Here is a 70926-nt window from a genome sequence, read left to right as displayed (position 1 = left end):
ACTGACACTGAAAGTTTATAGATGATACACCTTTCCTCATGATAATGATAACTATAAAGTTCAATCCCAGAGTAGGAATCCCAGAAAAGGCAACTCCATAAGGTCTAGGTTAAATGGGGCAACAAAGGCTTATGTTGACAATGTGGGTAAAACAATAGACTGCCTGGATCAAGTATGATTGGAAATGGTCAGTCTTTAGAAAGAATGGTCTTTCGCTAAACATAGACTCTTGACTTGGAAGCACACACACTAGATCAATAGTCATGGGATAAAGATTCTGAACAAATAGAGAAAAGAGTAATCTTGAAACACACCAAAGGGTATTTTATTCTGAAAATCAAAGAAATATTGTCTATGAAGGTTAAAGAAAAATAGACAGTGATAATATGACCTACATCAACAGGGTTTCAATAATTCTCAATCCACACCTTTAAGTCTTTTTTAGCATAACTGCTCTTCTTTTGGGAATGAAAGAGTCAGGAACGATAAACATCCATAATCAAAATAAATTTCGATCTCAGCGATAATCATGCACTCAAAGAATATAGGTAAGATCAAACTTTCCCATTAATGATTTCGATATGATCCAAAGGTACAAGATATATGATAGGTAAACATGGATCAATGAAAAATCAATAGCTCAGATAATAGAAGATTGAAAATCGTACGATCAAGATGAGATCAAGATGAGATGAGATAGCATAAGATTGCTTTCAACGGATGGATCATGAATGACTAATCCTATGAGATCTTTGGAAATGAATGGGATTTACATCCTAACCCCAAAGGAAAAGTTTTTTAATCTTCGCACATTTTATCAGTGTTACCTGAAGGCATCAACCCTAACCCTAATCTAGCGGAGTGGAGAGAGGATCTCGACTCATGACTTTGTTTGTGTACCTAGGACCGATCGTAGCCATTGGAATATGGACTACGGCCTAATCTAGACACAAATGGGTAGGATATCCTAAACTAGGCTCACACACACAATTGGGTAAGATATCCTAAACTAGGCTCACACACGTGATGCACATGTGTTCGTATACTACATGCATGTGTGGATTAATCTAGGGGTAAGGCCAAGAGTTCCCTTAGCGCGAATCCATGTTCGATATACTGTACCAGTGTCTGGCGTATCAGTACGTGAACAAGAGATCCGTTTACGTACCATAAAGGTACTAGGCTAAGGGTGGAATGCTTCTCTAGCACAGAGGCACCAGGTGATGAAATCCCAGTCAACCATGCTAGATAACACTCCGGGTTCCTAAAATAAGACGTGTGTGCATGTGAGATGCAGGGGTTTAGATGAAAGTGATGTAAGTGTGTGCAATAAGTTCGCGCAATCTATGATGCCTTCAGGTTTTGTTAGATTAAGTTTGAGTAAATGTGATGAGAAAATAAAGCATACAAACTAATCTAACAAGCATAAAAGAGATAGAGTTTTCATGAGCCAGTTAAAATAGATTCAAATGAGTTATCCTTTGGAATTGTAATGAAGTTAGGTAATCCCCAGCAGAGTCGCCAGACTGTGGACCTGATCCCGCGGGAGGGGTGGGGCGCGAGCTGCCACGCCCTCCCTTGGTCTCTCGTACCCACGCGATTGGCGTGTGCCTTTTATTATTGATTTTAATTCGTCTTTTATGTGAACTTGGGATCACTAAGGCAATCCGAATTCCACACAAAAGAGACTGACAGAGTCGCCACCTAGATGTGGGATCTAGGACCCATAATTAACCAGAAATCTAGACTCGCTACCTGGTTACAAGAATGGAAGGTATGGGGAGTTATCCACCACATGCACCATTCCTGCCCGATAATCGGTCTTCAATTTCAAAAGTTAACTCTTTTAAATTTATTTTAAATGGCTCATTCAACTCCTTGTTAATGTGGTATCTATGTGACATGCACCCTATGATCTAATTTCAATGTGAATCCTAAATGTGTATCTTGATTTCTTGATTGGTTTGGATTCAATCTAAGTGAAAGTTCTCCTAAAATTCTAATTTCATGGAAAATCCTAAGTGATTTATTTAAGAATTTACAATAAAATTAATATACAAAACCCCACAATTTGTTGTGGAGCCGACTCGCGGTTGGTATGCCATCAGACATCCAAGCTGCCTACGTACCCAAGCCTCACTGGGATCAGAGTCGACGTAGTTCGGTGCACCTAAGCTAAGCTACTTATGCCTAACTCAACTAGGACACCGACCTAGACAGATTTGACTGTTTCAACAGTTTTAAAAGTAATTATTTAATTCAAGTTGAGGATTTTATTATCTTAGGATTTCATCAAAGATGCTATATGATTCTTATCTAAATGCAAGTTGTTCCTTAGACTAATGCAGGTTAGCCTACATCCTAGTTTACTAGGCTTGTCCTAGGGAAAGAGTGGGTGATTAGTGTAACTAGACCTATGTTACGGTTGCTATCCATAGCAAACGTCCGTGATGAGGCTGGACTCCTAACTCTAGGACTCCCTAGAACCTAAGACACGACTTGACACCAATGTTCCTAAATTGGGCTCTAATGGTTCTGAGAGACACAAGATGAATTGATTTCAGTTCTCGAAGTTAATCAGATTTCAAGGATTTTCAATTTCTGGACATTCAAAGATTACCAATGGTTTTAGGGTTCACCAATTTCGGCCCAGAATGGCATCCAAGGGAGGGAATCGTGCGCTCTTTCCTTGTGCAATTTAATACGTAGTTTATAGCATCTTATTGCCTGGCAGATCTCAGGATTTCCGTGGACAGTAACCTCGGAGCCAACAACATGCTATAGCTTAAATATTCAAATTGTCAAAGATCGGTTGCAATTGGGATACGATTATGGATGCACTGGCCATTTTTTCCAGGAAAATCTAAAGATCCTAAAATTTCTGTTTCAATGGGTTAAGGAATTAATATGTGACAGAATTTAAGGTCCTTTAGAGATTTTAAGATGATTTTCAATTAATTTCAATTTTTTAATGGATTTTACCAATTTTTAACCATATGAGTGATTTTACAAGTGAAACTGTTACAAACGAAATCGAAATAATTTGAAATTTCTGTAGAAACAAGATGTGATAGAATTTAGCTTACTGGAAGATTTTTACAGATTTTTACATTAAAATCATATTTAATTTCGATTTAACAATTAATTGACCAGATTGCAAAATAACACAGAAACTACTAGAAATAGAAATCTAAATTCATGGAAATTTCTACAGAAATAAGATATAAATAAAAATAGCATGCTGTGAGAATTTCATAAAATTTAATGACTAATTACTACCAATTTTGGATTTTTCAATTTTCAGACCAGATTATGAATTAACACTACATCCCATATGTAAACAGATCCAAATCACTTGAACATTTTACAGTAACAATTAATATGGAATATAAGACTACTGTAAAAATTTTAAGAATTTTAATGGTGATCTGATGTCAGTAAAAATTCTCACAAAAGCTGATAATTTTCAAAGAAAACATAAAATAATATACCAAACCAAATCCAACAATTGTCAAAAATTCATGGTAGAATGTGTCAGTATCATATTATTTTTCCACGGAATTTCATTAAGTTTGGAATCTGTTTAGTATATAATTTATTTTTCTTCGTCAAAAAATGTTTTTGAAGAGTTTTCTATTTTTAAAACACGATTTTCGGAAAAATTCGGAAAAATTCGGAAAAATTTCGAGAACAGTGTACCTACCTGTGGTGAAGATTTCCGCCCAATCCAAGAGTCAAAAAAATCTGAAAAATCCTGCCGCCGGCGATCCGCTCCGCCGTCTTTCGCTTTTTTCTCTGGAGTGATTGGAAGAGATAATGGAAGAAGAATATCTTTTAGAGTGATATGGATGGGAAGGAGAGTGAGTGATTGGAAGAGATAATGGAAGAATAATATATTAGAGGGAGTGATTGGAAGAGATAATGGATGAATAATCTTAGAGGGAGGGATTGAGGGAGTGATTGGAAGAGATAATGGAAGAAGAATATATTTCTTTCTTTTTTTTATGGATGGGAAGGAAGATATATATAGGGAGAGATAGTGGAAGAGAGAGATGTTAGTGGAGAGCCCATCATGTTGTCTTTCTTAGTGGAGAGCTACCATCATTGCTCTTAGTGGAGAGCCCATCATGTTGTCTTTCTTAGTGGAGAGCTACCATCATTGCTCTTAGTGGAGAGCTACCATCATTGCTCTTAGTGGAGAGCCCATTATGTTGTCTTTCTTAGTGGAGAGCTACCATCATTGCTCTTAGTGGAGAGCCCATCATGTTGTCTTTCTTAGTGGAGAGCTACCATCATTGCTCTGCATAAGAGGCCCCACAAAAGGCCCCACTGAGGCCCCACTATACAAAGAACATATTATGACATCGACATAGGCTCGAAACTCATTTTTTATCAAAACAATGTGGGCCCCCCGGTTGATTCGAATTTAAACAAATGTTCAATGCGGGCCCACCAAACGGGTCCAAATTCTCCCTTGCTCGGATTCTTATGAATAATCTCTCTCAACACTTAACGGAAAAATGCGAAACATGGCGGAAATGATTGGATGGGGTTTCGCCCAAGCATAGCGAACTTGGGTCCGGTCAAAATAGGGTGTCTACAGGGATTTGTCTTATTAGACATGGTGGTGCAATTGTATGTGTTCATGGATTTGTTTTATTAGATGGGGTGAAAACTGCACGGAAATACTATTTCTTGAAAGGTGACTAGCAATAATAAGTATTGAAAGAAGCTACCAATAATGATTCATTAGATACTAAAGTTTTGGAGGAAAATTACGGACAAAGTGCTTGAAAGTCGCAAAATTACAGAAAAGTACATATATGACAATTACTGAAAAAACTACAAAGAAGAGGTATAGAAATATGACAATTACTAAAAATCACTTTTCCTAAATAAGTGTTGTGGATATTACGAATTCAGGACACCTTTAAAAATATTTATGAATTCCGGGCACCTTAAAAGGAACAACATATTATGGAAACCTCTATAGATTAGAGGGCTAGGATCAGCCTATGGAAATGATTTTACGGACACAACCTATTGATGTTGTGTTCCATCACATGTATGATGCACGGGTGACAAAGAACTGTATGGACCACATCATAGGTTGATCCAAACCGTCCATGTGATGGAACACAATATCAATAGGTTGTGCCCGTAAAATCATTTCCATAGGCTGATCCTAGCCCTCAAATCTATAGAGGTTTCCATAATATGTCGTTCCTCTTAGGGTGCCCAGAATTCGTAAATATTTTTAAAGGTGTGTAGAATTCGTAATATCCTCAAAAATTTAATAAGGAAAAATAGTTTTTTTCGTAATTGTCATATTTTGATACCTCTTCTTGTAGTTTTTTCCGTAATTGTCATATCCAGGTATCCGTTGTCCGTAATTTCCCTCCCAAACTTTACTCCGTAATGATTATTATTGCTAGCTTTTTTCTCTACATTAGTTAGCAACCTTTTAAGAAATAGTATTTCAGTGCAGTTTTTCATCACATCCAATAAGACAAATATCTGAATATATACAATTGCAAAGGATTAACAAGACGTAGCGTTTGGAGAAGGTGGCTAGCAAATCAAGATTCGAAATTACCACCGATGTTAATGCCACAGATTTTGCAAATAATTCTGAACATTCATACCCTTTTTACCCTCACATAGCTAGTATGTACAGATATGTGGGGAGGGCAAAAAAGGGTAAAAGTCATCCACATTGACGTGTTAAATGGAGAAAATTCTCTCCTTTTCTCTTCTGCTATATAGTAGTAGATACACACACACATTCAGGCCCATTTCATTCAATGATCTAAACTATTTACTTCACGTAAATAATATCCGTAAGTTGATCTTTATCCGGGGCGGAGGCACATATAGCATGAGAGGGCCATGCAAAATTCCTTTTATGATGCATGGCTCTACATGCATGCTTTAGCTATTTTAGTGGCCACGGCCCCCCAAATGGCAAGTGTAAATTAGTCCCCCCAACAAGTGTAAATTCGTGGCTTTGCCCGTGAACTTTACCCTCTGATCTATAGAGGCTTCTATAATGTGCAGTATCACTATAGATTGGAGGGTTGGGATCATCTTATGGAAATGAATTTTAGGACACGGCGTATTTATGTTGAGGACCAACAAATGAATGGTTTAGATCATTCTATGGAGTGGGTCCCACTGTATTTTTTCTAACATGCACGTCTGGACACAGGATACCCTATAAAAACTCTTCTTTGATTACTTATGATTTCTTTAGCTACTAGTATTCCCAGCGAAGTGATATATCCACCCCTTTTGATTACCAGGGAGGCAGGGACACCCAGAGCCAGTGTATCAATGGCTAAAGTGGGGTTAATGTACTTGACATTAGAAGAAGGAAAAATTGTCAACTGGTGACAGAAAAATGCAAAAATAGTGAATGGGTGACACCCTTTTGAAAGTTTGTGAACGGAGGTCGAAACACCTTTTTCTGACATGGCCTTTTACCGAAATACCCCTCATGGCAAAAAGAACACGTTATACTAGATTTTTCTCTCTGTTACTTTTCACCAACCAAAGTTTACCGCCAACCTCTGTTACTTTTCTCCATTAATGCCTGAAACCCACGAAGGGTAAGTGAAGGTTAGTAGCAGAAGACTTCTTAGGATTAGTGCTTCCATTAATGCGTTTGAACCCTGTCTTTAGTGTGTGATAATAACCATGTCTGTATTGTATGTGATAACCCTATCTTTATTGTGATTGATAACCCTATCTTATAACCCTTTTAAAATGGTGAATTAGGGCTTGTGCTTCTATTATCTCTGAAACTGTTCTTATAGAGTTGGTACCCTACTAATAAAGTTGGTATTAGTGTTTGATGACCCGAATATAGATGGTTTATGTAAACCCTTTTGTACATGAATCACAATTTTTTGCACTTGATAATCCCTTATTTGCTGTTGGTAAGTCCCATATATTTACCTGATAAACTTGTTTTGACACTAGATACACCTCAGAGAGGCTTGGTAACCCCCCTTCTATGTACTTCGTAATCCCTTTAGAAACTTGAAAACCCCCTTGTGTAGAGAGTTGAAAACCCCTAATTTGCAACTTGATTACCCTTTACAGAAGCCTCCGTACGGACTTGAATCCCCCATTAGGTAGCTGATAATCTCTTATAACACCTTGTGGACCGACTTTCAAACCCCCATTGAGGTAGCAAAACCCCCTTTACAGTCCATAACCCCACTTATGAACTTGGTAACCCATTGTGTACACTTGAATACCCCTCAAGAAGATATGAAGATCCCCTTTTAGCAACAACTCTGTTTAGAACCCCTATTTAGGATTTTATAAAAATGTCTGAAACAATGGTTTCTCTTCTTTTACACTATGATGGAGATTTGACGGATGATGTTTCTTGGAAATACGTCGGAGGGAAGAAGACATTGTTATCTGTCAGCCGCGGAATCAATTTCGACGAATTTCAAGCTGCAATCCGAAGAAGGATTGGTGTTATAGAAAGGCAGGTTTTACTATCGATAAAATGTCGATATATTGTGGATTCATATATAGTCACTTTAATCGACGTCGATGATGATGATGTCCTCCAAACAATGTTAAGGATGTTTGACAGATACATGTTCAATTCTGTGATGATATACATAACTAAGAGCATAAATGACAAATGTATTAATTCCTTAAATTCGTCAATGCTTCCCCCAAACAAACTCTGCACTATGAGACCCTCTCTTAATCGTAGCATTCCTTCTACTTCGATTCCGTCCCAAAAACGTCTTCGTTTTGAAGTGGACTTGCAAAAAGACTACGAAAGTGAATTTGATGGGAGATATGTAAGTGAAGAAATCAGAGGTGCTCCAGCAGAACCTGTCATAACGTATTGTAGTTCTTTGGCAATGTTTGAATACTTCCATATTTCAATTTATAATTCATATGGATCCAACTTGATTATATATTGCCGAACTATGCAGGTCTGAAATTGACTTAAATGAAACATTGGCAAGTGATTTGTATGGCAACCATGTTAGTGGAGGCATTGATGACTTCCAAAATGTGGGAGATCTTGAAGTGGACTTCAGTAATGTTAGTGAAGACGGTTTCTGTGTGAGGGGTTTAGATTTAGAAGAAGAAAGAAATGATGATGATGATGAGGAGGAGGAGGATGATGATGATGACGATTATGAAAATATCGGTGTTAGTCCATGCGCTCAGCCTTTCAGTGCGGATTCTCCTATCAGAGGGGGTTCTCCTATCAGAGAGGGATCTCAACCGGTTCCGACTAACAGTAGTCGGCCAATGAAAGCAGATGGGATGTTTGTTGGGGCCCATGATGTAGATACTAATAATCTTCAATTTGAGCAGTTAACGGTTGGGGCAATATTTTCTAATATGCAACACTTCAAAAAGGTTGTCAAAGAGTACGCTATTCGGCAGAGGTTTATGTTCGTGAGGTCAAAGTCAACACCGAAGAAGTATGCCGTTCGATGCAAGGTAGAGGGTTGCAAATGGCGTATAACGGGTACTAATCATATGACATGTGTGTTAGTGAAGTCGTTTGTCCCCGACCATACGTGTAGAACTAAATTAAGGGGCAATGATCACCCTCTTGTCACAGCAGCTTGGGTTGCTCAGACATGTTTACGCTTATTTGCTTGCCCAGATGATGTGAGGACGAGGATCATACGAGAATATATCAAGATGCATTGGGGTATAATTATAAGCTATTGGAACGAGTACAACGCGATGAACATTATACTTGAGATTAAGTGTGGGAATGTGGATGACTCTTATTGAATATTGCCTGCACTTACAGTTCAGATGATGAGAAGAAATCCCGGCAGCTATATGCGTGTTTTCAGAGCCAGAGATTTACGACCTAGGGGAGATGATAGATTTGTTCGCTTATTTTGGACATTTGATCCTAGCATACGGTCTTTTCATCGAACACTCAGGCCTATAATTTTGGTTGATGGGACACATCTGCGAGGAAAGTATCTAGGAATCTTATTGATTGCAATCGGGGTCGATGGTAACAACGGTTTATATCCATTAGCATTTGGGGTTGTTGAGACGAAGAACGAAGATAGTTGGAGGTGGTTTTTTATGTTGCTGAGGCAGTACGTATTGGCAGCGGAGATGAACATATTCACCATATGCTCTGATCGACAGAAGTAGTTGTTGCAGGCAGTGCCTAATATATTTCCCAATTCTCATCATAGTTATTGCATGCGTCACCTCGCCGCCAATTTGCGATCCGAGTTCAAAGATGTTCTACTTGAGAGATTGTTTTGGAAAGCCGCACGGACTTTGAGAGAGAGTGTGTTCAGAGAAACAATGGAGAAGATTAAGGTGAGGAATGAACGTGCACACAAGTGGATAAGTGACATTGCGAACGAACACTGGGCTAGTTTTTATTTTAAGGGGAATAGGTATGATGTATTGACTACAAATAGATCGGAGTGCTTCAATGCTGTCATGAAGGATGCGAGAAGATTGCCGATTGCATCATTGGTAGAGCACAGTAGACATCAGACTACAGACTTCATTCAAAAGCGTCAGAAATTGGGTCATAGTTGGCAAACAAAGTTGACTCATTACGCAGAAGAACGTATAACATTAGCGAGGGAAGAGAGCCGCCAGTATACAGCTTATCGAGTTGGGGTTCATGAATATGAAGTACGATCCCTTGAACATACAGATGGCTTAAACTTGGAACTTCGCACGTGCAGTTGTCGTGCATTCCAAACATTTGGACTCCCGTGTGGACATGCCATGGCAGCCATTGGCATCACAGATTTTGATGCATACGATTACTGCGAGAAATGGTTTCATGTAGAGAGATATCGGGATACGTACGCTGAAGTTTTGCACCCGACACTAGACAGGACCCAATGGGAATTAAATCCCGAATCCTTGATGACAATATTACCGCCGATTGCAAAGCGACCACCGGGAAGGCCGCGTACGAGAAGAACTGATCGCGAATTGAAAGGTGGATTACATTACAAATGCACCCGATGTCGACAACTTGGCCACAATAGAAGAAGTTGCAAAGAACCACCCGTGGTAAGACAACAAGTTGACGAAACTGCTATTGGGCCTTCTGCACCCATACTCAGTAGGTCGGGCGTACCTTGTCAAGCTCCCTTATTTGTGTAAGGGTGTAATTGAATTTTTTGAATGTTCTCAGATATTGTGATGACTTCTTTTTTGTTATTTTGTAAAGAATGGTTGTAATTGGAACATCAATACATAAACAATTTTTTTGGATATAGATATGCTATTTGTTCTCTATTTAGTTGTCGCTCTCCTACATCTAAACCATGAAAAGGGACTTATCAACAGTCAGATTTGGATAAACGGCACACAATAGGTCATCAACCAATTCCCTAGGTTATCAACCAAAATCTAGATTATCGACTCCCCCAAAATAGGTCATCAACCAATCGGAAGTGAGGTTATCAACACTCAAAATTGGATCATCAACCCATTCCCTTGGTTGATAAAGCTACTGGAATTCAAAATCCAGGTTATCGACTCCCTCAAAACGAGGTTACCAACATTCGAAAGTGGGTGATCGACCGAAAAATTAAGGTTACCAACCTCCCATTTTTTGGGTCATTGACCTTGGAATGTGGGTTACCAACCCATAAAAAGGGTCACCAACCATTTTTCCAGCCGAGTAAAGCTGCTGGAATTGGAACTTAAGGTTACCAATCTCCCTTTTTTGGGTTATTAACCTTCGAATGTGGGTTATCAACCCAGAAAGAGGGTCACCAACCATTTTTCCAGCTGAGTAAAGTTGCTGGAAGTGAAACTTAAGGTTACCAACCTCCATTTTTTTGGGTTATTAACCTTCGAATGTGGGTTATCAACCCAGAAAGAGGGCCACCAACCATTTTTCCAGCCGAGTAAAGCTGCTGGAATTGGAACTTAAGGTTACCAACCTCCCTTTTTTTGGGTTATTAACCTTCGAATGTGGGTTATCAACCCAGAAAGAGGGTCACCAACCATTTTTCCAGCCGAGTAAAGCTACTGGAAGTGAAACTTAAGGTTACCAACCTCCCTTTTTTTGGGTTATTAACCTTCGAATGTGGGTTATCAACCCAGAAAGAGGGTTACCAACCATTTTTCCAGCCGAGTAAAGCTGCTGGAAGTGAAACTTAAGGTTACCAACCTCCCTTTTTTGGGTTATTAACCTTCGAATGTGGGTTATCAACCCAGAAAGAGGGTTACCAACCATTTTTCCAGCCAAGTAAAGCTGCTGGAAGTGAAACTTAAGGTTACCAACCTCCCTTTTTTTTGGTTATTAACCTTCGAATGTGGGTTATCAACCCAGAAAGAGGGTCACCAACCATTTTTCCAGCCGAGTAAAGCTGCTGGAAGTGAAACTTAAGGTTACCAACCTCCCTTTTTTTGGGTGATTGACCTTGGAATGTGGGTTACCAACCCAGAAAAAGGGTCACCAACCCATTTCCAGGGGAGTAAAGCTGCTGGAATTGAAAATGTCTAAAACCTGTTTAAACACAAACACACATGTCTAAAACCTGTTTAAATTTACAAGTTCCAATATTCAAATTGAAACACAAACACAAATACACTTCCATAAAACCTGCTTACATTTACAACTTCTCCACATTCATAAACAAGTTCACAATTCCATAAGACCTGCTTACATTTACAACTTCTCCACATTCATAAACAAGTTCTCCACCCATTCACAAACACAAACACACTTCCATTAAACCTATTTCAATTTACAAGTTCTCCACCCATTCACAAACAAAAACACAGACCATAACAACTTCCCTTGCCATTTAACAAATCCCCTGCCAATCTCCATTAAAAAATAAAGTTTGATCATCAGAAAAAATAAACATCCACCAACATTAGAAGGTGTTCCTATATAAGTGTGCAGTCCCCAAACTCTCCTCGTAAAAATCTCTCACAGAGTTGTAGCCAAAATTCAGGAATGTCTGTCGGCCCAAAGTTTAGCGGTTGACCATGGTAGAGATGCTCAATCGCTTTTAGGACAAAAGCGCCGCAATCAACCCTGTATAAAAGCATGCATTGAATGGAGAGTTACTTTTAAGCTAACTACGAATGAGATAGGAATACTTACAAAAATTTGAAAGTATTAAGTTTGAACCCACCCATTGTTCTGCTTTCGGAAGCCATCCATCTGTGAATATGGAAAGTCATCGATGTTGCAACCCCGGCCCTTCAAATATTCCTTCATTAATGCTACCTGAATTTAAGACAATGAAGGAATATTGAGTGTTATACATATGGAAGTAACATTAAATGTTACGGAAGATGTTAATTTACTTACAGTGGGAGATGCTCGCTCCTGAAATGAGTCCCCTTCCATTGAGTTGAACTCGACCATCTTTTTATTCACCATATCAACAAGCACAAGAGCCCAATGAAAGTCTTGACAGCATGGGATTAAAAGCATCCCAATATCTTCTGACGGGATATGGTCAAGTGTACGATGCAATAGCTCGTTCGCCAACCGATCGGTGTCCAACTTATTTTTGTCATCCATTGAATCACGCCCTGAAGTCTTATATCCCTGTACAATGAAATGAATTTTGTGGGAACACTAGATCATGGATAAGTTGTAAAGTAACATGTATAGCTACAAAAAAGCCTCTTACATGTACTGACGAAGGAATATATACAATCCGTCCAATCAAGGCATTGCTGGAGGCGCACAAATACTTCCCATATACATCCAACACCTACAACTCAAAAACATTTCTTAATTACCTCAACAATGGGTACTGAAGACAACACTTAATTTAAAAAATGACACTTACTTGGCCACTGAGGACTCCTTTCAGGTTCCACAACGTTTCGAGATCCTCGGCCAAGACTTTTACCCCGTCAATGGTCATAAGAATACGACTGCAAAAATATACAAAGGTTAGAGGAAGCAAGTATCTAACTTTGAATAATGGTTAATTGAAAACAAGTGTACTTGCCTTTGTTCTTGTTTTTTCAACTTCTCAATGAGATCAGTTCGCCTCCGTGTTACTTTCTTCGTTGCCCTCTCACTTTTTTTCTTTGTCACTGGGGGTACTGTATAGGGGCTACTCTTGGCGTAGCTTGGTTTCCTATCCCTTCTCTGATTTTTCACTCTCCTCTCAATGCTCCCTAATTTTTCCGTCCTCTTCCTCTTCTCTTTACCCTCAGGGCTATCGAGAATGGTAACAACATCTGACGCTCCTGTTACAACTGCTTCATTTACGAAGCCAACATCTTCAGCCTGACTCATCACATTTATGACCTCCATATCTTCCTCCTCTCTTCTTTTTTCCCCATCTTTTCTCAATTCTTCCTTCTCCATTTCAGCTTCGTCTCCCTCCTGTCTTCTCATCGCTTCCCACTCCTTCTGTATAATTTCCCTCTCAGCTGCAATCTGTATTCGTAAATTCTCCTTCTCCGCCTCCATCTCCACCCTGACTCTTCTTAACCTCTCCTTCTCCTCTTCATTCTGTCCCCTCTCTCTTTTTATATTGTCCCATGCCTCTCCTATCTTCTCCCACTCTCTTTTTATCCTCCTATCCTCACTGGCCTCCTCAGCACCCTCCTGACCACCCTCCTCAACTACAGTATCCCTTCCTTCAAACGCAGGTGTGCCGATCAATGCTGGGACAGTAGGTGACTGCCCTAATGGTTCTCCCTGCCCAATGATTCCTTCTTCCTCGGCTTCCTAATATACAAATAAGGGATACAACACACAAAATTTGTAAACATTACCAACTTAAATAAAACATAATATAAAAAGAGGTCCATTGCGATACCTCCTCAGGAATGTACCGCAGTTCGTCCTCTCGTGGCGTCAATGTCACCACTACCTAACGATTTGAGAAAGTTGTTAGATCAGAAAATATTACAGACTATCTAAAATGGTATCTAGTAGATAGGGTCTCACCTCAGATTTGTCTATCTTCCCATGCTCAATCATATAGTACTTATTCGCTTCATTTCCTTTCGACTTCCACTTCAGAATACATGGACAGGCATATGGATTTTTTGGTATCCACAACTTCGTGTGCTCGAAAAGCCACACCTGCACACACAAGACAGACTTTGTTAATATTTTATTAATAGGAAGATAAATAAAAAGGCAAACTATTGCAGAGGCCATGATACCTGCAATGTGAGGGAGCAACCTCCAAGATATTTTCCCCCTGCGACGGATGCGTTTAAATACTCGAGTAACCAATTGTATACTGCTTCCCCCCAGTTATAGTCGCACATCTTCTCTAAATCATCGATATAGGGCCAAAACAGCTGGTCGGCCCGATGTGCAGCCTGAGTGAATAACACAGTAGCGAATAGGTGTAGCACGACATATTTCACACAAGTCTCTATGGAGGGTTGGTCCTCTAGACCAACTAAGGCCTTGATTTGCACAGAAAGGTCAGATGCCAGAACAGATCTTCTACGAAATGGCCACCCAGGCAGTAAAGGAGTGGGTTTACTCTTGTCCGTCCATGGAACCCTCTCCAAATTAATTTTTTCCCCTCTAAGGGGAAGGCCTAAAGCCAATGCAACATCGCTAGCCCTAAATGGAACTGCGATACCTCCTAGCATGAATGTCTTCGTCGCCGAATCCCACTTACTGTGTAGTGCTCTAATTAGAGGCTTATGCATGACAGCCTCTTCTAGTGGATTCTGTTCTAGGCGGATGAAGTCCTTGAAAGGGGTCTTGCCTATAGCATCATAGTGGGACTGCCGGAACTGTGTACTCCGCATCTCCTTAATAAAGCACGATGGAGAACATCGTACAGGGACATATGGATCCTGTAAAACAACATACATAATCAGAGCGTCAACTTTTATCAAGTAACTTAGATTAAAACTGTAAAGATCAAATACACTTACATGTTTCGCCTTCACTTCACTCTTCTGACCTTTCACGTTGCTTTTCATCTTCTCACTTTTCACATCGCTTTTCATCTTCTGACCTTTCACTTTGGTTTTCATCTTCTGACCTTTCACTTCAACTATCTTCTTCTCACCTCTATTTTTCATTTTTGCCTTATAACCTTTCAATTTCATTTTCCCCTTACTACCTTTCATTTTAATCTCCTCATTCTTTAAACCCATTGTGGGCTTCTTATTACACTTTCGACTCCGGCTCTCATTTGCCTATTAACACAATTAGAGAATAAAAGAGCATTCTATTGACTAACAATCTAAAACGAGAACAAAAAAGACTACACTTACACGCGTCTTCATTGTAGACTTTGCCTTCTCCCAATCCAACTATATAACTGTCACAAAAAAGAACATAATTAATTGTAATGTAAGTTCATGTTTCTTAAAATGGGGTTCGCAACTCAAATATGTGATTCTCAAGCGTAGAAACCATACCAAAAATTACTATATGAACAATGATCCAAAAGAGGATTGGCAACAATCTGAAAATGGGGATTATCAACCTCCCTTGAGGGGGTTTTCAACAGTGGAGAAGGGAGATTATCAACCTCAACAGGGAGTTCTCAACACTACAAATATTAATTATCAACCTCAACCGGGATTCACAACACTGGAAATGGGTATTATAAACTCCCTGAGGGGGTTTTCAACACTAGAGAAGGGGGATTATCAACCTCAATAGAGAGTTTTAACACTGGAGTAGGGGATTATCAACCTCAACAGGGGGTTCTCAACACAGGAAATGGGGATTATCAACCTCCCTTGAGGGGGTTTTCAACACTGTAGAAGGGGGATTATCAACCTCAAGAGGGGGTTCTCAACACTGGACAATGAGGATTATCAACCTCAACAGGGGGTTCTCAACAGAAGAGAAGGGGGATTATCAACCACAGGGGGTTCTCAACACACGAGAATGAGGATTATCAACCTCAACAGGGGGTTCCCAACACTGGCAATAGGGATTATCAACCTCCCTTCAGGGGTTTTCAACATTGGAGAAGGGGGATTATCAACCTCAATAGGGGGTTTTTAACAGTGGAGAAGGGGGATTATCAATGTACCTAGAAAGGATTCTCAACACTGAAAGTGGGGGATTATCAGCCTGAAAAGGGGTTCCCAACACTGCAAATGGGACATTATGAACTACCTAGAGGTGGTTCTCAACACTGGCAATGGGGGATTATCAACATCCTAGAGAGGGTTACTAACACTGGAAATGAGGGGATTCTCAACACTGGCAATGAGGGATTATCAATCTACCTGGAGGGGGTCCTCAACACTTAAATTGAGGGATTATGAACCTCAAAAGGGGGTCCCAACACTGGAAAAGGGGGGTCCCAACAGTGGAAATGGGTTCTCAACACTGAAAAAGGGATATTATGAATCTCAAAAGGGGATTCTCAACACCGAGAATGAGAGATTATCAAAAGGGGGTTCTCCACAGTCAAAATCAAACAAAATAGGGAACAAAAAAAAAATTTAAACCCTAGACGTGTAAAGACTTCCAAATACTGACAATGAAACAATACACCACAAAGGTAACTTAATAGAACGAAAAAAAATATGAAATACGACACCCTAACATACTTGCACGATGGGGATGGGGGAAAAATGAAGCCCACGCCGGAAAAAATGAATCCCTCGCCGGAAAAATGAAGCCCTCGCCGGAGAAAAATGAAGCCCTCGCCGGAATACACTTGATAACGGAGGAGAGAGGTTCGGAATAATGCAGGAAACCGTCCCACTCCAGAGAAAAATGAGAGATCTTCACGCCGGTCACACCTCACGCCGGAGAAGACGGGTTTCAGGTGGTTCAAATGAAAATGGAGTAAAAGTAAAAAAAAAAACCCTCTGTATAGTCAAAAACGAAGAGAAAAAAAGCCTCTCTACAGTTAAAAAAAAAAGCATCTGTACATTGGGTTTTTCGTTCTCAAGGGTATTTACGTAAAAGGCCATGTCAGAAAACGTATTTCGACCTCCGTTTACAAACTTTCAAAAGGGTGTCACCCATTCACTATTTTCGTATTTTTCTGTCACCAGTTCACAATTTTTCCTTAGAAGAATTCAATGCGCCTGATTGTCACGTAGACCCGGCACTAGGTGTCCCTAGTAATCAAAAGGGGTGGATATATCACTTCCCATATTCCCACTACCATGTTTTGATAATGAGGCGAACTCACCTTGTTTTTTCTTTTTAAATCGGCTGCTGTGAGCTTTTTGGGAATTGAATAATAGCTTTTGATAGCTGGTTCAATTATAAAAGACAAGGTGATCTCGCCCCATCATCAAAACAATGTAGTGCCAATATCAGCATTGTTTCTTTATCCTTATTTTTATACACTAATCCCCTTATATCCAAGGTTTTAAATTTCGGGTTTCGGTAGAGACAGAAATCAAAATGCGAAGTAATCGAACATTACTTTATTTCGATCGAAAATTTGAAATTTCGGTCCAAATTTCGCTTATCCCGAAATTTCGTTCGAAATTTAAGGGATTTCACCCCAAAATCTGGATTGTTGATAATTATTTAATATTATCCCAAAATTTCGGCTGAAATTATGTAGGAGATAAAATAGGCGTTAAAAAATTTCGTTAGATTTCGTCCAAAATTTTGAAATTTAGGCTGAATTTTTTATTTCGGTGAGTACCGAAACGCATTTTGAAACCGAAATTTAAAACCTTGCTTATATAAAAGCTAGTGATGTTGGCACTATCATGTTTTGATAACCGCACTAACTCCGCTTGTGTTTTATTATTTAAACAGTGGCCGAAAGGTCATTACAGTTCCCAAAAAGCTCTTGGATGCCAATTAAAAAGTAAAGGAGAAGCAGGATTTGTGCAATTATTAAAACACGGTAGTGCCAGTATCAGAAGTGAAGTGACATATCCGCCCTTTTATTTTACTTGGGACAAGCACATCTGGTGTATCTATGACTGGAGAGGGCCTGATTTACTTCATGTGGGAAGGAGTCAGTGGCCCTGATTGCCACGTACATTAGAGTTGGCTGTTCCATGTAAAGAAAATGGGATTTGCTAGCGACCATCGTAGAAGGCATTTTGCGGATGGGCTGTTGCATTCAAGAGCAGCCACACATGCTCAGATTTTGACTTATTCATTTAATTCACTTGAGGTGGCTGCTCTCACATGCAACAGCCCAACCACGAAATGCCTTATGCAATGGTCCCTACCAAACCCCAAATAAAATGGGGGAATTTACCATCTCCCTATTAGTAGCCTATATATTTTTAATAATTGCACAAACATAGCTTGTATTCTGATATTTAATAAGCTTGCAGTAGCTCTGTGTGGAATGATAGAATGAAGGGCACCCTTGCAAAAATCAGCTCAAGGGCGCCCCTATTGGTTGATTTTTGCAAAGCTAAGCGCCTTGAAAAGGTGGAATGCTCCTAAAAAAGTAGAAATGCACCTAAAAAAAGTGGAAAACGTATTGACTTTGCAAAAATCAACCAATACAGGTGCCCTTGGAGCTGATTTTTTCAAGGGCGCCCTTCATTCCATCATTCCTCAATAGCTTTGTGGGAACAGTAATAACTCTTTTTTGGACCCCTACCAGAATTTAAAGTATGAAGAAGGACAAACGGGGATAGAGAGCTCCACTAGAGTCTTTTACAATGATATCCTGAAGAGGAGGGGAGTCTCAGTAGGGGGGATATCAAAACCCTTACATTCACAATCAACTTTTGAGAGAAAATCTGCAGTGCTGGTAGCTGTTTTGTCAGCTGTTTAAATAATAAAAGGCAAAGAGAGTTAGTGTAATTATCAAAACATGGCAGTGTCAATATCACTACCCAAATATCTATTGTTTTTGGTTCCTTTGCCGCAAGTTAAGATCATCCAACTTCAAAAGAATTCCAAAACCCTTTCCCTTCAATTCCCTTCACAAAGATTGGAGATGGCAGAAATCAGAGAAAATCCCTTCCCCTCCCCGCACACTCTCCATCCTAAAATTCTCATTTTCCAAGCAAGGAATCCTTCTTCTCTCCCAGGTAACTCTCCCAATCTAAATCTCCATTTCAATTTCCCCACTTTCTCTAATCTCTATAAGAACATCCAATCAAACAATGAAAACCCTAACCCTAATTTTACAACACACAACCCTTCCAACCAAGAAGAAACTCACCAACCCTTTTCTAGTTTTTCCATTTGCTTCAATTCAAAACCATGGAAACAGTCTCTGGAGAAAATTCTCATGTGGGTTTTTCAAAGTATTCCAAAAGGGTTGTTTTGAGAACAATATTGGGTCGTGGAGATAGAGGAGTGAGATTGATTGGGCAGAGAGTTGTGATTGGAGGATGGGTGAAATCATCTAAAGAACAACAAAAAAATCTCCCTGAAGAAGTAGTGGTATCACCCACTGTAAATTTAGGTTTTTCAGAGGTTATGCAGTCTCGAATGTCGCCGTGTTTTCGTAACATTATTAGGCTTTTAATTGGAGGCAATGGCCATCCACGCGAGAAGCCAGATTTCTCGCCGGCTAAAAATTTGCCCGTTGTTGCTTACTTGCTAGTGAATGATGGTTCTTGTGTTTCTAGCCTTAAGGTATATTTGATTCTTCTTTAACTCCATGTGCATTTGGGCTTTTAGGAAACAAAAGAATAGGTTATAGATATAGAATTTTTGTGTTTTGGCCCTTCAGTTGCTATTAAATAATATGCATGTTGAATTTGTAGAAAAACAACAGCAAGTATATGAGAAATTGTAGTTCTTGATTTTCAAAATTTGGGCTTTGTCGATGAGTCTTCATGGGGGTGGTATCTTTGGAAAGCAACATAAGTGCTTAGACAAATTATAATTCTTGCATTTTGGGTTTTCATGTTTGTTTGATTAGTCTCCATGTAGAGGGTTTTACCCAAAAAAAAAATCAAAATCTAGGGGGTCAGTGAGATTATGGTTATCTGTGTTTTGAGCCTCAAGGTACAGTTGATTCTTCTCCTAGTCCATGTAGATGGGCTTTTAGAAAAACAAAAGGGTTACAGAAATATACTTTTTGTGCTTCGGTCCTTCAGGTGCAGTCAAATAATCTCCATGTTGAATTTGTAGTAAAGCAACAAGTAATCTCAGTGTTGAATTCGTGGAAAAATAGTAGCAAGTATACGAGAAATTGTAGTTCTTGTTTTCCAAAATTCGGGCTTGGTCGATGAGTCTCCAAGGGGGTGGTGTTTGATCTGTCTCCATGTAGATGGCTTTAGAAAAACATCAGAGAAGATGAGAAGAATTATAGTTCTCTATGTTTTGAGCCTTCAAGTAGGGTCAATTGGATTTGATGTATCTAGGGGTGCAACTTGGGTCTGGTTGGGTTGCGCTTGAGCTAAAAAATGAATTGGAATCAACTCGAACCCAAGCCAGTTTTATGGTAAAAGCTCAACCCAAATTCTCAAAAATCGAATGAGTTGCACCCCTACATGTATCCACGGAAAATTTTAGATAAAACAATGAGTAAATGAATCTTAGTTATCTCATTTTGAGTGTTCAGGCATTGTCGCTAGTCTCCATGTAGATGGAAGTTTAGAAAGCCAAGGGAAAATATTTGAGAAATTATAATGGATATAGCATAGTTTCAATACTTCCTTGTGTCATCGTAAACTCCCCCAGTTGACTCCCTTTTACATTGGCCGCATCTTTGTCCAAGTCTGCATTTTGCCCCATAAAGTCCATGAAAACTCCTTTGACTCTCCCGAGTTATCACCACGTCAACCTAGTACTCAGCCGCATCAATAGAGTACTCGACCGTGTCGTGCCGAGTCGACTAGGATTTGCTTTGGCCACGTTTTGACCCACATCTGCATTTTGAAACGGTGGGATATGGTGATCTATTAGTCTTGGCAATTCCACGTCAATCTATTAGTCCAGACAAAATTCACATCCCACTATTGCATTTTCAGAGGAAACGGGTTGTTGAGGAGCTGTATTTGCTTTTTCACATGCACAAACCTATCTACATGCTTCTATTCTTGGAGAGTAGCTTAAGTTGTTTTGGTAGTTGATACAATTGAAAGGTTTACCTTGTGTATTTCCTTTTTCGTTTTTTTTTTGTTATTGACTTGGAGTAACCTACTTCAGGTTATGGTAGACTCATCTGTTGCTCCTATCAGCCAAGTTACACCCACGGGAACTTCTATTTTAGCAGAGGGTGTGCTGAGGAAGACATCCATGCCAGGGAAAAGTGGTATCGAGCTTAAAGTGGAGAAAATTCTTCATATTGGGACTGTTGGTCTTGTCGAATATCCATTGGCAAAGTCAGGATTGCCATTGGAGTCTATAAGGAGCTATCCGCACCTTCATCCCCGAAAAACTATGGTAATTTGAATATTATATTGCTATTTCAAACTTTCATCATTGGTTTCGTCTAGTTATTGAGAATCATAATCATATGATTGAAAAATCTATTTATGTAAAATCAATAGTCTTCCAAATGATGAATGAATCCAATGAAGAATTTTGTAATTAACATGTTATGAAGTTCCTCTTCATTTTAATACAGAAGTTCTAGGTTATTGCTTGATCTGTCAATACGATATATTTATTCATTTTATTATAATAGGTTTAAGCTGATCGTATTATTATATGGCAAGAAGTACATAATGGGAAGGTTACCTATGTGGAGAGTACCTTGTATGTGATATGACTTACACACACACCCATTGTACGATGTATATATGTTGCGGGGTTGGAGACTTGGAGTGGGATTAGGCATCTTTGTATATGACTTATATACATGGGTCTGAGTGTATGGAGGTCAATTAGTTAGATTATTAATATGCCCAACAATTTTGTGTATTACTTCTGGGCTATTGATGTAAATTGGTTTATGTTAGATATACAAAGGAAACCAGACAAGTGTGAGCCCTAAATTGAACACCTCATCTGTCAAAGCAGTTTGTGCAGTTTGTCTTATGTTTCTATCCTCTTCCCTTTGTCTCCTCTACTTTCATCAGTTCACATGGATTTGACAACCTATTGGTGACTAGTAGAGAGCTCTGCCCTCATAATTGTTCAAAATTATTTCATTTGCTTCTTACCCTCAAATATCTTGATTAAATGTTAGCCCTAATGTATGCATTTGCTAAAAGAGAACAATAGAAAAGGAAAAGTTATGTAGCTCTGTAAAATAGAAGGAACGAAAAACAGAGAGAGAAGACTAAGAATACCTTTGAGGGATTTACTATGAAAGAAATGAGGATTACCTAAATACACCCTTGATAGAGGATATACTACTAAATGAACTCCTAGCTAGAAAGAAGCCCTTTAACTAAGGTTGGTTCACAAGAATATGCTTTGGTTCAAGAGTGGCATTTTGTGTTTGTTAAGAGAAGTGTTGATTTCACTTCGAGGGTTTTGGATTCAAAGCAAGAGGTTTGAGTTCACAAGAAAAGTTTTTCATGGTTTCACGGCATTAAGTGGTGATATGTTCGGGTTGCAATGAGGGTTCATAATGATGGGTTTCATAGGAAGATGTTCCGGGTTTTAATGTCATGATGATGGAGATTCATGGGATTGTTTTAATGTTTTAGTGTGAGATGGGTTCACTGCAGATGAGCTTAAGGTTGGATCTGATGAAGAAAATGGATAGAGCCAGAGAGAACAATAGACACTCAAGTAGAGGATGTCGCCTGGGAAACTAAAGGGAAAAAAATTTATTTTACCGACATGACCACATCCATTGCATAATTTTGACTGCAGATCTTCTTCGTCAGTGGACATCTCTTACACTCAGTGTGGATCGAAAAAAGGGAAACAGATAAAAAGGGAAAAAAATAGAACTCTCGGTATACTTTATGGGACAGGTAGAGAGTGAAATCTTTATAAAGAAACTTCACAGATTGTAGAGGTTTTTTTACCATGCTAACTACATAAATGATATATCCTGACTTAGTTTCATTGAGAAACTTTTAGTAATTAACGCTTTTATATAAATTTAAAAGAACATTAAGCCGATAAGAATTGCAGAAACCTTTACAATACAAAAAGGTCCGTAAATATAGGAAGGCAGAAATACCCTTGAGGGCTTACAATAAGTTATAAAGACATGTAGTCATGACTTTACGTTTCTCTCTTCTCCTTTACACCTCTAAATTGAAATGATGAGTGAGTGTATAATGATTTACAGTTTATCAATATATTTTAGATGAAAAATTAAGTTTATATGTCCTCTCTTGATTTTTTTGTCCATCTGGCAGGTAGCATCTGTTGCTCGAATCCGCAATGCCCTAGCTTATGCAACTCACACATTCTTTCAAAGCCATGGATTTCTTTATGTGAATACTCCTGTTATCACTTCAACTGATTCTGAAGGTTGTAGTGAGATGTTTCAAGTTACAACTCTTTTCAGCAAAGCAGAAAAAAGAGACGATCCAAATCCGGTCGGTGATGGTAGAGCTGTTAACCTAGAGGTAGTTAAGGCTGCTATTAAGGAGAAAAGTGCTAAAGTTCAAGAGCTGGAGAGAACTGACAGTAACAAGGAAGCACTTGCTGCCGCTCTTAAGGATCTCGATAAGGCTAACAAGCTAGCAATACAGTTGGAGGCCCAAGAAAAATTGAACGCCAGAACTTTAAAGGTTGAAAAAGTGGACTTCTCTAAAGATTTCTTCTCTCACCAAGCATATTTAACAGTGTCTAGTCAGCTTCACCTTGAGAGCTATGCATCTGCCCTCAGTAGCGTTTACACTTTTGGGCCAATATTTCGAGCTGACAAGTCTCAGTCTTCAAGGCACTTGGCTGAGTTGTGGTTGGTCGAGCTTGAACTAGCCTTCGCAGAATTAGAGGTATATGGGTTTTTTTTTTTTTTTTTGGAATGGGGATTGGAGGTATATGGGTTAAGTTCATTTTAGGATTTGCATGTTCCAATGTTGGGCATTTTTCTTACGTAGTTGATTACTACTGCCCGATCATGGTGGCTATAAACTTGATTTCTATAATTGAATCACTAGAAAACTAGAGTTTGGTAATAGTATAAATTTACAACATTGGAAGTCAGAAAAATGAATATTTTGAAAAAAAAAAAAGGGGATAGGAAAGATCTGAACAGAAATCATGCTCGAATATCTTTTACTGATTCTGATCTGTACAAAATCAATGTACAAGCTTTACAATAAATATCTTGTATCTTTACTGACACTTACTCTACAAAAATCTCCTAATCTTGCTCTATTAATTTCTCATTTTCTAATTAAATCCAAAAAATTTCCTGGTACATTGGTCATGAAGATTTTTCACACTAACTCTCTATATTGCTTCTAGGATGTCATGAACTGTGCTGAAGACTACTTGAAGTTTCTATGTCAATGGATTTTAGAACAGCGTCCAGATGATTTGAAACTTGCGTCAAAACATATGGACAAGACTACTATTGATCGCCTTCAGTCAGTGGTGTCAACCTCATTTGAAAGAATCACATACACACAAGCAGTGGAGCTTTTGATGAAGGTAATTTGTAATATAAGTCCATAAGTCTTATTAATTTTTTCTTCATACCAGTTGAAATGATTACTCCATCTTTCCAATTGGCGTACCAGGTTACAGATAAGACATTTAAAACAGAAATCAAGTGGGGCATCAAGCTAGCCGAAGAACATGAAAGGTATGCTTATAACATAATGCATATGGTTGGGTATTCACGCTTGATGGACGTGTTTGAGTTTTCATGGATGAATTCATGTACTTTTTCTTTAACCCGGAATTTATCTTGGGGCGGCAACTTAAATTTTATTGATAAGAATAAAAGGTTTTTTTTCCGAATGGCATAAGAATAAAAGTTACAAGAGGAGTTGCTTCACACGACTAATTATTTTGCTGTTGTGGCATGCCTCTGCCTGTTTTGTCATAATGTGGGCAGTTATTTGGCTGATGAAGTCTACAAAAGGCCAGTCATCGTATACAATTATCCAAAAGAAGTTAAGCCATTTTATGTGCGCCTTAATGATGATGGAAAAACAGTTTCTGCTTTTGATATTGTCATACCAAAGGTAAAGTTAATGTTTCTTCTTCTTCGTCTTCTTTTCTGAATGGCAGTTAATGTTTCTTCTCAATGGCGAAAATATGTTTACACAGTCACATGTTGGGCGTATAAGTCTTGTAAGCTCTACAATGTTTAATGTGTTATTCAAGTTTGAAGTAGGGAACTTGATAGTATTGTCAATATACTTTCTAACATAATTGCTGAGCTGTATGAATTCATTCATAGGCTGGCACTTTGATCAGAGGAAGCCAAAGGGAGGAACGTCTTGATATGATCAATCAAAGGTAATTTCATCAGTAGTCTCTACTTCTTTTCCTCTTCTCTATGGGAAAAAATATAGTTATATTGCATTTGTTCTGAGAGGTTGATCTATAAGGTTTGTTAATATGCCGAAGTTTATTTAATTTTTTATTTTTTTAACTTTGAATTATGTAGTTATATTACCAGGAATTAAAGCTTGTTGGTGAGCAACATACGAACTGATCTATCTTTTTCGGTTGATGGTCCTATGAGTTTTTTTTGTCTTGATTTATATTTATTATTATTATTCCTCATGAATGGGCATTCCACACTTTCTTTGTGTTGGTCTTGTCTTACCCACACCAGCATTAAATAAGAAAAGCGTCTTCTTTTGACAAAACAAGAATTTTCCAATATTTTTTAAAATATCAGAAAAATGGTATCTATATTTTATCTTGGTTTAAATTATGTCTTGAGATGTTTTTAATGATATGAATAAAATAAAACAAAATCCAAACCACAAAATCATTAGAAGGGGTTATAATCCTTTCTATAGTATGTCTTTTCGGTCATCATTTCTCCATTGTTTTTTAATCACCAACCCTTTGTGGTTGTTCTCAACACCCTTCTATTGTCTCCCGCGTTTATTTTCTTCACTTCAATTGAAGGCTTTCAGGATAATTCAGTGAAATAACTTTGAGCTTCCTAACAAATTGGCATGCTATAAGTAAGAAGTGTTGAAATTTGGGTATGCTTTTCTTGTTTCTTTAATCTTTATTTTTGGATTAGTTACTAGAACCTTTAACCTCAATGCACCCTCTCTTCAATTAGCTGTTCATCTTTTTCATTTGATAAGGCTTAATAGATGATAGATATATGCTAGTCTTCTCGTTCTATATAAACTTTCTGTACGCAGTTCTTCCTCTAGTTTTTTGCAACAAAGCCATGTAAATCTGTATTATAACCTTCTTTCCAATTTGATACTACTATGGGCTTCTATTGATGCACATAGTCTTTTCGTTTTGCAACAAAGCCATGTAGATGATAGATATATGCTAGTCTTTTCTTTCTATATAAACTTTCTGTACGCAGCAGTTCTTCCTATAGTTTTTTGCAACAAAGCCATGTAAATCTGTATTATAACCTTCTGTCCAATTTGATACTACTATGGGCTTCTATTGATGCACATAATGTTAGAAGTGTTTTAAATTTTCTGAATGGATTTCTTATAAAGAACCATTAAGGGTGTTTTATTCATACACTTTCATTGGGTTTTCTTTTGAGAAAACTTACATGGCAATGCAGCGCTTCTCTAAGCTGTGATCCAAGGTTAACAGATTAATCGATTGACACGCACTTTTTTTCCAACACATTAAAAAGCACATACATTATTTTTGATAGACTGTCATAATGCCAATGGTTGCAGGATCCTGGAATTTGGTTTGGCCCGGGAGCAGTACGAATGGTATTTAGATATTCGCCGGCATGGAAGTGTCAAGCACTCAGGATTCAGTCTCGGGTTTGAGCATATGGTTATGTTTGCTACTGGCATTGACAATATTACAGATGCCATTCCTTTCCCCAGGAGTTTTGGCAGACTAACTTGCTGATCTTAAGAGCTCAAGCAGACCATTCTCAGTTGTTTTCTTTGGCCAATAATCTGTTACTTACAACCCTACTTTTTATGCCTTTGCATGTAATGCTGTTAGCTTTCCCTTCAAAGGAATGCATTTGTATATATAGCCACTGAATATTGGTTCTGGAATCTGGAAACTGGATAATGCACTGCCTCTTTTGTTTTTTTTTTTTAATTGAAAATTTCATTGATACTACGAAGATTACATTGGCATTCCATAGAATCAATTAAGGGTGGCTAGGAGCATGCTTCTAGACTAGTAAAAAGCCAAAAAATGATCTTCTGGGTCAACCACTACAACGAGTTCTACACTTCCATGCGCTGCCACCCTGCCGAATACCTATTGCACTTCCCTTTCGAATTCTTCATCTACTACCGTAGCTGAAAATGCTTTCACCATTCCTCCTTCATTTCCTTTACACTGCACAATGGTCTCATTTGAAAGTGCCATATTTGTGGACCCCGTCAAATCATAGCTGTGACCTGCCACATCACTCAGACTACTCCACCACTTTTCTAGCCGACTAATTCAAATTAAAAAAATCCCGCTCAAAGGCCTAAAGCTATTGTGCACCTCTAACCGTGCACGATAGCCAATCCATCGAATCCGATCATCGGCGGTCTCCACCTTGAGCCACCGCTCATTCCGGGGGATCCCCATTAAACCACCAAGCCAAAAAGAGACCACTATTTTTTCCCTAACTTCTTCCCCTTCAGCTTCACCAGAACCTAAAATATTAACCCTACCCTTATTTTCACCTAATTCTAGAGCCCACCATTGTTCAACCTAATCCTACCCTTCTAGCCCCAACCTTGCACCTCGATCAAACCCCATCTTTACCCTCCACATCTAACCTCTTCATTTTTTCTACCGAATCCGACCAGCCTTTTTCACACTCCTGCCGCGTCCACCATTTCCGACAACTCATCAGCCCACTTTCTCCATCCACCCATCCCAGATCCGATAATTTTTCAAATAAATCAGGCCCACTCGGACCCAGATCCGGCTATTTCGCACCTCCAGCCACCATTGCTGCATCCCTTGCGAGATCTGCCCAACTCCTGGCATCATCCAGCCACCAATACCGCCCTTGCCCATCAAGGGAGAGAAATGGAAAGATAAAAAAATAGGAAAGATAGATCTAAAGAGAAAGAGAGACCAGAGAGAAAGAAAGAGGGGGGGTAAAAAAGCAGAAAGAGAGAGAAAATGAAAAGATCAGAAAAGTGAAAGAAAAGAAGATAGGGGAGAAAGAGATATCAAGAAAGGAGAGAGGGAGATTGATCGAAGAGAGAAAGATCAGCGAGAGATGGGGAAGAAAAAGAAGAGAATCGGAGAGACGGAAGATATGAGAGAGAGAGAGAGAGAGAGAGAGAGAGAGAGAATAGGGAAGAAAATGCCTCCCTCCCCAGGTTTTCCATCGACCTAGTGAGGGAGCTCCAAAATCACCTAAAAAATCACCTCGATCCTTTTTTTTCGCAGTGGAGATCTCAATAATGCATTGCCTCTTGTACAGTGATGTTATGGGAAATGGTTTGAGGCTTCTGTTTAGGAAGATTTTATATGCTGTGAAGTTCAAAAAGTACTGTGGGGCCCACTTCATAAGATGATCCAAAATCGTTCATTTATTGGGCCACAACTTAAAAAGGCCGTGCCCCATAAATCATCTCCATAGGATGATCCTAGCCCTCCGATCTATACGAGTTTCTACAATGGGCATCTGTTGCTCAAGTCCCCACTCTGCCTCCCCCCATCCCTCCCCTAGTAGTGAGGATGGTTATCCAGGGATATAGGCATTCCTTTGCCAAACAACTCAATTGGGATTGCATTCCAGTACTATCCTAGCTATCATGATGGTTGGCTTCTTACACCTTCAGATAGAAAGGCTTGCTTCAAAGGCCTCTTCACGAGGATGTAAATTTATTTTCACATTACTACACCAGAAAAGGAGGATTCCTGTTTCTTAGTACAAAGGAGGGCTATGTGAGGTCAAAGAGGCGTTATGTGGCAGCTTGATGAAAAGAAAGGGTGTAATGGTGGCAAGAATAAATCCATAAACAAAAAAGCACATGGGGAACAAATGTTTTTTTTTTATATTATTTAATTTACTTTATATATACAAATACACATATATTAGGAAAAAGTTTCTGAGCTCGAGCTCATAAACCCTATCTCCCATAGTTGGTTGACTTATCCAACCCATTAGTTTTATAGGTTATAGTAAGGATTATGGTTATGGTTAGGGTTATGATTTGTGGAGGTTTTGAATGGATGGCTAGAAATTAGACTCATATTGATCGAATGGTTAGGATTATAGTATGAAGATGGTTTGTTAGGAACACCCAATCTATATGAGGTCCTATAGAATGAATGGGTTGGATGAGTCAAACAACTATGGAGATGGTGTATTATGAGCTCTAGCTCAGCCTGAGCTAGAGCTCAGAAACCTCGCCCTGGATATGTACTTTTATAATTTAATTTCTTTTATAATTCCTTTCTTTATTATTAGGGAAAAGAATCGTATATGAGGGTTGACTACACACATGTTTTGTCATTAAGGAAAAAAGAAAGAGAATATAAAAATGACTAAGAAGTTGTTTAAACCTAACAAAAAAAACAAGAGATTGGCTAAGCAATATGACCCACTACATTGGTTAACAAAAAATAAAATAAATACAGAGTACAAGAACAAGGCCTGATTTGCAGAAATGGGGTCGTGGGTCGGATTTCTTGGATAAGTTCTTTTTTATATTCTCTTGTTTTTCTTTCATTCGCCCGTAGAAAAAAGTGCAAAACATTACGGAAAATGGTTTTAAGATGAGAACAACTTCATGTAAACTTACTTTTATGATCCATGGTAAAGGGTAAAACCGTTTGGATCCTACTGCAGTGCTTGTGTGTGTGTGTGGTAGGTGAGTGAAGAGGGGGGATGGAAAATCAAGACCGATAATCTTGTGGAACATTATGAGTCGAGCCACGTGCCTCCATGTGTAAGATAAAGATCTAGAAAAATCAATGCTGTAACATTTTCTTGGTAAAACACTAAAAAATGGTTTGATAAATCAAAGTCCTAAGAATTATCCAATCAAGGTGTTCTCAATTGCATTTGGCTCGATTCCTAGTTACTATTTGAATCAATTGCTATATGGCCTTATAGGCTCTGTTCACTTGCGTTCTCGGGAAAGCAAATCCCTAGAAGACAGCCTCTTTTTTCCTTGACAAGACATTGACAAGACAGAATTCTGGTGTTCACTTGCTTTCCTGAGAAAGTAACAAGCCTAGGTGGAAAATGTCAAATAATGACATGAAAATTGCCAAAAATGATGTGGGAGTATCTCTTTTCTCACAAGTGTGGGAAACTAAATCCTACTACTTTGGTCGGATTTGCTTTCCCAGGAAAACTAGTAAAAAAAGGTGGGCAAATAGTTTCTCGGGAAACCTTTTCCTGCACAGTTCCCTGCGACGTGAACGGGCGCGGGAAACCTTTTCCTACACAGTTTTCCTTGATTTCTTTTCCTAATGCCAGGTCAAATTCCTGAAAAACCTTTTGTTTTCCTTTTCCGGGAAAACAAGTGAACAGAGCTACAAGGGTCTTCTAGCAAAGAGCATAAAAGTGACTATCTTTTTAATATTTTCTAAATGTTTTGGTACTTTTACATTTGCAAGGGTGTTTTCTTTTCACACAGTCTGAATTTGATGCCTTTTTTGCCTCAATTGCGGAGACTCAAAATCATGTGGCTGAAATCATGGTGACCATTTTCATTACAAAGATTTTACTTCTGTCCAAAAACAAAAAGTGGAGACACGACTACACGAGAGAGTCATTAATTTTCATTAATGTTCTCGTGCCTAAAAATTGATCCGTCCACCCATATTTTCCAGCCAGCAAACCAGACAGCTTGCTTCTGCTCCCCCTCTTCCTCCTTTAAGATTCATTCCTCTACTATTCTTTTCTTCCTACCACAAAACCCAGAAACAAAGAAACCACAAAACACCCTTTTACATTCCACAATCAACACATCTTCCTCCCTCCAAAATAATACCAGACAAAAGAAAACCAACCCAAAAAACAAACCCATCAATCTATCTAAAAAACCAACCCAAAAACAAAACCCATAAATCTATCTATCATGTCAGATGAGGAAGGAGAGGAATACCTTTTCAAGATAGTGATAATTGGGGATTCAGCAGTGGGGAAATCAAATTTACTATCTAGGTATGCTAGGAATGAGTTCAACATGAACTCAAAGGCTACAATTGGTGTGGAATTTCAGACCCAGAGTATGGATATTCAAGGGAAAGAGGTTAAAGCCCAGATTTGGGATACTGCAGGGCAAGAGCGATTTCGTGCTGTTACTTCTGCTTATTATAGGGGTGCTGTTGGTGCCCTAATTGTCTATGATATTAGCAGGAGGACTACCTTTGAGAGTGTTCAGAGGTGGCTTGATGAGCTCAATAGTACGCATTCATCTTTCTTTCATACTCTCTCTATTTATATCTCAATTACATGGTTTTAGATTTCGGTTTTGGTTTTGGTTTTGGTCATCAGAAGAAAAAAAAAAAAAAAGTAAGAAACATTTCGGTTTCAGTACAAATTTTGTCTGAAATCTTGTGAAATCATAGGAATATTTGGGTACAAAATCATGGCCAAAATCCAAGTAAGATTCTTTAGAAATTTCCCAAAAGGAATCTTGTTGATCTTTCTCTCTTATGTGAGTGGAGTTGATTTTCGGTACGAAATTTTGTCTGAAATCTTATAAAATCATAGGAATATTTGGGTACAAAATCATGGCCGAAATCCAAGTAAGATTCTTTAGAAATATCCCAAAATGAATCTTGTTGATCTTTCTCTTTTATGTGAGTGGAGATGATTTTCGGTACGAAATCTTGTAAAATCACAGAAATATTTCGTAACAGTCAAAATCCAAGTAAGATTCTTTAGAAATATCTCAAAAGGAATATCGTTTTATCTTCTCTTTTATGTGAGACTAGTTGCCGGAAACTCCTCGGGCTGGTGGGAAACCCGTCTTTCCCCTAGGCTCTGTTCACTTCTTTTTTTTCCCTGACAAGACCTTGACAAGACATAATTTCTATGTTCACTACTTTTCCAGGGAAAAATATTATCGGATGTGGAATTTCTTATTTAAAAGCTGAAAATGACGTGGAAATTGACTTTTTCCTTGTTACTCTAGATTTGGTTTCCGATTAAATATATCGGGAAGAGGCTTTCCAAGAAAAACGAAATCCTTTCCTTTTCTTTCCGGGGAAAAGAAGTGAACAGAGCCCTAAAATGCGTTTCTCACGGGTGGGAAACCCGTTTCCCATTAAACACGGGAAACACGTTTTAGAAACGTTTACGAAACATGATAAAAAAAATTGGAGAAATATTTTCCTGTGTTTAAATCTACAAAACCACATATTTCGTGTTTTCCTTGTGTTTCATGAGTGTTTTTCTATCGCTTCTGAAACGCTTCTAATGCGTTTCCTAAGACGTTTCTCATACGATTTTCTTTGATTTTCAGATTTTCTCGTTTCTCATTTCCCCTATATTTTTTTCATGCGTTTCACGAATTCGTTTCCTACCGTGGTAACTATGTGAGAGTAGATTTTTATTAGGATTTCCGCGATATTTCCGACTGAGGCTTTGCTTCTTTTTTTTTATCTGAAAAGTTGCATGTTTCGCATATTTCGACCAAAACATTTACAAAATAACAAAATTTCAGGCAAAATCTTGTATTTTTTCCGAATCCAAGTGGATTATGTTTAGGTAGCAGCCAACTTCTAAATATTTGGGCCGAAACAAAATTGTCTTGCCGAAATTTAAAACTGTGATGTCAAATGAATTCCAAGCTTTCTAACTTAAAATCGAGATTCAGTTTCTCTCGCTGTTTGTGATTTCCCGAATTGGGCTTTCATATTTTATGTTTCTAATCCTTGTAATGAAACGTGGGTCCCATTAGAATATGTGGGTTTTCTTTCTGATTGTGGTTCTCTTGCTAATCTCTTGTTTGATTCATTAATCTGTCATCTATTTATAGGATGATGACTTTTTTAATCTGGGTTGTTTTTTGGCTTTTGTATTTTTATCTCTCATTTTAGATAGCCGGGACCTTGATTTGGTGATGATGATGGTATATGTGCATGCAGCTTGTAGATCTGAACAGAATGTTTCTGTTTTGTGATGTATGATTGAATTATAACAAATCTTGCAATGTATTTTGTAATGTATGGAAATTTGAGGCGCTTTTGGTATTTGATTAGGCTTTAGTGTCATTTATCTTTCTTTTTTTTAATGGAGTTTAGATTGGAAGGAATGATTTAGGATGGTTTACACAATGGAGAAATTTGTGTTTCTTTTCCAAGTACTAGATTCCTTCTCTCTTTTATGATTTTTTGGATGAAACTTGTAGATTTTGGGCGAAAAAATCTCAGCATTTTTGCTGGAAAAAGCAGCTGTTACAAGCATTTTTCTTCCATTGATAATTGATTGATGGATGGATTTAATTATGATTTTGCATATTCTTTTGCCAACTTATGTCTTTCTATGTCTTGGGATTCTTCCCAACAAGCCAATTACCTAAGAAAGTGCCCCTCTTTTATGGGAATATCGATGTAAAATCACCCCTTTCCCTTCTTTCTATGTGCCGAGTTGAGTTCCACATGAAAAGAAGAAAGGGGAAGAGCTTGCAAATTTGTGTGTTTGTTGCTTTATTTGGCTATGAAGGCGGTTTAAGGCTTTATAAAATGTCTTTAAATTGTGATGTTTTCGGTTTTTTTCTCTTTGTTCATGCAAGTGACTCAAAAGGTGATTTTATAACACTGATAATATGGTTTTTCCCTGAAGATATTAGGTGAAGTTTAACAGTGATAGTTGTGCTTAAGAAATATTTACAAGTAGGTAAAGTGACATCATTCCCAAAAAGGAGGGAGTTAAGGAGATAAAAGGCCATAGACTCATTAGTTTGGTGGGTAGCCTTTACAAAATTATTGCCAAGGTCTTGGCCACCAAAATTTGCAAGGTCATAGTGGAGGTGGTGTCGTGAAGGAAGGCAAATTCTTAACGAAATCTTAATCACCAATGAATGTCTCGATTCTAGGAAGAGATGGTACCCTGGGGATCATTTGAAAATTGCAAACAGAGAAAGCGTACACCTTGGTTGATTGGGATCTTGTGCATTGTTTATTGGGAAGGATGGGTTCGAAAAAAGGTGGAGCAGTTGGTTCATGGGTTACATCTCTTATCTTCATTTCCATCACTATCATTGGGAAAGTCACTGGTTTTTTAGGAGTTCTAGAGACGTAAGAGAAGGGGATCCTTTCTCCCCTTTCCTTTTCACCTTCTTGAGGAAAGTTTTGAGCAGACATTTATCACACAACCACTTGAAAAGGCACATTTGCCAAATAACCAAAAGTGTCAACGCGTATTTCTTTTGTATCACATGGGTACGTGGGTAGAAACAAAGTACATGTGCAACCCCGCATGCTGATGGCCATAGAAAAATAGGATACTGTAGACACCCCATTTTGACTGTGCCCTATACCTCCATTTTTTGTGCATAACTTTTTCAAATCAGTGTGTTAGGACCCCAAATTACACCCTAGGCTAGCTTAGGGTCCTGCCAAGGTCCCTGTCAAATTTCGTCAAGATCCGAGCACGTTCACCTAGCGAACGAGCTAAGACAGTGTCGTGGTGCAAGTTCAGAAGGGGAGGGGCGTGAAATACGTCATTTCCCATGTAAAAGAGGGCATTCTTGGCAATTCTATGTTGCTTCCTTCGCAAGCAATCCCTAATGGCCCTTAGATCCAATCAAAGGGTTAAGAATCATTTAGAGAGAAAGAAATTTTTGCCGTGTCTTTCTACTTGGACCACCCCATAGAGGGAGAGAATAGTCATACAATACACTACAAAGGAGGTGTCCATGGAGGATGGGGGGGTGCGAATTTATCATTTCGCACCCCAGGGAGAAAAATCCCTAAAACCAGGGAAGAAACAGGGTGGACGGATTTAATGGGGTTTGGTTTGGATCTTTGGGGAGGTGGTATTGGACAAGGGGATGATATTCAGCTTTGGAGCTGCTGTTTGGGTTATGGGAATTTTTAAAGAGGGTTTGAATGGGAAAATGAGGTTAGAGCAAGGTGGAGGTGGCGATTGGAATGGTTTGCCGGATACCATGGTGGCTGTGATCGGAGAAGAGGAGTTGACTGGCCGGAGGTAGAGGTTAAAATGGTGGCTCTGATATGGGTGGTGAAGGTGCTGACCGGGTGAAGGAAAAAGGGGAGGGGAGATGATGGTTTGGGTCGGATTTAATGGAGGTCGAGGTGGGAGATGGGATCTGCCGGCGGGAATGGGCTGGCCGGAGAAAATGGGTGATGGGGATTGAGCTCTCCTCCTCCTTTGTAACGAAAAATGGGATCCCCCCTTTTCCAACAAAACCTAATTAGTTGGTATATGGATGAGGGGTGTAGATGGGTTTTAATGGAGCTTTGAGATGGGTTTTGGGTTTTAGAGGTGGCGGCTTTAATGGGTTTTGGCCGGATTCCGGTGATGGCGATCGGAGCAGATGAAGAGATGAAGGTTGAAGTCGAGGGTGGCGATGGTCGGATGAAGAAGAAGGTAGCAGAGGGGGTGGCTGATGATGGTGGTGGAGATGGTGGCTTAGGGAAGAAAAATGAAATGGGTTTGGGGTAAATAAAATGGGCGGAAATGGAGCTTGGGAATCCGGAGTTCCAGTGACACACCGGAGAAGATGGTTGCAAAATCCCCCCTTCTGCTCTGCAAGCCTCCTTCCTCTCTCTCTCTCTCTCTCTGTGATTTTTCTAGCGAGAATGGAAATCCACCTCTAGTATTTCAAAAATGGGGGTTTTGGTGGCTGGCCGGAGGAGTTGATGGGCGGAGATCCAGCGGATCTGCCGGAGAAGAAGGCAAACCCTTCTCTCCCTCTCTTACGAAAAATGAGATCCCCCCCCCCCCCCTCCTCAAATCCTAATTCGTTGTCTTATTTAGGGAAATGATAAATTCGCACCCCCCATCCTTCATGGACACCTCCTTTGTAGTGTATTGTATGACTATTATCTCCCTCTATGGGGTGGTCCAAGTAGAAAAACACGGCAAAAATTTCTGTCTCTCTACATGATTCTTAACCCTCTGATTGGATCTAAGGGCCATTAGGGATTGCTTGCGAAGGAAGCAACATAGAATTGCCAAGAATGCCCTCTTTTACATGGGAAATGACGTATTTCACCCCCTCCCCTTCTGAACTTGCACCATGACACTGTCTTAGCTCGTTCGCTAGGTGAACGTGCTCGGATCTTGACGAAATTTGACAGGGACCTTGGCAGGACCCTAAGCTAGCCTAGGGTGTAATTTGGGGTCCTAACACACTGATTTGAAAAAGTTATGCACAAAAAATTGAGGTATAGGGCACGGTCAAAATGGGGTGTCTACAGATACATGTTTAAATATGTTGGTTTCTTTTAAGAATCAGAAGTGTTTCTTAACCTTTCCTGACTATTCGAACTAATCCTTGCTGGTATTTGTCCAGTGGAAACTAACATTTGACAGAACAACTAAGTACACAAAACACTAGGAAGAACACCATAATGGCAGTGTAAGGATAGCATTCTCCAAATCATACACTTTGAAAGAAACTGGAAACAGAATTCTGTGGGGCCTCATTTAATTGCAACAGAATCAGTTGATTCTACATGTGTTTCTACTGGCTGCTGACAATAAGACATGCATGATTTCTAGAATTGAAAACTTTTTGTAAGTTATCCAACTCATATTTGAATAGTTGATTTGCACATCCTCACTTCCTAAAACAGTTCAATCTAAGTAACTTAGACACGGGCAGGGGGTTTCCAACATTGCAAACCCAGAAAAACCGATGTATCAACGGGCACCTTTTTATATGATAGTTGGATATAAAATTGCATATGATGTTAGCCTAACCATAGTAATGCATCCATATAATAGAAATACTTCAAATCTATAAGGGTCCGTTTGGGTGCCGAGAAGATTTGGATTTGGATTTCTCACATTTGCAGCCCTTTTTGTGTTGTGATTTGGATAGAGATCAAATCCTTGGATTTCCAAATCAGCTATTGAGAATGAAAAAAATCAGATTTCCAAATATGCTGTGGAAATAAGTAATTGGAAATCCACAGATCTGGCAGTTTACTTCACCCTCTTTGTTCCTCAACCTCTCCCCTCCATTAGGAAGTACCCCTTCCCTCTCCGTCTCCCTCAACATGAGCTGGTGGATCTATTCTTTTTGTATTCAAAACTTAATTCCAAATCCAAATACAAAATATGAGGTATCCAAACAGGCCCTAATAGTATATAAATTATACGTGAAAATAAACTAAGTTATAAATTATGATTTTGTTTAAACATCTGTTTTGATGGGAAGATATATATCATCATGCGTAGGACATGGCCTGTTTATGAGAGTTTGAGACTCACCTGTAAAGCCATGCAAAATGTCCAGACTCCAAACTAAGTTAAACTAAATAGAAAAGGGATATTGTATCAGCTAGTTTGTTCATTTCAGAAATTCTTGCTTGCCTCAAATAGATTGGTTCAAAATTATAATGTTTCTTGAAGCTGGTTTCTTGAGGCATGTTATTTTCTTACTTTCTTCCTCTTTCCTTTATGAGTCCTGGATTATAAATTTATTTCTTACATGTATATATATTTTTGGGTTTAGAGATCTCAAGCTTTGTGTTTATGGAACAATGTTGCAGCGCATTCTGATACAACTGTGGCAAGGATGCTGATAGGAAACAAATGTGATTTGGAAAATATTAGGGATGTGAGCGTGGAGGAAGGTAAAAGTCTTGCAGAATCAGAGGGGATGTTTTTCATGGAAACGTCGGCTCTAGATGCTACAAATGTTAGGAAGGCTTTTGAGCTTGTTATCAAGGAGATCTACAATAATGTCAGCAGAAAGGTCTTGAATTCTGATTCTTATAAGGCAGAATTGTCTGTCAACAGAGTAAGCCTTGTTAATGATGACGCCAATGGATCAAAACAAAGTTCAAACAGCTATTCTTGCTGTTAGAGATCACTGGTTCCATTCCAGAGCTTTTACAGCTCAATTGGGTTTTCTTTTTTCTCTCCTTTTGTGGGTTTGTCTTCATGGATTCTTTTATTATTCCTAAAAAGATACATAGTTCTGTTTGAGTGAGTTTTTGTGTTATGGAAATACAGGCTGTTTTTCATTTCTATTGTTTTCTTCTAGAGCATTAATTTGATGGATTGTTGATGTATGTAAGATGGTTGGATAATCATATTTTCTCTCTGGTATAGTTAGAATAGACAACTGCTTTGATATTCAACTTTAGAATGTGTTTATAAGTAGTTTGTTTTTTCATTGTAGTTAATATAGGACCTGAATTGGAATGAACTCTAGAGCAATAGTCCATCCAACACATTTTGTTTTAGCTGTAGTTGGTTTGCTTCTTTGCCTTTGAAGTTTCTTAGGTGACATATATTTTCTCTCTAGTTGATAGCTCTTTAAGCATATGATTGTTTGGTCCATATGGAATGACTGCTTTTCCATCTTCAACTCTTGTCATTCCCATTTTCGAAGGGGCGCAAGATTCGCTCCTAGAATTTGTTATAAATCAATGCAGATGTGGAAATAAAAGAAAGGGGGCAGAAGCGGTCGGTGTTGATTACACACCATTGTTGGTTGATTACACCATTCTTAGTTCCAGAAGTGCTTTGTTGAAATGGGCTTCAGTGCTAAAATGTGATGGGGAGAGCACTAGGCCCTGTTTGTTTTAAATTTTGAGAACTGATTGTGAGTCCAAAACTGATTATTGTAACTTACATTTGCCATGTTCATTTCAGATTATGAAAACCGATTGCAAGTCCAAAACCTTTTATGACAGCTCAAATTTGAGTCCAATAATAGGTTTAGGGCTGATAATCGGTTGTCAAACGAACAGGGCCTAATTACCAGTTTCCTCTCTCCCTGAGTATGTGTTTTTCTTTGCTTTTTTCTTCTCTGGATGTTCCTTTGAGGACTCTCTCGGTTCTCGTAATTTATTCATTATTTTACCATTTCAAAAAAATAAAAAACCCAAAACAAACAGGACCCAGGTAGTATGTTTTTAGGATCTCTGGTCAACACATTTTCTTTATAACCAATAGTCATTACCATCTGCTTTGGAACCTTTCAGATCACTTGATGAATTAGTGAACTCTTTTCTATTTTAGTAATATCTAAAACCAGATCATGCAATTCTTTTATTGAAACAGTCACATAAGAACAAAAACACATATTGCTATTCAACAGAATGGTTCTGATTTGTTTGAAGAAAACCCAACTTGGATCGGTTGACATGGGTTATTAGTGAAGCTGCTTTACATTTCAAACCCAAATTAGAGTAGAGGTGATTGAGACTGATTTTAAGAAAGACTTGCAATGGAGAAGCTGAACCGCAAAAAGCATTTGGTGGGTTCAACTGCTAGAGAGAGAGAGAGAGAGAGAGAGAGTGCCACTTCTATGATAAGACACATCACTTTACCAGTTTACCTAGCATATCTTACACACATAAAAACTCTTAAAAGGAAAGTGATACTTCCACCCCTTTTTCATTTCTAGGAAAAAGACAAGCACACTGCGTTGAAAATGTTGTGACAGATGGTGGAATATCATTAGTCTTATTAGTGGTCGCTAAATGTAGAGTAGAATTTTCATGGAAAATAATATTCCATGGGAAACTGAAGAAATTTTGAAAAGAGGAGAAATTGTGAAAAGAATCTAAATCCATAGAAAGAAATTTTCCATGGAAATCCTTTAACTTAGGGGCATGTTTGGCTACCATGAAGGAATTTTCTTTTATTGGATTATTAGCGTACCCAAAGGTGAGAAAGGTGGGAGAGGGGTACATATGAGAGGATAAGAAAATCCTGAAAAACCAGGAAACAAAAAACTCCACCCAAAATATGATTTATTCTTCCTTGTTTTTAGCCACTTCTCACCCTCTATTCACTGGTGCCCTCTCAAGTCTCTCAACCTACAGCTCCCTGCCCCTCTCTCACCATGTGAGAAACTAATTTATCTTAGAAAAAAAAATTCATGGTCGCCAACACATGGCCTAGATCTAGACAACCATGCAATATTAATGAAAAATGTTATAAAATATAAGCTGTTAATTATTGTAGTTTATATGATACCCTGTTAGCATATGGGACAGAGACCATCTGAATCGCCTGACGATGGTTCATCCTGCAATTACATATAAACATTCCCGTGTGAGACCCACAAATCGATTCTTAGCATCATCAGTAGAATCGTTTTAAATTTCGGCAGGGACCAACTCTGAAAGTACATAAATCCGAAATTTGCCAAAATTTACAAGATTTCTACTGAAAATGCCGAAATTATCGAAATTTCCACCAAGACCTTGTAAAATATCAAAATTGTTTTCTGAATTTTACATGATTTCGGCCGTAACCGACATTTATATCCTTGGATCATAACAATAGCTATGGATTGCTCACATGGATAGTGTTGGGGTATAATCTGACCCCTAATGCTCTGTTTGGTTGCTGGGTTTTTTTTGTTCCCAGGATTTATGTGGGTAAAGGTTTAGTGGTCACATCAGCTTTTTCTTGCTGACATCAGCAAAATCTTGTCTTGAAAAGGGTGTTCTCTCTTTCTCTCTCTACCCTCTCTCTCCACTCATCATAATATCTTTCTCTAATTAATGCTTGTCCCCTCTTTTGTCTCCTACCTTTACCCACATAAATCCCAAGAAAAAAAAAAAACCTGGCATCCAAACATAGCATAATGGAAAGCTTACATGTGGCACTAGAGAGATTTGAAGGGTAGAAGGATAATTTTACAACCCTCTAGAAACCCTAAAAACCAACAGCGTCGAAGAGATAAGCTTTGGAAATCGAAATTTCAAGGAACTTGTCCAATCATGCAAGATTCTATAAAAACTACTTTTTCTTCAATACCTTGGACTCTAGTCTATAAAAGAGGAATCAAAGTTCAAGGTGTCGAGGTCATTATCACACCACTATCTTCCTTGCTCAACTCAGCTCAGGTCAGCTCATACTGTTGCCCTATCTGACTCAAGAATCGAAGAGTCCCGCAGAGTTCAACACTCCTCCTTTCAATTAGTTTCTGCGAGCGCAAGTCATCTTTACAGAAGTCAGCTTAACATGAGACTGCTTCCAAGAGTCAGTTGAGATTTCAGTGCAACAGATAGAAATTCTTGAATAAGCCGATCCTAGGATTAACTATCATAGAAAGGTAATTTTATCTTGGATAAACCTTGGAGATTCGCCACCCTGCTTATAAATATACGCATTGGACCTGTCTCGACATCATCCAAGGTCATTCGTATTTTATCTTGACTAAATCCTTGTATTGGATACTTTGCTTGCATAATAATGAGAACGAGGATAGAAAGGCTATCCAAGGATAAAATAAACCCGGGATTTCCATTCCCATAAAATACACCTTGCTATTATTATTAATACCCACTGTGGTTGGTTAGCCCTTGTTTTCTTCGTTTCAAAGATGGGAAGCATGAAACCTACAGGAGCTTCTAGACAGAAGGGGCGGCAAAAGGGCTCGAAAACACAAAACCCTAATCGCATCCCGCTGGGAAAAAACAGAGCTAATACGAAAAGGAAAGAGAAGAAGATTAACAAGCGAAAACCAAGTCTTTATTCAAATGCTTCTTCAACTCAGCAGTTGCGATTCTTTCTAGATCGGTTTCAGTCTTCTAATGGAATTAAGCTCTCTGCTCTCGAGTTGGAAGGATTTAAAGGTGCCTTTCTCTCTCTCTCTCTATCTAACCTTGTGTGGCCGCACATCTAAGCATTCGCACTTCTGCTACACTCATCTTATGGACACGCTGCTTCTTGATGACCTAATATTTGGAGCCGTACAGCATGGCTGGCCTAATAGCTGTCTTATAAAAAATTTTCTTCAACTTGTTAGGTATTTTACGGTCGCACATAACTCCTGGAGCATGCTTCCACTTCAACCAACCTGATCTTATTCTTATTCTGTGGTTAATATCCTCGTCAATCTCTCATTCCTTTTGTAGGATTGAACCAAGATAGCGAAAGATATTCCTAGGTACCTCTTGTGCAGTCGTATTTACTACATCCTCACCCTGTTCTTCCATTCAAGATTCTCTTTTCTTTTTCTTTTTATTTATCTTTTCTTTTCTTTCTTTTTTTACTTGATGTCTTCTGCTTCTAATTGTAGAAGACTTAAAGTAAAAAAAGAAAAGAAAAAGAAAATTAAAAAGAAAAGAAAAGAGAGTCTTGAATGGAAGAATGATGTGGTTCATGGTTTTTGAACGACAGGGGTGGGCTTGACCATTTTTATATTGCTCATGGCAGGGAAGGATCAAGTGCTGGGCCAAAAAGATTTCCACTATGTAGGGCTTGATTAGTGTGCTTTCTGTTCTTGGTTAGTGAGGTAGGAAAGTCATGAGGTCTGAGCTATGGGCAAAACAAAGCAGGTTGGTAGCATGATGTTACTCGTGTGCTCCGAGGTTTATGAGTATTTAGATAGTAGGAACATTGGACTATTAAGAGGTGTCGTGTGCAAGGTCATGTGTGTCTTGCACTTAGGATGGTTTGCTTTGATGTGATCATGGTGGGGCACCTTGTGGAGTTAACACCACCCAAAATGTTTCCTTGTTAACATGTGTTATCAGAATAGAGATCAATGTGTGGTGCATCAAGGTTGTAGTGGAGTTGGCATCTAGACCTGTTTGAGGTCATTTCGATCTGGCTTGTAAGGATGTAGATTCTTGCATTTAAATAATGCTGCAAGAAGCGTTTACTTGTGACAATGTGGAATTAGAGTAGATAACAAGTTGTTTCCTATCAATGTGAGGGTGAACACTGTGCAAAGAAGCTTCTTGGGGCTTTTCAGTTGAGATTTCAATGTGGGCACTAATTGGAGAATAGGTTTGCATCGGCCAGAACAATCCATATGTTTCAAAAGAGGTTGGGAGCCTTGGGGCAAGTGGATTAGGAACATGGAAATGGTCCTTAGAATTATTGTATACGTTACCTATAGAACCATGGCTACTGATAGCCCCATCTTTCTGCATAAACCAATATCCACAAATGAGATGGCGGACACGTTGGCAGTGGAAGGAGTAGAAAGAGTAGATCTAATAGTAGGAGATGAATTTGCTCTTTAGCTTGTAAAGCAAATTTAGCATGTGGGGTATGTTATTTCCGGTGTATTGAGACAATTGAGTTGGTCAACGCAAAGCAGGAACAAACAAGCCACTACAAGGAAAACTGAAAAAAGGTTAGCCATGGTCCACTACTAAGAAAAACAAGCCACTATAAAGCGGTTGTTTCCCCATGTTAGATATGGTTTCTGTTAATGAGGTGGCAGATGGGGTTGCTAGACAAGGGGTGGAGAAGGAGAATCTGGAGCTTTTTATTTTTTTACCGCCTTGATTTACTCCCTTTTGTTATTATTGCTGTTGTTTTGTCTCATATTTTCTGTATTTGACCATTTTTATTAATATAGCAGCCATTCAAAATAAAGATATGGTTTCTGCTTCCTCCATGATTTTTATACAAATCATGGTCCCATCCCAAGTTGGTTATGTGGGTGTGGTAGTACCTCTTCCTCAAATTTTGCTCTTTAACATGTTACTTCTGAAATAGAGATGCTATAATATGTATACACGTACTCGAATTTTATTTTTCCATTGTCACTATCACAAATGGATCATAAACTTTTTGTCTTTATGCTTCCTGCCTAGTTTCTTGTGGCTATAAGAGAGTAATTTATGCAGTAGTATTTCATTATGGAGGCTGGGTTGATTGGAGAGAGAAGATAAACTTCTTACACCTTTAGATGGCAACTTTTAATTTGTTGATCATCATGATAGCCACATTTTGGTCCACTTTCTATAAGTTTACACACACACCGAGGGAGGGAGGGAGGGAGGGAGGACCCTTTCATCCTATTTTTGCAGGGGCACCCCTGAGTGGGAGGGAGGGAGGGACCCTTTCATGCAAGGGCATCCCTGGGTTTAGCATTCCTCATATGTGTATATATATTGTATATATATGTATATATTTGTTTTACACAATAAAAATACAGCCATGTAAATGCCGGCACCGGCACCCCTGACTTTAGCATTCCTCGTGTGTATATAAATATTGTATGTATATGTATATATCTATATATTTGTTATACACAAGAAAAATGCAGCCATGTAAATGCGTGTACTTGCACTAGCCAACGTTGAAAGTAGAGGAGCTCATTTGCTTCCATAACATCTCATGGTCATTTCTATTTTCCTTTATGGTGTATGCGAATAACGCCTAGGGTGGCTTTATTAAATTTGCAGATACATGCATTTTGGAGCTTTCCCAAGACCTGAATCAGGATGCTGGCAATCTAGGCAAACACTTGAAGGCTACTTTTGGTATTTCATGGAGAGAAGTACTTACTGAAGGGCAGCTTTCAGAGGGAAAGATTGATGAAGGGAGTCCAGCAGTTGTCATTATCAGTACATCTGCTTTAAGATCGTTGGAGCTTCTCAGGTGTTAATAATTACCTTGACTTTAATTTTTATTTTTTTTGGATTGTTGGAACTTCTAGTATTTCAATGTGCGATAGGATTACACTTGTTCTTTGTGACTTATAATTGCTGTTAGTATTTCAATAGCAGTTTTTATCAATGTAGCATATGCTTTTACCATCTATGGATGTAATTGACGCATTGTGATCATGATGACAGCGAGAGTAATTTACCTGAATGAAAGGAAAAAATTGTGGGTTGCTTTAGGGTTTTGTTATTTCTTTCTTTTAGATCTTCTTACTGAGCTTGTTTGTTTATAGAACGTAGATTAATTAGTTGAGTGATGAGTAGGGCTATTTCTTAGTATCTCCTCTTTTCAATTGGTGATAGGGTTTATGATTGTTGTTGAAGGATTTCAGATGAGGACATGAGAAGTACAATTGACTTATCCTTTTTCTCTTTCAATGTCTCTTCCCCTCTAAAAATGTTGATGGTTGGCTGGGGTTTTCACTCTTATACTGATGGTTTATGATAATTGTGTTTCTGCTTGAAATCAAGTTCTCCGTACAATCTCTCTCTCTCTCTCTCTCTCTCTCCCTCTCTCTCTCTCTCCCCATTTTTCTGTTTGCATCGAAATGCTAAGTGGGTACTTCCCCTATGTGTTGGTTTTGTGATTGAAGTTCTCATGCTTGCAACATCTGCTCAATTATATCATTTGAAGACTTCTGCAGCTGCTCTTGAGATCTCTCACAAACCAATCGAAGGTGTGAAGCTAGTTTTCTCTCTCTTCTCCCTTCTTTCCTTCTTTTCTTTTTAGTGTTCTCTCTTCTCCCATCTGATTAGAAGTGTGAGTTTAGTTTGTTATAAAAAAAATTTTAGATAGGGGTACAAGAACTGTATTTTTTTTTCCAGTTAAATACTTGATAGCCTTGAAATAAATGACACTAATTTGGTGTCCTAGGCGAAAAATTCGTGTGTTAGGAATCTTTGTTGCCGCCTAGAAGAAGCATGAGTATCACTATGGTCCCCAATAGCCATTAAAAATGTAAATTTGATGATATATTAGCTGGTCAATGTGGTCGTACTTATAGGTTGTCAAAGCTATCATTGGCCTACATAGGAATTCCAAGTGCAGCCTCTATTGCTAGTAGTTCTTAATGATTTCAGACTAGTAAATTTTAGTTAAGCAACTTCGATCGATTCTTTTAGACCTCAATGCTACAATTGAATTATATGATTTTACCCAGAAATTGAACTAGAAAAGAGGGAAGGCACAATCAACAATTCAAATGATGGAGGATGGGGCAAAATCCAATTCGTACACCACGTTTCTCAAAGTAAGTCAAGAAGAAAGGAGAGCACAATCAACCAATATACGGTGTCTGGACTTACTTTGAGAGAGGTGGTGAGCGAATTGCAATTCTCATATCTTTATTTAAATCCTTCTAAACCCTATTAAGAATAAGAGCATATACCCAATAAAACACTTAATCCACTAACTAAATCCCAATTTAACTCAAACAGGGAAGTCTAATATATCAAAATAAAGAGTCTAAAACAAAACACTAGTTTTTTTTCTTTAAATGATCGAAGTTCCACTTGGTGACATCATGATCATGCTGCCCCTAGGTTGAAAGGAAAAAGGAACTCGACTTTGACTCATTAAGGATCATGTACCCTTGAAAAGATCCAGACCTTGATGTAGTAACTTATTCTTGATTCAGTTCCCAAATTACAATAAATGAATTCTGCTAATACCACCAAACGCTTTATCGCCTCATTGTAGAGTGATTTTGTAAGAGTGAAACTGCATTTCAAAACTTCATGTGTTTCATCTCCACATACTGATTCATTTCTTGAATCATTTCTTTTATCTCTTGTTGTATCTACCTTTATCTCCTCAAATACCTTTTGCAGCCATGGGAACTTCAATCGGTGCTCTGCTATCACTTTATGCAAGCAAAAAAAAAAATTTCTAGCAAGAAATTGAAGTGGGAAGAGTGCAATCAACCAACAATCTATCTATATATATTATATTTAAGTGATGAAAAATACAAAGTCTAGTTTCGCTTTCAAATATAAAAGAACAAAGTTATTTTGGTTGGGTTCACTTTTGGGGAAATTATAAATTTATAACCAAACATTGAAGTAGGTGAAGTGATCACATCTGTATATATGTATGTATGCATACATACATACTTACACACATATAATATTTATGCATGTGTGTGCAAACATGTATATATGTATGTTTGTATGTATTTGGGCTTTTTCGGGCCTCATCGGGGGTGCCGACTCTAATGAGGAGGAGGTGAGAGCGGCTCTCCAAGGTATAAGGAAGTTGGTGTCTTCTTCATTAGATAAGGTTATTGTCGAAGGAGATTCTCTTAATGTGATTAGATGGCTAAAAGGCTACTCTCGACGACCTTGGCGGTTTGCGTACGTCTTCGATGCGATCACAAACCGTTTAGATGGTTCGTTGCATTTAATCATGTTAGAAGATCGGCGAACAAAGAAACAGATAGGCTCGCTAGAGATGGAGTTGATAGGGTTTCATTAGAGTTTTTTATTTTATTTTATTTCCTCCCTCCTTGAGGGTCATGTATATTTTCTTGAATCTCTTTTTTCTTTCTTTCATGTGTATCGACCATCTCGGTCGCCGGGTATCCCCCATTCTTTTCATCTTTAATATATTTCATTACCATTCAAAAAAAGTATGTTTGTATGTATATGTGAACAAATATCTTGCAGCCATTGGATACTTGGGGTGGAATTTCTTAAATATTATCTCTTGTAGTCAGATCTAAAATATCTAGATAGTATCATACTATGGTGTAACTTATTTGATTTGGTTATAATGTATTAGCTGACATTTTGTTTCTGTCTATTAGAGGTTTGAGACTGCTTACGGGAGAATGCCCTGCGGCAAAGCTATTCGCAAAACATATGAAAGTTGAGGAGCAGGTTATATCTTCTTTGTTCTGACTTTCATCAACTTTTTCCTAGATGTATTATATCTTTCATCTTTGCTATGGGTTTCATTAACTTTATTCTTACATCTAGTTGCAAGTCCATGAGTCCTATAAACTGTGCTTTCTGTTGAATCTTGTAGTGCTTTATGGTTTATCAGACAGTCAAAAAGTGCAGCACCGTGTTCTTGTTAACGTGCGTTGAATATGAATGGAATTATTTATGCACTGACTTGATAAACACAGTAAAACTAGCATTTTTTCTGCATTCATCTCGCATGTTTTCAAGTAATATGTGTGCTTGTGTGGGTATCAACAAATTCGCTGCCCCACTAATGTAGCTGATGAGTAGCATTTCTAATGTTTAAACTTAAATGTTTCTGGATTTCTGTATAGAATTGGTCATTTTATGTCATTATGTGAAAAAGGAAATGAAATTAAATGGAGAACTGCTACCATTCAAAAAAATAAAAATAAAAATGGAAAACTGCTATGATTTGTAGACACGATATGCATACTTTTTTCCGTGTTGACATGTGTCGGCACTGCCACGGTTGTGGGCACGTGTCTACACTGACTTCGACGCGGCCAGAGGAGAAACACCACTTAGAGAAGAGTTGTGCTATGTAACCGACTAAGAACCCGAGCACTCTATCCCAACCATAAACAACTCACCGATGCTCTCTATTTCTCTCTATTTATTCCCTGCTCTCCCAAACATCATTCAAATGACAGTTTCATTTGATTTTGCCTTTAAAGTGTTTCTATGAGAAAAGATATGTTGGCAATTTTGCACAATTCTTTTGCTCATCCTCAGGATCTGAATAGTCCTTCATCTTCTTCTTCAAAAGGATGCAGCAACAAACAAAAGCAGGCAGATGAGATCCTAACATGATTTATTTCTTCTCATCCCACCAATTCCATCTCTATAATGTTCAATGGTGGGGTCCGCGCTCGCCTATGATCGTTTCCACCATCATTTCTTTGGTATGGTTATTAAGCTAGGAGTTGTGCCCTCACCATCGGAAGCTGCGACCCCATTTTTTATGAGAAAGTAGCAGATGATTCTCACTGATAGCAGCAGTGAGGATCATCTTGTGTTGATGATTTTTTTGAAATGGATATCTTGTGTAAATGATTTTTTTAAATGGATATTGTCTAGATGATTTTCTAGGCACAACTCAATTACGTTGGGGCTCAACAAATGATTGGATCAACAAATGATTGGATTGGATCTTTGAACAAAGTGGGTCCCACTATTTTTTCAAATAAATGCGCACCTGTGTCCATCAACATGTTAGAGGGCTGTGATCATCTTATAGAGAAGATTATCAAGGCACAACCCATTTATGTTGGGGCCCAACAAATGAATGGTTTGGATGTTTGAACAAGGTGGGTCCCATAAATTTGGCGTCATCCATTTGGGGTTACGTGGCCGTATGTCCATTTCTAGCTGTGTCCCCGTTTTGAAATTTTGGGGTGTTGCAAACTTGCAATGTCCAGCATTTCATGTCCGTGTTGACATGCGACACTTGTGTCCGTGTCCACAAATCTCGGGAAAACTGAGAAGAAAAATCAGAAAGGATATAAGCTTAGAAGCACGGTGCGGGTACGGGTGTAGGGGCGGGGGCGGGGGCGAGAGCGGGAACCGGGAAGTGAGGGCTATAGAAGAGTCTAAGGTTGGGAGTGCCATGGGAGCCTTTATCTAATATTTCTTTATTTGTCTTTCGAAATTCAACTACATCAAAAATAGTAATTAATATATATATGAGTTAAGTGAAGCTACACATACGTGTAGCTAACTTAGCTACACCAACGGCTTAAAATACAGTGGGCCCACAGTGTTTGGGTGATCCAAACCATTCATTTGATAGACCCTCACATTGATAGGGTGTGCCCAAAAAATCAGCTCCATAGGATCATCCCCACCCTTCAAACTGTGGAGGCAAAAATGGACAGATTTGTGAAGGTTTTTACGCGTCCATTTTTGCCTCCACAAATCGTAGGGTTGGGATGATCCTATAGAGCTGATTTTTTGGGCACACCCTATCTATATAAGGGCCCTTCAAATGAATGGTTTGCATCACCCAAACAATGTGGGGCCCACTGTCTTTTAAGCCGTTGGTGTAGCTAAGTTAGCTACACGTATGTGTAGCTACACTTTTCTCTCTCTCTCTCTCTCTCTCTCTCTCTCTCTCTATATATATATATATATATATATATATATATATATATATATCAGAAAAGTGTTGCTACTTGGTCTTGTAGCTAAGCTTATCTACTCAGTCGGGTTAAAGACAGTGGGGGCCCACATTGTTTGGGTGATCCACACCATTCATTTGAAAGTCCCTTACTTAGATAAGGTGTGCACAAAAAATCAGACCCATAGGATGATCCTAACCCAGCCAACAGTCGAGGGAAAAATGGGAAAAAATGGACAGACACAGTCTGTCCACAAATCTGCCCATTTTTCCCTCCACTGTTGGATGGGTTAGGATCATCCTATGGGTCTGATTTTTTGTGGACACCCTATATAGGTAAGGGACTTTCAAATGAATGGTTTGGATCACCCAAACAATGTGGCCCCCCATTGTATTTAACCCGACCGAGTAGATAAGCTTAGCTACAAGACCGAGTAGCAACACTTTTCCGTGTATATATATATATATATATATATATATATATATATATATGAGAAAACGGTTCCTACACATATGTGTAGATAAGTTATCTACACACTAGCTTAAAATACAGTGGCGGCCACATTATTTGGGTGATCCAAACCATTCATTTTTAAGGCCCTCACATAGATAGGGTGTCCATAAAAAATCAGATCCATAGGATCATCCTAACCATTCGAACTGTGGAGGCAAAAAATGGACTAATTTGTGAAGGTTTAAAAACATCCATTTTACCTCCACAAATCGTAGGGTTGGGATGATCCTATGGATCTGATTTTTTGTGGACACCCTATCTATGTGAGGGCCTTTAAAATGGATGGCTTGGATCACCCAAACAATGTGGGCCCCCACTGTATTTTAAGCTAGTGTGTAGAGAACTCTCTACACATGTTTAGGAACCATTTTCTCTCTCTCTCTCTCTCTCTCTCTCTCTCTATATATATATATATATATATATATATATATATATATATATATATATATATATAGAGGAAACTGTTGGTGAGCTTAACCAAACTTATGGTGAGCTAGCTTGCCCAATCACATGGGGGCCCACTTTGTTAGGATGATCCAAACCATTCATTTGAAAGTCCCTTACATAGATGGGGGGTGTACCAAAAATCAGCTCCATAGGTTCATCCTAACCCCTCCATTTGTGGAGGACAAAAATGGACAGACACAAATCTGTCCCATTTTTGTCCTCCACTAATGGAGGGGTTAGGATGATCCTATGGAGCTGATTTTTGGTACACCCTCTATCTATGATAAGGCCTTGCAAATGAATGGTTTGGATCACTCCCCAAAATGTGGGACCCATGTGATTGGGCAAGCTAGCTCACCATAAGTTTGGTGAGCTTAAGCTCACCAACAGTTTCCTCATATATATATATTTCAAAATTTAAGTATATCTGAAAGTAGTAATTTTTCTAACCATCTTCATTTTCGTCGCTTAAAAAAATCCATCTTCATTCTCGTGCCTTCTGAAGTCGCCTTTGGGCTTGCTCCAATGAAGTAATTTGAAGAGCTGGAGGAGTTTGATGCAAGGAAGTTGGTGATGATGGGACCGATTGAGTAATAGGAGCAGGTTGGGAGTGCCATGGGAGCTATTTCTGCCGCTTCGGGATCGCGTTACCTTGGTTACTCCTTCCTAAGGAGCGCCGAATCGCAGTGCTAAGCTCGTGAGCGGCATCCAAGAGAAAGATTCCTTCTTCTAAGGATATAAGTGCACCTATGTCCTGCTTAGTTGCTAGAAAGCAAAAAGATAAAGAAAAAAAGCCAATCTCACCCCAAAATACACACATACAATGGGATTATGTATTATTAGAAACAAAAATACAGTGGGATTCCGTATGGGTAGAGTGACCTGGATTTCCTTTTACAGTGTACAATGGCATAGAAGACTTGCAATATATGGCCATTTTGAATTATGCCTTTTCTAGTTATGTCAGCACTGGTGAGCCTTGTAATTTTTCAGCTTTGTGCTATTTCCTTTTCATGCCGTGTCAAAGTGATTATATATATATATATATATTGACAGTGTTATTAATTTTTGTAGGTATCCTTGCTAAAGACTCGCGTAAATATTGCAAGTGGTACGCCAAGCAGGTGAGTGGGTGTAATTTTCGTTTGGGATTCTGCACTTTTGACATGGTCCATTCTTCACGACACACAAACTCTTCATGTTATCAAAGCTTGGAGACCAAGTCATTTTCACTATTGATTCCTTCTCCACTTGAATCTTACATCTAGATTGTACACAGTGTGAGCTTCGTTGTGGTTACCATTGTTAATACACGTATGGTTGACCTCAACCGCTATATGATTGTTGTATGGCTTTCATGTTAAGGGAGGTTTTGTCTAGTAGATATTTCTATTTTACAATATTCTTAGGGATTTTAAACTATTCTTTAATCACATTTAAGATTTGTTCCATCTGATTTTAGGTGCTGCAAGATTTTCTTGGTAGAAACTGAGAGAAAAAAATCATTAGCAAGTGTTATTATTAAGTTTTTTGAATGATTATTAGCAAGCGTTATTTTTCTAGACGTACTCCTCATTGTTCATGCTTATGTACTTGTGCTTTATGTCAGACTTAAAGGCTATTATGTGAAAAAATGTATAACTCAAGGTTCAGATTTCGGGAAAGAATTTTAAAATATGATCTTTAAAAAAAAAAAAGATTTCAGGAAAGAAAGCATCTCAAATGTTACTCTTGTAGCAATTGAATAAGATCATCAGTAGGTGTAAGGATAATTCTTGTCGATTTATCTAAAAGATCCATAGTGCTGCTACAAAGACAGCTCCCTCGTGCCCGCCCGCGGGGGGTGCGCGTATAATCATTTTTTTTGAAAAATAACATATTTCATTAATATTCAGATGGCATTCGGGACTAGGAGTCCCAACCTGCAATACAAAATATTAAGATGAATTGGCACGGGCATAGCCGAGACCAATTCAAAAGTAACTAAAATAAGTTGCAGGAAAGCACAAACTTTTCCTTCATTCTATAGACTATAGTATCTCTTTTTACATCTTTCATAGCATTCTTTCAAAACTTTCATCTATATCTTTTTGAACCGCACATAATTCTGGATCCTCTAAACTAGTACCTCTTGAAACCTCTTTTTGAACCGCACACAATTCTGGATGCGTGTATAATCATGACAACCTTTTTCTTGAGGTGGAGACAATCCCGGTGGAGATTGTGATAGACATTTTTAAGAACCTCTTCGATGCTTTTTTTTTTTTTTTTTTTTGAAAAGGTAACACGATATATTGCATAAATCAAAGTCATTACATCGGGACGAGCCGCCCCCAAGACTAACAATGACCATGCATAAGGTCCAACATACAAATAAAAACAGAAAAAACTAAGAGCCCTCCGGACCGGGGTAAATAATCACGGACCTAGAGTCCCGGTTGATACCCTTCGTGGCCAAAACGTCAGCCAAACCATTTGCCGATCGACGCATGTGCTTAAGCGAAGGATAGATGATAGAAACCAATTAACCAGGTCCCTAATCTCATCCATCTTAAATGCAAGGCACGACGGGCCGCAGATCTTATTTAAGGCCCACGCACTGGTGTTAGAAGAGTCGCCTTCTACAATGAGAGGACCAAAACTGTGATTCACGTACCATTGCAAACCGAATAAGAGGGCCGATCCCTCTGCCTCGTTTGCATCGCATACACTAGCCAGCCCGGAAAAGGACATTAGAATATTGCCACAATGATCCCGAATAATCCCACCGATCCCAGCCCTGCCAGGATTACCACGTGAATTCCCATCAAAATTTAATTTAAACCAGCCCTCTGGAGGAGGGCACCACCGTGGTAAGATATTAGAACTGGATTTCTTCTCAGATGCAACTTTTTTTTTTTTTTTTGAATAGTATCTTCTCAGATGCAACTGCGATCCAATTACTGAGAATGTCCCCAACTGGATAGTGGATACCACTCTTGCCTTTGGCCCATTTAATAATTGATAGTTTTATATCAAGGGAAACATGTGCGTGACTCCGCTCGTTCCCACAGAAAATCTGATTTTTACGCTCCGCCCATATATGCCATGCGATTGCATACTGAATCAAATACCACATAGATTCCCCAACACATCCAAAATAAGCGCCACACCAGTTTAGAATTACTCTACGAACTCTTTTCTGAAATACCCAAGAGAAACTGAAAAACTTTAGATTCCCATCCATACCTAGAAGGAGAATGGACAGGGAAGGAAAAGATGATTCAAAGTCTCTCCAGAGTTCTTGCAGAGAACGCACCAACTCGCCAAACGGAATCCCCGACTCTTTAAACCTTTAAACGCTCGCAAGTGTTAACGCCTCTGTGTGTTAATGTCCACAAGAAAGCCGAAACGTGAGGAGGAGAAACAACCCCCCCCCAACACTGTGGAGCAAATTCCTGGCTCCGCCCCTGCACCAGCATACATAATGAAGTGATGGAACTACCATGAAACAACTTATTAGTTGGTTAGTTGATCACTTTGGAATGACATATATGTAACACACACTGGATTAAAGACTAGTTTCATGCAAGCCACCAAAACTAAATTTGTGGTCACATGTTTTGTTTAAAGCAAAATACATGTTTGCTTAAGAGTGAGAGGGCAGACAATTGGCTTGCTGTGGATTTGACAGCTCTATCAATAATGGAGACTTCAAAGAATTTTATGCTTAATTTCTGTCCACAGTTTTCCTTGTGTAAAGTATTCATGCCAAAGATGACAGGAACACAAAAAAAGGTTTTTGTTTTTATTCTTCTAAACTAACAGCCCTTAATATACAAATGTGTAATCTAATTGTTTCATGCAAATTTTTTAAAGAAGACACTTGATGTTCACCTACTCTTTAAGACCTCATAGATCAACAACAAACCTTTATTTTTTTATTTTTTTTGAAATGGTAACAACAAATCTCTTGTCTTGCTGTTTTTTTTTAATGGCTCTGTTCTTGCTGCTCTGATATAAAATTGCCTTACCAAGTGATGGGTCCGAGTTTCTTCATCTCTCCTCTCACTTGGTTTCTTTTGATGCTTGTATCAATTCCAATTCCAGGATCAAAAAGTTAATTGACATGGATGCGTTGGGCCTCTCACGCTTATCAGTGCTCGTTATTGACATGCACACAGATGCCAAGGGCTATTCCCTGTTTAGTCTTCCACAAGTCAGGTTTGCCTATGCAATTCCACCTCTAGCTCTCTCTCTCTCTCTCTCTCTCTCTCTCTCTCTCTCTCTCCTATATAAACATGATTAGCTGAAAATTAGTAAAAGTGGACTTAATTAAAATTTTAAAACAGTTATTGTGTAACATTTGTTCATTTTTCTTTGACATTGGTTGATTTGCAGTACTGAGTTTTGGGAATTGTATAGAAGTCACTTTCATCAGAGACTGCTCCAAGGTGATCTGAGGATCTGTTTTTATGGTCTAGAATATGGCGATGATCTTGAGAAGACCTTTTCTGATGATGAGATTGAGAATCCAGCCCCTTTCGACGAATGAATACCGGCTTGTAACCAATCTAAAAAGATCGAAGTAAAAGAAAACGAGGCGATCACCAGCTTGTATCTTCACCAATTTTAAGTATGATTTGTATCTGCAGCCACTAATTATGCACATGGTACAGCTTATATCTGTGATAGTATTTATTCATTCAATGACTGAGTTTCCTCTTAGACCTTTTCTTGTTAATGACTTTGAGGCGGTTTGGTTCCAGGATAGATTATCCATTTTTGGATTCAACGTATCCAAAAACGGGGGGTGTGCACTTTTCACGTCAATTTTCTTGTTAATTTTCACATCCCCTGCAGTACTTGCCCACTTTTCACGTCAAATCAGATCATAAGGGGGGTGTGCACGTAATGCCGGGGGGGGGGGGGGGGGGGGCGGAATATCATCTCCTAATGTGAAATTGCACGTATTCTTGTTTTTAAGATGGGTCTCTTTTTGGGGTAGAAAATATGTGGAATAAGCTATTATAAAGTTCAAGGGAACCCAGGATATGATCCTATCGATGAAAACCTACTTTGCAGTCAGACAAACTCTACATTTTCTTATGGCCTTTACGCTTGTTTTCTAGATCCAAACACCTTCTAAGGCTAGGGCTGGCAATTTCACCCGTTAAAACGGGGATCCGCCCCTAACGGGGGCGGGGATTCCCCGACTTGGAGCAGAGACGGGGATGGGGATGGACCCGTCTTTTGAAAACAAGCATCATGTAAACATGGGTGATTCTTCAAAATCGGGTGGTAAAAAAGACCCTTATACTCTTCTGACATGAATAGAAATCTATTTTTTCATTACTGCCTATTAAATTGGCGCGCTTTAGAAGGCTTCTTTTGGTTCATCTGAATGTGTATTTGAACCGATAGAACCTTGGGTTCGTTTCTATCTTGGCCGTCGGAAATAACCAGAGACGGATGGATGCTTGACACATGCTGAAAAACTTTTTGGAACGCTAACTCCTCTATACACAACCGGTTTGGTTTGGATTTGAAATCTTTCTTTGAACCCAGAGTCCCTTGGGGTTCGTTTAAATCTTGGCCGTTGACAATATGCATAGACCATCGAATCCACAACACATGGGGCATCAATATGGAACGGTGGCGTCTTCTAATAATATCGTCTCTCCGTATGAGATTCCGCTGGTGTACCCATTATTTCCGCCGGCGTACACTCTATTTCTGCTTACACCCTATTTCCGCCGGCGTACTCGATATGTTTGGAACACATGTTTGAATCTAGAAAATCCAGCGGCGTACTCCAGGGGCGATGCCAGAAATTTTGCACAAGGGGGGCAAAAATTATAGTAATTTTTTATCTATCTTAAAATTAAGATAGAAAAAATTTCTATCTAAAATTTTGCACAAGGGGGCAAAAATTATAGTAAATTTTGCACAAAGAAGGGAGATAAAAATGGTAACATTAAAATTTTAACCTTATTTTCTATCTTAGGGATGATTGGAAAGGGGGGCATATTTTTTTAAAAAGGGGTAAGTATAAAAAAATATTAAAATATTAAAAAAAAAATATATATATATATATATATATATATATATATATATATATATTTTATTTTATTTTTTTTTTCCAAAAAATAAGGGGGGCAATTGTCCCCCTTTCCTTACAAGTGGCATCGCCCTTGGCGTACTCAAGAATCCAACGGCATTCTAAGCTAAAAGAGACGTAGGAAATAATAAGATGTTTAATAAAGACGCCATTCTAATAAAAAAGAGACGTACGTGATTTGACGTGAGAAGTGGGAAACTTTAATGCTTTTTGATGATATTTTCACTTCCCCTGCATTGACGTTCTCATCATTTCAATTTTTTTTAAGATAATGATTGACGTTCTCTTCCATCAGGAAGAGCAACATACGAAGACTCTGATCAAGTCAGAAGGGTATCAGGGTTTTTTTTTCACCCGATTTTGAAGAATCATCTCTGTTTGATGCTTGTTTTCAAAAGTATTGGAAATCCGTTATTTCTTGAAAGGTAATGATAAATTCGCACCCCTGCAATACGCATACGCACCCCTTATACCCTGATTTGACATGAACTGTTCACGTCAAATCAGGGTATAAGGGGTGCGTATGCGTACTACAGGGGTGCGAATTTATCATTGCCCTTTTTATCGAAACTATCACACACGCATTCCGTACTTTTCTCTTTGTAACATGGAATGAGTTAGAGATTTGTGTTGCTATGATGTATACCTTTTGCAAAGGGATCATTTATAGAGTGAGACTGCAACTTCATGAGACAGTTGTAAAGACATTCCATGATTGGCCGCATATGGGCGGGCCCACTTGAATACGAGGTGTGTCTTTTAGGCTGTCCACCCTTTTCTCTCTACTCTATTGTTTAATCATTGGGCCATAGAGGCTGGAAATTTATGTATACCATCTATTTGTCATTTCCACCCTCTCTTTATTTAAGAATAGTTTTATGAAAAATACTAAAAAGAAACCATTCATGCCTGGTGTATACGACCAGAGATCCATTGTTTAGCGTCCCACAATGCTGTGATAGGGTAGTTGTTTCCCCTGTATCTTGATGTTGGTTGGATCAATCAGGAATCTTGATCTGGAAACTGGAAACTGGAAACTATCAATCTGTATATTCATGATCAATTGGATATTGTTGCAGGTAGGCCTGCCCGCCCTTTTGCACCCCGCTTATCGTGGGGGCGACATGTGAACGCAAAAGGCCCTGGACTCGTCTTCTCCTTCTCTAGTTCCCGTGCCACCTAATGGATTCAAGCTGCCAAACCCACCTATTTATGCATCTGGCTTTACGAAGTGGATACATTAGTTACATTTATATATGAAAAATAGAGATCAGGTGATAGAACGCAAAATCCACTCAAATCCATCTATCAAGTAGAGCCCACCATCTCCACCAAACCGAATACATGCATTTCATAATGATAAAAGCCACTGATATTGGCGCTACTATGTGGCCTAACTCACCTCGTCTTTTATTATTTCACCTGTTGTCAAAAAGCTATTGTAATTCCCAAAAAGCTCTCAGCAGCCAATTAAAACAGAAATGACAAGCTGAGCTCGGCCCTTTATTAAAATATGGTAGTGCCAATATCAGCTTCATTTTTTTTTTCTTTTTTCATTTACCCGGTTTTTAGTTGTTCCAAGCAAGGTTTTAAATTTCAGCCGAAATCTGAAATTCCGATTTTTCAGCCAAAATTTTGGCCCAAAAACAGACATTTCGAACGCTTTTACCGAATTTCAGCCGAAATTTTGAGATTTCGACTAAAATTTCGGTTTCGGTGAGGACGGAAATTTAGAACCTTGGTTTCCCGGATCCCTCTATGTGTTCAAAGATTAAAATAGCAATAAAATAAAACAACAATGGGAAATGATATTAGCATAGCCATATTTTGATATTTTCGTAGAATTTATGACATGTGTATAAACCAGTATTTTTCAAGAAGTGCGTACGACACACACCATGTGATGATCCAACCATGTGATGATCCAAACCGTCCTTTTGTTAGGCCACAACGTAAATAGATTGTGACCCAAAAATCATTTCCATCAGAGGGTTAGGATCATCCTATGGAAATGATTTTTGGGGTGCAACCTATTTACGCTGTAGCCCAACAAATGGACGGTTTGGATCATCATATGGTGTGGGTCATACTGTACCTTTTGAAAATTACCGATTAATGGGGATATAAAATCTCGTCCGAGCTGTCAAATTACTTGTGCAGTTATTAAAAGAAAAGACAAACTGGATTTGTGCAGTTATTAAACATGCTTTGTGCTGATATCATTTCCCATAAAAATTAAAAGGCCCCTTTTGATTACTAGAGAGACATATCAAAAAGAGGGAGGAAGAATAGAGAAGGTCGAATTTCAACAGCATGATTGGTTTATGAGATTGACTTCTCATCAAACTAGCAAAAGAAACAAATTTCCCTTTCTTTCCCACCAAAACAAATCCCATCTCATTTCTTCAAACCAAATTCATACATTTACCTATTTCTTAATCCCCATCAAAACCCTAACCCTAACAAAATTCTCCTACCCTTCCAACTACTCTCCCCACGACGTGCCAACAATTTCTTCTTTGAAAAAAAAAAACATTTCTTCATTGATTTTGAATAAATCCTCGAGAACCCATCTCTCTTTCTTCTTGTTCTTGGGAAGAAAATGAAGATTGGGATTAGGGTTTTTCATTTTCTTCTTTATATTCTTGTCCTTTCATTGGCTGGTGCTGAGGATTTTGATCAGGGTCAGCAAACAGAGAGAATTTCAGGTGGGTTTTGTATCTTTATATCTTTTTTTAATTATTATCTCATTTGATTTGAATTTTAAGTTGATTTCTATTGATCTATGATGATAACTCTTTTGTTGCTAAATGGGGTCTTGATTTGTGCTGGTTTTTTATTTACTTTATCTGTAATGTGGCTCTTCTTATTTGTGATTTGAGTGAATTTTATTGGGTTTTTTTTTTCATTGTCACAATTTCTTGTTAGAATTTCAGGGATTCATTTTAATCTTTTTGCGTCGTTTGGGATTTATATTGGTTATTTGGAATTTGGAATTTGGAATTTAAGGATTGAGGTTAAGTATTCGTGTGCCTTTTGGTTGTACTATTGTACTCTGGGATCAAAACCCGTGCAATTGGGCTGATTTGAGTGGTTATGGAGTTTTTTTAGCTTCCATTTAAATGGGGATTCATGTGGGCTTTATACTGACTTTTTTTTTGGAACTTTTTACTTGCAATTTGGTATTGGGAATAACAACCTTATGATTTTTACTGTATTGGCATTTGGCTTTCTCTAGCCTTCATTTATAGTCTGTCGGTTTCATGGATGAAATTTGGGGATGGAGGTTCAATTGATCTGGTTTTGGTTCTGGTTCAACATTGTTAAATTTGGCCTTGCAAGTCATGAATTTTGTGTTGATTGGAGTGTTCATTTTGCTTTATAGCAGCGGTTTGAATTAACATTGTTAATCAAAATCTCATATGAAATTTGGGGATGGAGGTTCAATTGATCTGGTTCTGGTTCTGGTTCAACATTGTTAAATTTGGCTTTGCAAGTCATGAATTTTGTGTTGATTGGAGTGTTCATTTTGCTTTATAGCAGCGGTTTAAATTAACATTCATGTGGGTTTGTTGGAACTTGTTTGACGTTCTTAGTAGCAATTTTAAATTGAAGCACCCAAACCTCTGTTTGCTCTTGAAAGCTTATGGTCTGTTTCTGTCTTTTTTTTCTTGATCAACAGCCAAGGTTTTATTAACAAACAGAAGGGAGGAAGGTTCAATATCTAATTAAGAAACACTAAACCACAGGAGTGAGATCCAAAAACAATTGACAGTCTTTGAACCCATTTTTTTTTCAAATTAATAAGCCAATTTTGTCTCTCGGCTTAGTTATCAATTCCATTCAGTTCCAGACAGAATTAGAGAAATATTCCATTCCAGAATAGAACCTAGAACAAACATGCAATCAAACATTCTAGTAGGACCTTATGTCCCAGCTCGATTTGGGTTTAGTGTTTGAGGTTCAATTGATCTGGTTCTGGTTCTGGTTCTGGTTCAACATTGTTAAATTTGGCTTTGCGAGTCATGAATTTTGTGTTGATTGGAGTGTTCATTTTGCTTTATAGCAGCGGTTTGAATTAACATTCATGTGGGTTTGTTGGAACAAACATGCAATCAAACATTCTAGTCGGAGTTTCAAAATTTCTTGTATGTCCCAGCCCGATTTGGGTTTCCAAAAGTTCTTGCTTAAACACCCCATTCCGATTGGAATAGCATGGAAATTCTGGAAGAAAACCAGAACCTCTATTTATAGTATTTTTCTTGGGATTTCCAGTTTCCCTCCAAAATGTGTCCGTTTTTAGTTTTTTGAAGGGTATTTGATGTTATTTATCGTTATCTACGCTTCCTAAACGAATGGGAGGGTTAAATCACATTAAAAAAAAAAAAAAATCCTCTTTTGCATTCATATGAGATTTTCTAAGTTTGCAACTATTCGATTTTCAAGACATAATGCAATTATATGAGTATGCACGGGATAGAATTAGAGACATAAATATAACACCCATTTCATTCTACACCTAGGGAAACCAATTTGCCTACATCAAAGTTGTGATTCCAAGGATTGAACATTTGAACCCTATTTTCGGTCCTTTGTACCGTATTTTCTAAATTGAATTGTGATATTAGTTATGCTCATCAAGAGTTAATTTCATGGCTACATATGTTTGGTGGATGTTGTCTGTAGTAAAATGTGTCTCTTTGTTAAATTTGGTAGGTGTAAGGGGTTTTTTTAAATATTTTTCTCAATAATTTTTTTCTATTATATAAATTTTTTTCCAAAATCGTAGCGTCGAATTGAACACCATAATGGTCGGGGCATCAAATGTTCCAATCCAAGAGAAAAATGGAACTGTCACCTGAACGAAATTACATGACAAAAAATAAACTTGAATGGATTAAAAAGCTCTTAACATCCTTCATTGTGTGCAGAAATACTTCAGCCTTACTATGCTATCCAGTTACATTGATTAAGATCTCCTATTAACAATGGCCTGAAAATTAAGTTGGAAGATGGAAGACTCCATGAGAAGACTTCAGTCATAGGTATCTGGTCACATTGATTGAGATCTCCCTTTATCAAGAATGGCTTGAAGTCAGAGATGGAAGAGCTTTGACTCCAAGAAGAGGGGCAAACACCTCCACCTCGTTAGAATCCATAGTCATTAAGAGCAATCAAACCCTAAACTCTTGCATCTCTTGCTTGTTTCTACACTGTGGAGGAAAAACTCAATTATAAGTGTTGAACCTAAAGTTCCTACATCAAGTTTGGTATCAGAGACAAATCAACAATATGACAGCTAGAAGTGGGATGAATTTTAGAGGAATATTGACGGATCGTCAGTGCGATGATCTTCTCTTCATCATTTTATAGAGAGTTGATGCCTCGTATGCTAAGCTTAAGAGCAATCAAACCCTAAATCATTGCTTCTGTTTGCTTGTTTCTAGGTTGTGGAAGAAAATATTCAATTACAAGTGTTGGAACCTAAAGATCCTACATGGGCTTGTCAGCAGACCTAGACAGTCCAACTTATCCTTTGGATTCGACTCTAAATGGGTGGGGCATAGATATCTCATGTGGGACATAGACTCAAAAATTATTGAATTGCCTGGGAACCTGACACTGTCGAAAAAGTCTGTCGGACCGTCTCAGATCCGAATGTATTTCACGGATCCTGTCAAGTAGGACCCAACTAAGATTCCAATGCTCATTCTTCTAGATTGGCAAGCAAATTCTTTCCACCTTCTAAGGGTATCCGACGCCAAAAAGATCCATTTGGAATCATAAGCCTTAGCCCAAAGAATTATGGAAATTTTAATACTGACTACGAGGGAGCGGGATTCAATGTTGGAAATCCTCGCTTCAAAGATCCTAAAACTGTGCTCCTTTCAGATTCCCCACATGACTGCAAATGAAACCAACACCATAAACTTTTGCTGTGCATACCCAGATTTTTATTCCACCAGCTGCTAAGAAGATAACCCACCGTTTCCAGGAAGATCAACTCCAAACCGAAGCATTTCTGAATGCCCTTCCATATAACCTGTGCAATTCTGCAGTGGCAAAATATTTGCAGCAGATTCGCAATCCCCACAGCATAAAAGGGCGGCCCAGTGCACGAGTTACCCACAGCATAAAACACATTTATTAGCCAGTCTGAACTCCTTGCGCCGAAACTTTCTGAGTGAATACTTGACCGAGTCGTCTCAGTTTTGGCCTTACTGAGTCACCAAAAACTAATTTTACTCATGCAAGTGAAAAGAAAACTGGAGGTGCTAATCTTTGATTCTCCCGATTCGACTTGGTTTTACCTTGGGAAGGTTTTAGACATGGTTCCAAATAGACCAAAGGTTTTCCATCAAACACATCTTTAATATGAATCAACATTTGGGAAGAAATGGCATGCTAGTACCATCAGACTTTCTATCATTGGCACAGAGCCCACACCACACAAATAATTATACATAGAAACCCGTCGACTCAAGAGAATTAGCACGTGATTCACTGACTTTATGCCGTCAGAGAGCAAACATTTGGAGATGAGATTGGGTAATGGACTTAAATCATGATCTAGTTGCTTTTCAGCTTTGTTTTTCGTGATTGGTACTCAACTACTCATTGGTTTCCGTTGAATTGAAGAAGTCATGGTTTTTCTTGGCTGCAATTTGGACCAAGGTTCATGTGGATTAGTTAGGTGGGGATGTTCTGTGTTGTGTTCTTATATTGAAGTTTACAGACTTCTGCTCAATTGACAAGTCTACCGTTCTCATTAGTCTTTTGGAAATGGGGCCATTGTAGCCGTTCATTTGTCAAATGGGATGGGGGATGGCAGATCTAAGTCATCTCATTCACCTTTTAGGATAGAAATAAGGGTAAAAGACCATTTTTTTAGATTTCTGGGTCAATCAAACACTCAGGCCCCAAATAATTTGAAAGTGATGACTGTCATATCATCCCATGCTGAGTTTCTGGGATAGCCAAACATGCGTAATCTCCCGTTTAATTTTGTTCTTATTTGCAGTTGACATTTTCTTATCTAAATTAAATGTTGGACCCTTATTCTCATTTAGTTGCAATCTGGGATTTAAGAGGTTTGGGTTGTAGGCTTAATATAGTTTTTGGTGGGTTTGTGACGAAAACTCCGTGACAACCTCCAGTCTCAATTTTGTGGTCATGACCCTGAAATGCATTCCCAGATTTAGGTTTGATTCGGCAGGTTTCGAGTTTCCTTTTACCATGATAAAAAAGCTTGATACTCGGTCAAGTTAATTGGTTTGGCAAGGACTGAGTACCAAGTTCTAGAAAATCACTTAAAATTTTCCACAGGATCATTAACTTGCAAATGTTTTGAGTTTGTGAATGATAGCTACGATCTCCATCTATTTGCAAATCCTTATCCATAGAAGATACTAGAAAAATGACACTCTTTCTTTTTTCAATGCTATAAATTCTTACTCTTTCGTTTCTCACCTCTATAAATTCAGACATTTCTTTCTATGGCTGGTCATCCTCTTCTCTTCGATCTCCGGCCAAGTTATCTAAACACTAAACTAAATTGCCATTGCCCTAGTATTCTCTGCCTAGTTTTAAATCCTAACCTGAATGGCTAAACCCAAAACCACCTATTTGAACATTAAATCCCGCTCAGTGATTTTTCTATTATTTTTTCCTATTCTCATGTTGTTTTTTTTTGAATGGTAACAGAATTCATTAAAAGAAGACTGAGAAGGTCCCCCTTTCAGTACTAAGACACACATATGATCCAAGAAATACAATTACAACCCCGCCATATGCAATTAGGGCGGAAGAAAATCAAAAAGCTCTAAAACTTTCTTAGAAACTCCATCTTTTGCCAACTTATCTGCCATTGCGTTAGCAGATCTTCTCACATGCTGATATAAAACCGAAAGCCCTTCTGAAAGATCTTTTATCTCATCAAAGAAATGAAGAAATCTCCACGGATGAATCAAAGAGCCCCTGAGCCATCTTATAACGTTAAGCGAATTTCCCTCTACAATACAACTGCCTAACCGATCCCTTTCCATGCTCATAATGCCTTGGTGAACTGCTCTTACCTCTGCTTCACTCGAATCTGCTGTGCCGATTGGACCAGAGAAAGCCTTAACGACCTCTCCGGCGCAGTCTCTCAGGACGCCACCGATCCCAGCAGGGCCAGGATTACCTAAGCTGGAGCCATCGAAGTTTAACTTGACTAGCCCCTCAGGGGGAGGGCGCCAGACCTGAGTAGTAACAGTAAATTCTCCTTACTATTGCATACTACTCTCCATCCCTCTCACAGATCGAAGGCCGAAATAAATTGGAAAAGCGGAAGAACCGAGCCCAAGAGATAGTTAACGAGATGGCCTTGATGAATAAAAAATAAGAAGATTTAGCTTTACCTTCGAATACTCTATTATTCCTTTCAATCCACAGAACCCACATTATGGCCATCAATGAGAGCCACCATAGAGTTTTTCCTTTTTTCCTCCATGGATTACATGGCCAGCCTTCGAATAATTCTTTAAGAGAGGAAGGAAAAACCCAGTTCATTCCAAACCTTTCTAGCATCCTTCCCCATACCTCACGAGCTACTTTGCAGTGGATGAAGATGTGATCTACCGACTCCCCTGATTCAATATACAAAGCACAATGATCGATAATCAGCATATTCCTCTTTCTCAGAAAGTCCACCGTTTGGATCCTATTGCCTATCGCTGACCAGCCAAAGAAACAAACTCTTGGAGGTGCCTTTATTTTCCACACCCTTGCTGCCAATGGATTTTCGTCATAAGGAATTATGCTTTTATAAAAAGACTTGACTGAAAAGCAGCCGAAAGAATCTCAAACCCAAAGCCGTTTATCCATCCCTGCTAAGCTGATGTAATTCTATTCAAGGACCTGGAAGAAATTGAGCACCGAAGGCATTTCTCTATCAAAGAAATTCCTCCTAAAAAGAGGTTTCCATATAACTTTACCAGCTATTCTCTCAAAACAATCTTTCACTAACGCTGACTTATCCTCAGCAACTAAAAATAGATCAGGGAATAACTCTTTCAATGGGGAGCTAGAGCACCATCGCATGGACCAAAGGAAATCCTGTCTCCAGAATACACTCTGTATCTAACACCTCGATCAAAACTGGAATTTAGACAGAGAATATCCCTCCAAATTGTCACTCCAGGTTTGTACAAGCTATTTAAAGAAATCCAGTTACCTGGAGCAACACCATATTTCCCTGATATCACTTTAGCCCAGAGTCTCGATTTCTCCTCCCCGAACCTCCACATCCATTTTCCCATTAAGGCTTGGTTAACCTGTTTTATCCTTCTAATGCCGAGGCCTCCTCCTTGGACTGGCTTGCAAATATTTTCCCAACTAACTAAAGCCAAATACCTCTTCTTCTCCGATCCCCCCCCACAAAAATCTTCTCTGAATCTGTTCAATGCGCTTAGCTACATACACAGGACATTTAAATAAAGATAACTGGTAAATGGGAATAGTGGACAAAACTGCCTTAATCAAGGTTAATCTTCCTCCTTTAGAGACCGAATTCCTCTTCCATGTATCAAGTCTTCTTTCGATTCTTTCCACAATGGGATCCCATGCACTTTTGTGAGGACGACCCATCCCCAAAGGCAATCCCAAATAGGAAGGAGGCAGACTTTCCTATGGACAACCCATAATATTGGCTAGTCTAGAGGCTTCTGCCTCATCGATATTCATAGCATACAATCTGGATTTCACGAAGTTTGATCTGAGTCCTGTAACTATTTCATAACATCGGAGAATCGCCTTGAGGTTGAGAATCTTTGAGGCCTGGGGGGAACTAAAAAGTAAAGTATCTTCCTATTCTCATGTTTTTAGATTATTTTGTGCTTTGTAACGTTTTCGATCGACTCAACCAAGTTGCCAAGTTTTTGCAAAATGAGAAAACATGTTTGGGTTGAACTCAGAATTCAGAGCTGATTTTCAGTCAATTTTCAGCTTTTAACACTGCTCATCATTTAGGATTAAAATTCAAGGGTTAACGCTAGTTGGGCTGGTTTTCATCTTCAGTGTCACTCTAGACGGAATTTCAAAATTAGTAAAACCTTTTAATTGGTGGTATTGGTTAGGAGATTTTTCCACAGGAACCTTCAACCTCCTATATTTTATAATCTCGAGAAATCTTCACTGTGCACATTTTCTGTTTATAAAAGAGTTTTTCTCCTTAGCTTTGTTGATAGATTTATTCGGTATTACTTGTAATATACTACAATATATGCCTGAATTAGCATGTGCTAGTAGTAATGATGATAATTTCTGCACTGGATTTTACACATGTTCTGTCAAGATCATCATCTACATGGGTATTTATTCGAATTTTGTTTCAGAATACTTTGAGGCCCTCTTTGCTTTGTAGTAATCCCTTGCTTTTGCCAAATGCAGGGAGTGCGGGTGATGTTCTGGAAGATGATCCCGTTGGAAGGTTGAAGGTGTTTGTTTATGAGCTGCCTAGCAAATACAACAAAAAGATCCTGCAGAAGGATCCAAGGTGCCTCACTCACATGTTTGCCGCAGAGATATTCATGCATCGCTTCTTGTTGTCCAGTCCCGTCCGAACTCTCAATCCTGAGGAAGCTGATTGGTTTTACACCCCTGTATATACTACTTGTGACCTAACTCCTAATGGACTCCCATTGCCTTTCAAATCACCACGAATGATGAGAAGTGCTATACAGCTGATTTCTACAAATTGGCCTTATTGGAACAGAACAGAAGGAGCGGATCATTTTTTTGTTGTTCCACATGACTTTGGGGCCTGCTTTCACTATCAAGTAAGCATAGCTGTCAACCCGTGACTCGACTTATGACTCGATTTCTTAATTTTATGACTCGTGACTCGTAAGAGTTTCTGACAAGAACAGAAATTTAGTTGAAAAAATATAATTATATATCAAAAGATGAAGCATGTAAAAAATATAACCCAATAGCACATAGATAAAGCACTAAGCCAAAAATATAAATAACTACATGCTTGTAACTTGCATGCACAAAAATAATTAAGTTCTAAGTTCCAACTTCCAAGTTTTCAACCATCATGTTAAAGTATAAAAGATAAATAACGCCTAATCTCCAACAGCTTAAGCTTTTGGAGAAGTTGGTAAGTTAATATGGTATCAGAGCCAAAGGTCTCGAGTTCAAACCTCTCGGATAGCAAAAATCCACATGCGATGGTCGGCTCAAAGTGGGACCACATGTGCCACGTGTTTGCCAAGTGGGCCACACGTGCGGGGGAGTGTTAAAGTATAAAAGATAAATAACGCCCTTCTCCAACAGCTTAAGCTTTTGGAGAAGTTGGTAAGTTAATACATCAAAACAATAAAACCCAGGCTCAGCGACTCGTCTCGACTCGACTCGTAAGAGTATTATTTTTTATAGTCGACTCGCAGCGACTCATTCGAGTCACCAGATGACTTGTAAGAGTCTTCAAGAGAGGGGAGTAACCCATGCGACTCGCCTCGAAAGCCCAGCAACTCGACTCGACTCGGGAGTTGACTCGTACGAGTCGTAAGAGTTTGACAACTATGCAAGTAAGAGATTCTCCATCTTTCATTACATTTTTTTTTTTCAGTAAGTTTTGGGGAAGATTTGAATGTGACACCGTTTCCATCTTTGATAGTGAAATAACTAGATGAGAAGGAGGGTGGCTTTTTCCCAACTATAACTGATCTCTCATGACCTGGTTCACATCAAGTTAAAGTTGCTATCCCCTAATATGCATTTTCATAATTGTGCATCCCAAATTTTCTAGGAAGAGAAAGCTATTGAACGGGGGATTCTTCACTTGCTTCAGCGTGCTACTTTGGTTCAAACTTTTGGGCAACGGAATCACGTTTGTTTAAACGAAGGTTCAATTACAATTCCTCCATATGCTCCTCCACAGAAAATGCAAGCTCACTTGATTCCTCCCGACATCCCTCGGTCCATCTTCGTTTACTTTCGGGGTTTGTTTTATGATGTGGGAAACGATCCAGAAGGTGGTTATTATGCAAGGTATACCTCTCATAAGCATTTGGATCTAAATGCCTTTGATTAAATTACTTATCGTGTACTTTTAAAATTGTATGTGAATTATTTCATTATCCTTTTCCCATTACAGAGGAGCACGTGCATCCGTATGGGAAAACTTTAAGGACAATCCACTTTTTGACATCTCCACAGAGCATCCATCAACTTATTACGAAGACATGCAACGGGCTATTTTCTGCTTGTGTCCTTTGGGCTGGGCACCATGGAGTCCTAGATTGGTTGAAGGAGTTATATTTGGGTGCATACCAGTGATCATAGCCGATGATATTGTGTTACCTTTCGCGGATGCTATTCCATGGGAAGAAATTGGTGTGTTTGTTGCGGAAAAAGATGTCCCTAACTTGGATACTATTCTTACCTCAATATCACCAGAGGTGATATTAAGGAAGCAGAGATTACTTGCTAATCCTTCAATGAAGCAGGCTATGTTGTTCCCTCAACCCGCTCAACCTGGAGATGCCTTCCATCAGATATTAAATGGGCTTGCTCGTAAATTGCCACATGATAAGAATGTTTACTTGCAACCAGGAGAAAAGGTCTTGAACTGGACTGCGGGTCCAGTAGGTGATCTGAAGCCTTGGTAGAGGTTTTCGAAACTTAAGATATCAATCATTTTCCTGCCTTTCGGCACTTGTTTCTACCCACCGAAGCTGTATCATTACAATCAAGGTCCTGGTCGTCATCTAAAGTGTAAATTTTTCTTTTGAAACAGTTAGATTATAAATTCTTTTTGGAGCTTTATAAAGATGATGCATGTGTGTACTTTGCCCCATCAGATGGTCATGTTTTGAGTTTTGAATGTTACTGTCTTTAGTTTTCCCATTTATCTATTGAATGTATGCATATTTGTTCAGTTTGCTAGACGGAGTCCAACATCTTTTTGATGTTTTATGGCAATATGAAGCACACATTCGCTTTAAATTGCTGCAAGACCTGAGCATATTTTTCAGAAAGCTTGATATGCTATTTAGTAGTGTTGGGTGAGTGGTGTGAAAGTTTGATTCTAGTGCGATGCCCTTTCTTAAATTGGCATTATAAGCGGTTATGCATTATTCAAGTAGCTTTTTAAATCAGATCCATATCTGGCTGTGGTAACTCTTGGTATGGTTCATTCTCAAGATTAATTTTGGTCAAATTGCAGTTTTTGGGGAGATGATTGATTACATTGACTTCAAGGATCATTAATCTTCAGTTGTGATTAATGATCTTCACATGTGCCATTGGCACGTGTGGATTATATGTACTCATCTTGATTGTCTATTCTGCATGATCGACTTACATAGCATCTCTGAGAGACAAACTAGCATACCCAAAAATCCATGTTCTTTATAGTGGATCTGTAAGGTTGATCAGCTTAGGATGTCCCCTATGATGTCCACTCACTTCTCCACGCTTGAACCACATTTATACTGTGTGATATATTGATATTGTGTTTTGAAGTCTTTTGGTGTACCCTAGTAAGAGGCTGAACTTGTAATTAGAAAGAAAAGATAGAGATTCTAGGCTTTATATTTTATTTTCTATGAGTGTAAGTGTGTAACGGAGAGAAGGCATTTATAGAAGTAACAAGTACAAAAAGATTGGAGGGGAAGCATCAAAATGCAAAGAAAGGGGTTGCCGGAGGCCGTGAAAGGCCGGGGGTTGCTGGATCCGGAGCCGTGGAAGGCCTAGTTGTAGGCGGAGCGAGGCCTTGGGTTATCGGATCTGGAGGCCGTGGAGGATCTAGGAGGCTATGGATTGCCGGATTAGCAATGGGGTTGCTAGGCGTGGTTGTGGGAGGCTGTGGTCTTCGGAATCAAGATCGTGGATGGTGGCCTGAGGACGGGCGTGGTGGCCAATGGCAAAGGAGGTTGCCGAATTCTTGATGACGATGGCCAAGTCACCCCGGCAGAGATTATTTATGTGGAGGAGATGTAGGAGGGGCAGGAGGTGGTAACTGTGGAAAAGGAGGTGGTCGTCGGCGGGGAGGATGCCGGTGATTCGTGGTGGTACGAGGTGGAGGTCGCCGGAGATCCGATGATGCTGTTGGGTGGTTGGCTATCGTGCATGGTAAGGGGTGCACGATAGCTTTAGGCTCTTGAGCGGGATTTTTGAAAATCGAATTCGGAATGTGGTGGAGAAGTCCGGGTGACATGGCAGGTCAAGATCTTGACTTGGTGGGCCCCACAATATGGCATATTTTGTTGGATTCAATACAATTGAGGTTATTGGGTAATGTAAGGGGTAATGGGTTTTTCTTTTAGGGGAAGGAGAATACTCCTGGGCAATTCATACTATGT

The 70926-nt window shown here is 38.8% G+C and overlaps 6 protein-coding genes across 7 annotated transcripts; 5 read left to right on the top strand and 1 right to left on the bottom strand.

Annotated features, from left to right (window-relative positions):
- The first annotated feature begins 9222 nt into the window (after positions 1 to 9222).
- Positions 9223 to 10155, top strand: LOC143890958 (uncharacterized). The gene has a single exon (XM_077395625.1). The coding sequence runs from the start codon at positions 9223 to 9225 to the stop codon at positions 10153 to 10155; it is 933 nt and encodes a 310-aa protein (XP_077251740.1).
- Positions 10156 to 11898: 1743 nt separating this feature from the next.
- Positions 11899 to 12748, bottom strand: LOC143890957 (uncharacterized). Its single transcript, XM_077395624.1, has 4 exons — positions 12657 to 12748; positions 12329 to 12571; positions 12150 to 12244; positions 11899 to 12049 (listed from the first exon to the last, which is right to left on the bottom strand). The coding sequence occupies exons 2-4, from the start codon at positions 12542 to 12544 to the stop codon at positions 11899 to 11901; spliced, it is 462 nt and encodes a 153-aa protein (XP_077251739.1). The 5' UTR covers positions 12545 to 12571; positions 12657 to 12748.
- Positions 12749 to 18966: 6218 nt separating this feature from the next.
- NS2 (asparaginyl-tRNA synthetase 2) lies at positions 18967 to 26996 on the top strand. Of its 2 annotated transcripts, none has more exons than XR_013254930.1 (8): positions 18967 to 19510; positions 21032 to 21268; positions 23149 to 23733; positions 24209 to 24394; positions 24484 to 24548; positions 24804 to 25042; positions 25152 to 25210; positions 26593 to 26674. XR_013254930.1 is itself a non-coding variant. In XM_077394099.1 (8 exons), exons 1-8 carry the CDS (start codon positions 19133 to 19135, stop codon positions 26774 to 26776), a joined length of 1824 nt encoding a protein of 607 aa, XP_077250214.1. In that variant the 5' UTR covers positions 18967 to 19132; the 3' UTR covers positions 26777 to 26996. The 2 variants fall into 2 exon arrangements, 1 of the variants encoding a protein (XP_077250214.1); XM_077394099.1 differs by having other exon boundaries at positions 24804 to 24933; positions 26593 to 26996.
- Positions 26997 to 30590: 3594 nt separating this feature from the next.
- Positions 30591 to 38023, top strand: LOC143889762 (ras-related protein RABA5e-like). Its single transcript, XM_077394098.1, has 2 exons — positions 30591 to 31258; positions 37547 to 38023. Exons 1-2 carry the CDS (start codon positions 30931 to 30933, stop codon positions 37861 to 37863), a joined length of 645 nt encoding a protein of 214 aa, XP_077250213.1. The 5' UTR covers positions 30591 to 30930; the 3' UTR covers positions 37864 to 38023.
- A 3292-nt stretch (positions 38024 to 41315) lies between these two features.
- Positions 41316 to 55182, top strand: LOC143889760 (U3 containing 90S pre-ribosomal complex subunit). The gene is made up of 6 exons (XM_077394097.1): positions 41316 to 41599; positions 44171 to 44366; positions 47236 to 47308; positions 51550 to 51599; positions 54565 to 54678; positions 54856 to 55182. Exons 1-6 carry the CDS (start codon positions 41347 to 41349, stop codon positions 55007 to 55009), a joined length of 840 nt encoding a protein of 279 aa, XP_077250212.1. The 5' UTR covers positions 41316 to 41346; the 3' UTR covers positions 55010 to 55182.
- Positions 55183 to 58830: 3648 nt separating this feature from the next.
- Positions 58831 to 69417, top strand: LOC143889759 (putative beta-1,4-xylosyltransferase IRX10). Its single transcript, XM_077394096.1, has 4 exons — positions 58831 to 59283; positions 67004 to 67392; positions 68370 to 68611; positions 68718 to 69417. The coding sequence occupies exons 1-4, from the start codon at positions 59178 to 59180 to the stop codon at positions 69229 to 69231; spliced, it is 1251 nt and encodes a 416-aa protein (XP_077250211.1). The 5' UTR covers positions 58831 to 59177; the 3' UTR covers positions 69232 to 69417.
- Positions 69418 to 70926: the final 1509 nt, after the last annotated feature.

Source organism: Tasmannia lanceolata, unplaced genomic scaffold, assembly GCF_043159265.1.
Source record: "Tasmannia lanceolata isolate RefF3 unplaced genomic scaffold, GAP_Taslan_0.1 ptg000013l, whole genome shotgun sequence".
NCBI lineage: Eukaryota > Viridiplantae > Streptophyta > Magnoliopsida > Canellales > Winteraceae > Tasmannia > Tasmannia lanceolata.
The sequence above is the reverse complement of the archived record's forward strand: the minus strand, read 5'-3'. Positions and strand labels throughout refer to the sequence as shown.

What these genes read in the sequence shown, in the direction of transcription:
- LOC143890958 (XM_077395625.1), top strand. Translation starts at nt 9,223, where the DNA reads ATGCGTCACCTCGCCGCCAATTTGCGATCCGAGTTCAAAGATGTTCTA.
- LOC143890957 (XM_077395624.1), bottom strand. Translation starts at nt 12,544, where the DNA reads ATGGATGACAAAAATAAGTTGGACACCGATCGGTTGGCGAACGAGCTA. An exon ending in AGGAGCGAGCATCTCCCACT is followed by an intron (nt 12,245 to 12,328) that starts GTAAGTAAATTA and finishes TCTTAAATTCAG; the next exon opens with GTAGCATTAATGAAGGAATA. An exon ending in TTCCGAAAGCAGAACAATGG is followed by an intron (nt 12,050 to 12,149) that starts GTGGGTTCAAAC and finishes GCTTTTATACAG; the next exon opens with GGTTGATTGCGGCGCTTTTG.
- NS2 (XM_077394099.1), top strand. Translation starts at nt 19,133, where the DNA reads ATGGAAACAGTCTCTGGAGAAAATTCTCATGTGGGTTTTTCAAAGTAT. An exon ending in TAGCCTTCGCAGAATTAGAG is followed by an intron (nt 23,734 to 24,208) that starts GTATATGGGTTT and finishes TATTGCTTCTAG; the next exon opens with GATGTCATGAACTGTGCTGA. An exon ending in CTAGCCGAAGAACATGAAAG is followed by an intron (nt 24,549 to 24,803) that starts GTATGCTTATAA and finishes TAATGTGGGCAG; the next exon opens with TTATTTGGCTGATGAAGTCT.
- LOC143889762 (XM_077394098.1), top strand. Translation starts at nt 30,931, where the DNA reads ATGTCAGATGAGGAAGGAGAGGAATACCTTTTCAAGATAGTGATAATT. An exon ending in GTGGCTTGATGAGCTCAATA is followed by an intron (nt 31,259 to 37,546) that starts GTACGCATTCAT and finishes ACAATGTTGCAG; the next exon opens with CGCATTCTGATACAACTGTG.
- LOC143889760 (XM_077394097.1), top strand. Translation starts at nt 41,347, where the DNA reads ATGGGAAGCATGAAACCTACAGGAGCTTCTAGACAGAAGGGGCGGCAA. An exon ending in GCAAGTGGTACGCCAAGCAG is followed by an intron (nt 51,600 to 54,564) that starts GTGAGTGGGTGT and finishes TTCCAATTCCAG; the next exon opens with GATCAAAAAGTTAATTGACA. An exon ending in TTTAGTCTTCCACAAGTCAG is followed by an intron (nt 54,679 to 54,855) that starts GTTTGCCTATGC and finishes GTTGATTTGCAG; the next exon opens with TACTGAGTTTTGGGAATTGT.
- LOC143889759 (XM_077394096.1), top strand. Translation starts at nt 59,178, where the DNA reads ATGAAGATTGGGATTAGGGTTTTTCATTTTCTTCTTTATATTCTTGTC. An exon ending in GGGCCTGCTTTCACTATCAA is followed by an intron (nt 67,393 to 68,369) that starts GTAAGCATAGCT and finishes CAAATTTTCTAG; the next exon opens with GAAGAGAAAGCTATTGAACG. An exon ending in GAAGGTGGTTATTATGCAAG is followed by an intron (nt 68,612 to 68,717) that starts GTATACCTCTCA and finishes TTCCCATTACAG; the next exon opens with AGGAGCACGTGCATCCGTAT.